The sequence below is a fragment of the Oxyura jamaicensis genome, chromosome 1 (assembly GCF_011077185.1).
Source record: "Oxyura jamaicensis isolate SHBP4307 breed ruddy duck chromosome 1, BPBGC_Ojam_1.0, whole genome shotgun sequence".
In the NCBI taxonomy this organism is placed as follows: domain Eukaryota; kingdom Metazoa; phylum Chordata; class Aves; order Anseriformes; family Anatidae; genus Oxyura; species Oxyura jamaicensis.
This window is the reverse complement of record NC_048893.1, coordinates 45,996,880-46,066,963: the sequence shown is the minus strand read 5'-3', so window position 1 is coordinate 46,066,963 and position 70,084 is coordinate 45,996,880. Positions and strand designations below refer to the sequence as shown.

Sequence of the window (70,084 nt, the reverse complement as noted above, 5' to 3'; positions counted from 1 at the left end):
GGTTCCTGCTGAAGTCTTGTTCAGGTAGTCCATGTATCTTGTGCCAGCTATTTACAGAGGCTGGCTGTCAGGTTCATGTAAGAAAAGTGTCATAGCAGCATGGCCAGATGAGTGCAGGGATCAGGAGGATAACCAGGACAAAGATACAGGGAAGAAAAGTATTTTTCTCCTCTTTGGAGTTTGACATTTTAATCAACACCTTTTCCCTAGCAAAGCATATTTCAGTCTTTTAATTATGCTAACTGAACAGAATTTCTATTTCTCACCTGACTTGAAGTGCATCTGTAGCATCCCAGCCTGAACACTCAGCATTTTCATTAGGTATTCAGGGGATGGTACTAGGAGTAAGTGTGGTACAGATGGCCAGCACACATGCTCATAGCATCAAAGTCTCTCTCTGTACTCCAAACAGGGAATTTGAAGATTTAAATGCCATGTAGACCTGTGCTAGTCTTCAAAAACAAGTTGGGCTTCCCCCTTTGCATAGATAATAAGCACGAAGAGCTACGGACATGGTTAAACTGAGCACTGTTCCAGACATTCAGAACTGCTGAGCACTGAGAGAACTGCATCACCTGCAGCCTCTGAGACCACTCCTAGCTAAGAGAGATATTTTTTGACAACTTTCCATCCAAGTAATGACCAGGCCTGAACATGCTTAATTAGTGAGATCTGATGAGTGCGAAGCCTGGGGTAGTATTAGTCTTGTTTCTAAATTTGGACACACACTTTGAACTAGTAATACAGAGTTAAAAGCAGCATATAAATGGGATTAGACTTGGCTCGCAAAACCTTGGCTTCTTCTATGTCTGAGGGAATAAGAGACACCAAGAAAACACACAGTGTAGCAGATGCTTCATGCAAAAAAATGGCTAGCAACTCAGAAAACACACCTTTCAACATCTATCTCTGAGCATGTAAGGACACGGCATGCCTGGGGTCCTGTGATGGGTGTCAGCACGTGAATGCGGGAGGTGCATGGGAGGGCACTGGCACCCAGTTGCAGCACAAAGGCAGCCTGCCTGCGACCCCACTGAGCACCAGTGCGACCATCCCCTTCAGAAGTCAGTGCCTGTGTTATGGCATTCACAGGTGCAGTGGCTGCAAGTCTTCCCAAAGCTCCAGCCTCCCTGCCGGTGAGCCGCAAGGCTGTCCTACTCCAGTGCCACGGGAAGGTCTGGCATCTCGTGCAATGGAGCAGCCTGAGAAGGTGCAGCTAGAGAGTGACTTTGTAAGGAGAGCATCTTCATAGGTGTAAATTCAGGCTAGCACCTGGAATTCAGGTTCTGATCTGATCTCTTGGCACTGAATTATGATTTCTCGTCTTCTGAATATAATCATGGATGCCCCCTAGTTTTGCAGATTGGGGTGACATAGATGATCCTAGAAAGTTCCTGTCTAGTGTCCAGCATCAATCTCCCTGAGAAGGGATGTTCCAAGCTAGCCAGAATCCTTTCGTTTCCATTTCTACTACTTATGAGAGAGCTAAATCCACTTTACGTGCTGTGTTGTCTTCTTTTCTTCTCATTTATCTGATGTTTCAGGACTGGAGTAGAGTGTTTGGAAGAAATCTCCCAGCTGATGAACAAAAGACAATATTTAGTGTAGTTACTTTCATGTAATCCACTCAAGCCATCCAGAGAGTTGGTGCCAAAGAAGATCACTGAGGCTAAGAGGCTTGTATATACACTATTCCCATCTATCTGGTGAGTTATTTGTCTTGTACTTAGAGCAGTCTGTAAACTATTCCTATATAATGAGAAAGAATTTTACACACGTAAAAAATTCTCCATACTTTACAGATGTGATTTGAAAAGTAGTTTTAGAGGAACATATTGAAATGGCTTGCTGTGAAGGCTTTCCAAAAATTATTAAAATACCTTTTATATAGAGCCTCCATATCATAAAGTGAGAAGACTGTCCTCCTGAAATATTTTTTTTTTCCTGGTCTTATATACTTCCATGTGAGCACACATGCAGAAAGTGGAGCTGTTCACACACTAGGAAAAGTAATATCAGCTCCTCCCTTTGTCCTGGTGAATATCAGATGAGTTGCTGGTTGTTGAGTTCACAAAGGTGAACTTAGATTAGTCTCCTCTAAGGGATTCTTCTCTTCTGTGGGTTCCAGCTGACTTGTTTCCCTCCAGACTGCTGCATTTTACCAGATACTTTTGTCTTCAAGAATTGGACCCTTCCTTACTTGCAAATCTGTGGTCTTAATCACAGCGTGGAGAGTATTGATGCAGATATTTGAGGTTTTAAGATGCATGTATCACGGGGGTTGCAACCAACACAGTTCTATTGCGGCTCAGAGATGCAATGCTGAAATCTTTGCTTGTTTGGGCTATGTCTCTGTGTTGCTCTTGGATCAGCCAAGTTTTGTAGTTCCTTTTTCATAGTCTTTTTGAATCCATTTCAAATTCAGTGCTGAAAATGAAACAAAGCATCTTTTTTTTCTAGTTACGGCTGTACCACTGGAAGATGTGGCAACATCAGCTAGAGTCCATCCATGTGCAAATGCAGCAACCACTTCAAACAACAACCTTTAGCAGCAGTGCAACAACTTTCAAAACCGAAGGCAATTCAAAAATGTGCAGTCATCTTCAGGAAGATCAATATTTTCCACTCTAGAAGAAGTCTCCACACCCAAGGAGATTGTTATTTAGAAAATACTTAAAGAAAAATAAATACAACAGATTGTGTGTATTCAGTTATGCATTATTATTATTTACTAAATGAGTAGGTTTTAATACTTGAAGTTAAACTCCCTTGATATTAGTTTGCCAAGCTAGAAATAAAAGCTTGTTCTCTGCTCTGTACTGAGTAATTAAAGGCAATCCATGAATATGAACGTGGTCCAAAAACCTGGACACTGGTGAATCTCCTGAAGGAAGGTCTCTGGGGGAAAGTTTCTCAGCTGTACGTGACTGCCTCCCTTCCAAGACTGTTTTACTGTGTACAAAACCCCAGCTGCACTCCTGACTGCATTGCTGATCTTAATTCCTCCTTCACAAAGTCAGAATTTCTCCTTCCAGCAACTAGCCCTTCTTGGTGGGAAGGACAAGGCACTCTGGTGGTTTATCCCAGCAGCAGACTGACTTTCTCTGCCTTTGACAAAACACACATTCATGTTTACAGCCATTTCTTTGCTCTCCAATTTGAGTCTTCCATGAAAGACTACATCTGGGAGCTTTTTCATGTCTTTCCCAAGCTGGACAAAATTGGGGAACATGTGCCTTATTTCCTTAGCTGTATCTGACCACTGCCTTAGACTGTGTCAGCCAGTCTTTCCATTTGGATTAATTTTGTTTTTTGTTTGTTTGTTTTTATTTTCTCCCTCTCTCTTTGCACTGTTTTCCATTAACAGCTAGGTTTCAGGTCACTGGCACAGTACCAGCTGTCCCTTGTTAACAAGCAATCTCACCTTGATGTTTGTCTGCTGGGCCTCTTTTTACAGGAGGTCAGTTCCCCTGGCTTTCGGGACAGATTGCCTGTGTTGTGAGGAGCAAAACATTTGGTTCTCTTTTCAACAGTTAGAGTTCCTAAAACTGAATGAGTTTATATTAATTCTGCCTGATCATTTTAATCTCCACATTCGTCTTTGAGCATTTTTTCTGCCTGCAACACACCCACATTTAACATTTCCTACGAATGTCATTGACATGCTCCTCCCTTTCCATTTCATTAATAAAGTTGTTAAAAACCTTGCATGGGCCTTCAACGTGATTTACTATGTGTTGCTGCTTCCATGACTAAGGGGGACTGTTAGTGGGTCTGGAATGTCTCCAGTGTGCCTGGAATATCTCTGTATCTCCATAGTTTAAGGTCCTGCCCACAAGATAGACTGCTTACAAGACTGAAACAATATACTAGCACAGTTTTAGTCAGCTGCAAGCTCCCTTCTCATTTTCCTCCCTACTTTCAGAAATTGTTTCTTTGCAATTCTACATCCCCTCAAAATTTTAGCAATGTCCACAAGTCTTCCCGGGCCACAATATTCACGTACTTTGAGAGGTGTGGCTCAGAAAGTCTTTATTTTTATTTCCAAAGGAGCTGAGCAAAGGAAACAGCTCACACTGAATAATTCTTCATATCTATTCACTTATTTCTGGCCTGAATAATTTTGTTTGTTTGCTTGTTTTTTACATTTTTTTTCCTGTCAAACTGGGTCTTGATGGCATTTTCTTTACAGTGACTCCATTCCTGACAGATGGTATTTCTCACTAGTAGTGCCAAAAATTGCTTCCCTTAGTGAAGCTGTTTCTCGTTTCTGCACTGAAATTTGTAGAAAACTCATTAAATGTTCATTGTCTACCAGTATAAGCCAGACAAAGACCTTATAAATCAACTGTTTTTCTCTTTCTGATCCTAATGATTATACTTGAAAATGACAGGAAATGCACTCCAGGCTTTCAGTTTACATAGAAAATTGCCTCTCATATCACAAGATACACGTAGCAAAGGCAAAATATACAATTTTTTAAAGATTTCCCATGTCTTGCTCCCATCCCAAGATTATCTCTTGCCTGTGGTGACAAATCTACTCCATGTTGCCCCTGTTGAATGTTGTGGATGAAGACTTCACCTTTGTACGCATGACTTTCCAAGCAGGCAGTATGGTAGCAACACCCAACGACAGCCAGAAAAATGGCTCTTCATGAAGAGCACTCCACATCCCCTGCTGCTGCTGCAGCTTGGGGAAGTTCTGGTTGGTGGTTTTTGTAGGCCAGGTGTGCCCCAAGAGCAAGGTGAGGAGCAGAGTCTATGCCAGGACCTCAGAAATGCCCCAACATCCAGTGACATGGGGGAATGGACAGGATCTCATCTGTAGTTCTTGACTGGGCCAAATATCACAGTATAGTTCAACTCATCTGATTTTAAAAGACAAGATACAGAGATTAGTGAGATGCCTATCCCAACGGCAAAATTTAGTGTAGTCTTCCCAGTACTTTTCCTAATTTATTTTCCCAAACTGATACGCTGATCATGATGTCCTGGTCAAGCAAAAAGAGAAAGCAAGAAAGCAGTACGAAAACTAGACCCAGAACCTCAGAAATGGATTGCTACCTTAAGGGTGGACAATGCGAGCGTGTGTACCTCTGCTGATGGTAGCCTGCATCCTCCTCAGCAGCTGTGGTTTCACTATAGTATCATACGACCCCCTGCTGGCCTCATTTTTCTCCTGAGCACTTCTTATGCTGCCAATTTTTCTGTTTTTCTCCTCAGGATTCTTCACAGAGCCACCCTCCTTTGTGAGGAAAAACGTCACTCTTGCAGCAGCGGAGGGCCCCGCGCTGACCAGTGCTGCCCAGTATTGTTTCGCTCCCGTTGCAGCGGTGGTGGCGATCCCCGGCAGGAACCGACTGTATCTCAGGCTAATGAGTTTTCAGAAATTCGGCTCCGTCCCTCGCCTCCTGGGCAGGTTATTATTATGAGGGCTGTCAGTGGCGGGTGAGGATGGGGCAAGCCGTCCGTTCTGCAGTCAGCGGGGAGCTGCGAATCTGTTCACAGGGGATCAGCGGGGTGCTGTGGGAACTGGCCTGCCCTGCAAGCGTCCACCAAGGACGACCATTCAAGTGGGTTCATGGCGAGCTCAGCGAGCTTGCCTCTAATGTATGCCCTAATGAGCCAGCGGAGGGTGTTCTGCCTGCCTGAATGTCTTTAGTGTGGCAAAGCGGAGTGGACATTCCCATACAATAGTGGGCTTAAATTCAGCTTCTCACCGACGCCTAATTCATGGGCGGAACAGCCTTTGTGATACCTATAGAACAGAAGTACAGTAGGTCATTTCACCAACTAATTGGAGTTGACAATTGCATATCTGTCCATATCTCAGAGCCATTTACACGCCTCTGGGAATGGAGGAGGCATTTCATCTTTCCACATGTGGTCAGCCACTGAGGAGGGAAAAAAAACAGCTATCATTTTGTGCTTTATACAGTCACAGAGCTTTACAACAAAAACCAGTATCGCCTGGCAATGCCTCTTTCACTTCCAAAATGGCAGGTAAAAAAAAAAAAAAACACACAAAAACTTCATTTTCCCCACCCATCGTTTGGTATCTCCGCAGGGGACAGCCTGGCACACTCTTCATGTTTGTCAGGTGTCCCACACAGGGGCAGACTGAAATCCTCAGTCTTGCACATCTTCTAGGTGCTATCATCGCTGTAACAATATAATGCAATGATGGTCATAATCGTGATCAAAAATGTTCCTGCTGCACAAATGACAACACGGAAATCTCACAGCTTGCTGAAGGCCACTCACTAGACCACCAGCAGGGCAGAGACCAGTCCCCGACCCCACACCTACAATGGCAGGGTGCGTCAAACTGCCACATGTTGTGGTCTTTTGGGGCATAGCATGGATGGTCTTCAGTAGACCATTATGTCCTCAAAAACACCAGCAACAGAACTAAGTCCTGTCTCCACGTATGGCATTCTTTCAGAAGATTCAACAGAAGATTTGAGCCAACTTGGGGGATTTTTATTTTTCAATATATATTTTTTAAAAATGTAAAAGATTATTTTTATCCACTTGTCTTGCTGAAACCTCCAGGCTTTTTCAGTGCAGCCCTCAACTCAGTTAACAGTGTATTATTAAATCATATAATTAAATTAATGGCTTCTTCTCTTCCCTGAGAGTTTATTCCATATACGATCAGAAATGGTAAATTGTCTCTTTAATGCTTTATGCTGGGACTGAAGGAGAATGGAAACGCCACTGGGATGGAGACAAATGAACTTTATGCATTGACCCTATCAACCCAGAAGCAATTTAGTTGTTCTTGATTTGACATGGAGGTTTTCTAAGATGCTGTAGAGATGGGAGCTTTATAAAGCCACACAACAAACAGAATAAAGATGAGGTAAACCGCTACAACTTTTATTAAAATATGTTCATTAAGGATATTACTTTGCTTCGGATGAAAATATTTGCAATGTTTTTACTCTTAAAAAGCAATGACCTGCTGGAAGTGTGGGAAATATGTTTTAAAAAATCCGGTAAATGGAACACACGTCAGTAAAGACAGCTCAATTTCGTTACGGTGGTGTGATCACAAAAACATTTTCTACCATGCAACTTTTAATTAGTCTCGCAAAAAATTATTCTGCTTCACTTATACAGAGTACAGTAAATGGCTACATAAATGCATAAGGAATAAAATAAATACGCTTTGTTCAAATGTGGTGACCTTTGGAGACAAAGATGATAAGAGAATGAAGTTTCTTTCTGTTCCCCCTTGTATTTATCATGCAGCAAGTCAATGTTCCCTCATGAAATACAGTAATTATGATAAAAAATAAGCTGAAGTGAACTTCTTCACTTCACACTTCAACAATCTTCCAGCCATACAGACGCATTCATGCATGTATGGCTGTCATTTCCAATCCAGACAATTTTTGATAAGCTTTAGCTATTCTGAGGTGCTGCCAGTTTGAGTGACAACCTTGATACCTGCAACTAAATGGTTAATCTGTTCACCATTGTGAACGTAATCAGTGGTCTCAGACACAGCAGAATCCCACATTTTTCTGCTGTCTGAAATAAAATGGTTGTTAGTAAATAATAATAGACTATACATGCACATTATATGTAGTACATAACCATATATTGGTGTGGATGTGCTGCTTTGTGGTATCGTAGATATTTATAATATACATGTGAATATTAAATCAGAGAAAACATGGAAAGTGAAACATATTTTAAAATCATATAAAATAGATCTAACCTTTCCATAAATACAAAAATAATTACTTGATAATTTTGATTACAGCAACATTTCAGATGTACAATGTAAGTCTGAGTCATCTGTGCTCTATGGATTTTTAGTGTAAGTCAACATCCAGTTCCCATGGAACTCAGGGGCATTCTGCCCTTGAAAGCACAGTGATTACTCCCATCCTGCTGCTATTTAAATGCACTTGAGATGATGTGTACTTCCAAATGTGAATAAAGCAAAAGCAGTGAAGGCAAAGGTTATGTAGGCAAAGGTTGTTCAATTTCCCTCATTTGCTAAAGACATTACAGCTCTGATCAATGTGCTTAGCCTGCACCTTTTAGCTCATTATCCAAGGTTGAAGTCAACCTGGCAACATTACAAATGGTGCATTTTTCATCTGTACGAGCTATTGTATACCCACATACTCGCTCAGCATCAGAAACACTAGTCTGCAGTATTTTTCATCTATACTTAATTTACTAATGTTGACTACTAAAGGAAAAAAAATCCACTTTCATGCAAATGAACATCATATTTTCAGAATAAAATAACTGAAATTCTGACAAATTTAGGACTGCAAGTAATAGACCCATAAAGAAAACCTAATGTATGAATAGTGTATCAGAGAAATGGAGATTACTTACACATAACCTCTAGAGATACCTCAAAAAATTCAGGTTCTTTAGTCTGTTAAGTTTTATAGAGGTACTCCCAAACACCACAGAGAGTGCAGCTATATTATAAAGGTCATTGTCAGTATGACCTGTGGAAAAACCCCTCCACAGACCTGCATCCAGCTAATTACTCAGTAGTAGATGGGCACCACAGCAGTCAGGTTTCCAGCCACTCTTCTCTTCTGGGTGGGCAATGTGTCCGCTGGAGTCTTTTGGTGGAGGTGGAGTGATCCAGTGCCACCACCATGCTTCTCTGCAGGCAGCTGGGGCGGCACGGGACTGGCCATCTGCTCGGCTCCAGCACAAATCATCTTATAAGATACTTAGCACAAAGTCATACTTCCATTAACATTCTTGGGGTCCCAACTGAACAGTGCTGCAAATTAAGTTGAAGCAAGATTATTCACTTGTGGATTTTATATCTATTGTTAAATACATTCAAACTGTATCATTTAATCCTCTGAATCTCCTTTTCCAGAGATAAAAAAAATGATAAGAGAGTCTTCTTGGAGCATTTCAAGCGAGAACCTACAAAACCACAGGTGAACCAAAGTGTTTTATGTCCAATTCACAGATGCACGTAAATCCATAAAGTGTCACAGGTATGAACTAGCCCCTTTACCCTTCTAATTACAGACCTTTAACAATCTGTCAAAACAAGTAGTCGCTTGCCTTATGCATCATATAAAAGGAACACAGTATCAGTCCATTGCAACCTACAACTGATCAAACAACCTTAAAGATAATTTTAGAAACACAACATTTGTCAGAAACATTCAAACCTAAGCAGGGATATTCTAAACCTTTGCTTACTGTATAGCAAAAAAAAAAAAAAAAAGGTACAATAGTTTCATATCTAAGCTAGTGTTTATTATATATAATCCATATTAAATGCATCTGTTTATTAAGTGAGGTTGGTAATGTTATTATTAAGGTTTCGCTGTTTTCCATTCTAAGTTCCTCTTTTTTATCCGCTTATAACTTTGGCAGACTTTAGCCGTCTGTATAAACATTTACAAGAGGTAGTTCTCTAGAAAAGCTTTCCTGGAAAGAGGGAAATATCTGTGCTGAGCTGATATTTTTCAAGAAAATTTCAGCCAAGAAGGTCGTTTCCAAGAATGGCACTTGGGGAAGAAAAATAATAATAAAAAGGTTACTTTTCATTTAAAAAAATATAGCACGTTTCTTCTGGAAAGATTACAGTGAGCTTTGGATCTAAGTCTTGGATGTCACAATAAATGTTCTTTGTTAAGGGTGTACCTTTGGCTGTGCTTGCAAAAATCTGCTGAAATACAGCCACACGCTAACCCCTGAACGTACTCTAACTCTCCAAATAATCAGTCTGCACGTGCTGGTGGGAGCAAGCTGGCTCAGATAGCGCAATCTGTTTGTTGGCAAAGAAGGAGGCTTATTCCAATTGTTTTTGTTACCCAAACTGGCTTAAGTATCTCTATCCTGCTCTGCAGTAAACAGTGCAGTCAGAGCCTAATCTCCTCTTCACTCCTCTGCCTGGTGCCAACCCTCACAAGTGCATCTGCCACCGTGCTCCTGCACAGCAGCGTGGGTCACCTACCGACCCACCACCTCCGAGCCCTGCTTACCCCCTTGGCCCTTCCCGTTAGCCAAGGTGTCAGCTGCCGTAGGGGGAATCACCAGCAAGGCAGTGAAAATGGAAGATGAAAATGGAAGATGAAATGGAAGAAGGAAGATGAAAATGGGCAGGAAATGGCTCATTCTCAGAGGCAGAAACAAAAAGCCACATGAGGATGCCTACCCAAAATGTAACTCTGGGGAAGAGAGGCTCCAAATGGAGGTGAATGTCTCTGAGACCTTGTGATGCTGCTGAGGCCATTGGTGCCGCAGGGCAGGTAGGTGACAGCAGCTGCTATAAAGACCATAAAGGACAGAAAAGGTCCTGGAGGGAGCAGAATGGCAGAAGGGCCAGGTCACACAGAGTGTGCCAGGAGCACCAGGAGGTGTCAGTGCCTCATCGGCAGCGCTGCAGCTGCTGGTCACTGCGCTCTGGGCTCTTCGTGCCCTAGCAGGGAAGCCCATGGCACACCAGAGGCCTCAGAAACACCTGCTGGGCAGAGAGAGGCCAGCCTCCATCCTCTGTGCTTATCAGAATAAATAAATAAATAAATAAATAAGCATTAGTTGTATAAATGAACCACTAGAGTACTTAGCGAAATGAAGGTAGAAAATAGCATATGAAATAACAATCTGAAACATTACAGAAAGTACCTGTAGAAAAGGCGAACCAGCACATAGTTTCATGGCTAGAAATGTATCGTGCAGAGCTGGTTTCAGTGCAAATCGTTGCTATTAAAGCAATGAGGGCTAACTTTGCAGGCCAAAACTTCAAGTTACTGAACCCTCAAAGCATCTTAGCATTAAAAAAAAAAAAAAAAAAAAAAAAAAGGCATTTCTGTGGTAGCACCCCGCACACAGCACATAGCCAGGTGCTGCCCCAAGCAGCATGCAAGTCAGGGCACTAGTAATTTGGGGAGGGTTGGCATAAACCCAGTGTAAACAGCTACGGCCATACTCTGTCTCCCGGCTCTGCATCAGATGGCGCGTGCTGAAGCGCGGGACTTTGAGTTACTTACACACTGAGGACGCCGCAGTCCTTTGTGCCACCTGCCTCAAGTGCTCGGCCCTCATCCACCAGCCATCCCCACAGCCAACTCCTCGTCCCCTCAGCCCTTCCTATCTTGGGCAGGCGAAGCTTGTGGGGTTTGTGGGTCTGGGAGAAGCTTGCCCACTATGTAAGCTTGGACTCCTGCCTACTGCAGAGCAGCAACGAGACTCCCAGAGGCTCGGCTAGCCAGCTGCTGGAAACAGGCTGTATGGAAGCTCTTCCAGCTCCCAGCTCCGTGGGGCCATTAACACAAACATGCCTGGCGTTACAGCAGGCCCTCGCCTTGCCCTAGCCCCAGAAGAACCCTCAGCAAAGCACTGCTGGTTTGGCAGAGGAGCGGACAGCACCGATCTCAGATGCACGGCAGGGCTTGCTGCCTCCCAGCTGAGACATGGGCCCTGGGCTCAGGTTCAAGCCAAACACAAAACGCAGACATAGCCTCTGGAACGTTTTAAGAGAACGTGAGGTTGGGGATTTTATTTTATTTTTTTGTCTGCAGCCCCTTCCTGGAAAGGAGGCTTTCTGGCCCAGCTGCCCCAGGACCAGCACTGGTTCCACTGGGAAAGGCCCAGGCAGCAAACAGTGAGGCAGGCTCTGCTGAGGCTCCCACCCCAAATCCCTCTTTCCTTCAACTATCACAAGAATAGACATATCTGGCCAAATAAATAATTAATTCAGAGCCTTGCAATGCTATGGATAGAGTTCAGAACGCCTGTCCCTGCAGCTGCCAGGCAGCCTTGATGACTCAAGGGTTTATTTGGGAACTGTGCCCCTATTTATCCACCTCATCGCTATGGAATATCGCTTGGGCTCTGAGAGAGTTTTCTAAGAATTTCAGGGATCCTGGATTTATCTCCTTCTTTTAAGCCAGTTTCTCCCTCTAACTTTCTCCTCTGCAGCTAGTTTCCTCCTGCTGTCTCTAAAATGCTGAGGGAACCTCTTGTACAACATCTAGTGTCCCTTCACCAGTGGCCCCTGGTGACCCATGCACCCAACTGCCCATCCTGCTGCCTAACCACGGCTTCCTCTCCTCCCCCTCCCCAAGATTCACTGTTAAAAATGGGTTTCCTCTGTTTGTCAGGGGCACTATTTGTCTGAGAGGGCTTCAGCATGAGTAAAGGATCATTGAGGTTTAGAAACTACTGTTAGGAACTTCAGCCAGGGATGGAGGTAAAAAGACAACAGAAGAAGCAGACAAGCTCCTCTGTTAAAATAGTTTGCCACCAAACATGGAGTCTCCAACATTACAAAGGTTTCTGAGCTCTGCTCAGACTTCTCAAAACACCAGCTCTTGAACCACTTCACTGATCTGAAGCCAGCTATTAGTTTCTATTAAGAAGTTTTTGTGAAAGCAGTTTCCAAATTCCTTCTGCACAATGCTTGGTTCCCCCTCCTTTTTTGACACGCAGAAGAATTCCAGTTTATTATTTATACAGATCACTTTGTTTTCCTCGGTACATAACTTCAATTCCAATTCATTAATGTCAAAACATAAAAGAAACAACAGCACATAAAGCAACAAAAGTTTGCCAAAACCAGAAGATAACAGCTGATAATTAAGGAAGTCCCATTATTTCTTGGCAAAGGAGTCCGTGTTTTCAGAGACACATTCTTAAAGGGCCTCCCTTTAGTGTAGTGGCATAATTCACATGGCCACTATTTGCACGAACAAATAAAGGTTTTCAATATGCATAAAAGGAGCCTTTAATGTTCTCATAATCCTGTACAATACCCATCACATAGCATCCGAACGCTCCCCCTGCTCCTCAGCGCAGTTTAGCCTGGTGGAAAGTCCATTGCAGAGCCGTTCCAGAAACCCCCCTTGTGGGGAGCAACAAATTTTTACGACTCCGCCAAGACCTGGGCTCTTGTTAGCACACACCTACCACCCCCCAGCCTCCTTTCATACCAACCTCAGTATGCAGGAAAAAGGCCGAGTGATGCCTTAGATTCTGTATGCCCAACTCACTGCTTAGCTTGGTTTTCAGTGGTGGGGATCTCAGAGCAGTTGCAGGCCCCTGTTCTTCTGGATGCCACCACCCACTGGAGCCCTGTCCACATCCATGGTGAAGGTCTGCAATGGGTGCTTATTGCCTCATTCATGGAGATTTGGTCACAGACAGTGCCATTGAAAAATACAAGTTTTCAGGAAAAATATGTTTTACTGTTAGAGATCTCTGTGAAAGTCAACTGCTTGAAGAGAAACTATTGTGGCAAAGCCCCAGAAGGTGATGATTATACCTCACGTGAGGGTTTTGGACAGCCTATACATACTATCATAGCAGTTCCCCAAGTCACCAAGAGATGATTCAGATCTTCATGTGTATGAAAAAAGCGGTTTTCTTAGTTAAAAAGTATTTTTTAGACAAAATTTTAGTTTGCTAATTTTTAATCTGACACTTTCTACAGAAAATTTATGGGGAAGAGCTGATTTCCCATTTCAGTATGAACAGCAAACCTGTTATCTCAGGGTTCCTTCGGTGTGATGTCAAAGTTGGCACTGTTACTGCTCCAGTGAAGATGACCTGTGTGATATCAAAAGCGACTTGCTCAATGTGGGAGAACAGTGCAGCACAGCAAAACCTTATTTACACTGTCATTGCCTTAGAAAAGATGTGGGATGGTCACGCCATGCGCAGTCCAGAATTTGGAATGTGAGGCAGCTCTGGAAGTTTCCTTAAGAAATGTGTTTACGACAGGCAGCATGGGGTTATTACAGAGAGTTCCTGTCTCGGTAAACTCAGCTCAATCAGGAAATATATCTGGACAGCTCAGCCTTCTCTTAGCAATGTGAGAGCACAGGAGCCGGTCACCTCTGCCCAGTATTTGGACAACATGGTGTTTTAATGATGTCAGTGAAGATTTGCACTTACACATGTAACACTGTCTAATGTGTCCCTCCACCAGACATGCTGCTGCGTCTGACGACCCGCTGCTTAACGCATTTCCTTTCGAACAAAGTGTAGGCAGTCGTGCTAAATGCCCACTCCTGATCTGTCCAAGGAACCCTATCCATCCACCCAAGATCTAAGGTTTGTATTAATCTACAACAAATACTCTTTCCTGTTCATTTCCTGGTGAGCAACATCCTAAATACCCTGACCCAAAGACAGAAAAGAATGCAAACTATTACTTCCCCTATTACATGGGGAAACACAACGAGGACAAAAGGTGAAATTCACTCCTGTGTTGAAGGTCAAGAGAAGACCTACGTAAGCAAACCATCTCTCACTCAGAATGATTCAGTCAACAAAGTAAACAGCAAATTCCTCATGGAGAGGGAGAAAAAGCCATCTTGTCTCCTGATTAACCAAGTTACCCAGTCACCTCTACCAGATGTAGTCATGCGTTCTGTGCTTTTGGTACTTCTTTCTACCCTACCACCACGCAACACCCAGGCAACAGCTGAAGAGATTACCGACACCTGAATTCATGCACTGATTATGAAACTAGAAGTCAAGCACTCCCACTCTCTACTTTGACTTTAATACTGATATCTGTGACCCTGGGAAATTCTTCTATTTGTTGGCGATTTAATAACAACAGGGCTGGAATATTTACTCATCTATCAGAGGAACTGTGTACGAAAAACTGGAAGTAATCGGTCCAGTATTTCTTGGGACACAAACAGTTTTTCCAACACGTGTAGGAGACGTGATCAAAATTGCTTCAATACCTAAAAATAAGAAGTGTTGTTTACAGATAAAATACTAAAACTGCTACACTGCCATTCACAAATATACATGTTTAACAATTGTCAGGAAAGTGCAAAAATGACTCCCACAGCATTATTTTGAGACTCACACTAAACTCATTGTACTCTGCCACCTCGTACATTTTATCACTTGAAATCCACTATTTTTTACTCCAAAGGGCATGAAAAAAAATGCTCCATATGCCATTTCCCACAGTGTTTATCCTTTTCCCATATAGGCTCAACTCAAGCTTCCTTGCAGAAAACTTACAAGTAATTACTACTTCTGCTGGTCCACTATGAGTCTCGGTGTCAGAAAGACTATTAGCTTAATTTTGATGTTGTGTCTGTTGCCCAGCCAATACATGAGGAAAAACATTTTAAATGACTGGAGAAACAAGCATCTGAGTGCACTTTTGACACTTGCTGGCTGAAAAAAAATCATGATTCCCACTCTAGTCCTAATAATGCATAAAGGTATCCTAGGTATCCCAACCACTGTGCGTAGATCTGGAGGCAGTCTGGGTCTGCAGAGAATGGGCTCTTTGAATCAACCGCACTAAACACTCAGATTTATGCAGGTGATGGTTTGCTTTCAACACTTGGGCACTAGTCTGTCGTTTGGAAGGTAATGTGCACAAAAAATTGAAGAGGTCCGTTACAGAAAGGTTGTTTACTGAATGTACGTGCTTTTCATGTTCAGCAATGAATATACTAAGGATAGAATATATTTAATGTATTTATGATCCTGCATTTCTGCATGCAGAAGCATAAATATGCATTGTGGCTTATGAGGATAAGACAGGCATCAGTACAGACACGACAAACTAGCAAACAGCACAAATATTGGCTCCTTTATTTGCATGCGCAAGGTTAGCAGTCACAAACGCCACAGCAACAGGGCCGAGGTTCCAGGAGCGTGAAGGGCCTGACGTTCTCCACAGCCAAGAAAAGTTCCGGCAACTTCTCCACCCGAGCAAAGCGCTCGAAGGGCCAGCGCCCACCCGCCTCCCAGTCCCTCGCGCCTTCTGCCCGTGAGGGGGCAGCACGAAGGCGCGCAGGTGTGCACACCAGCTCCCGTGCACGAACGGGTGCCACCTGGTGGCGCCGCGGCCGCACGGAGGCGGAGCGGGCAGCGCCGCTGAGGGAGGCGACACCCGGCGGCCGGAGCGCGAGGCCTCCGCCAGCCTCGCAGGGCCCGGGGGCGGCCCGGGGGCAGCGCCGAGGACAGGGCGCGGGGACAAGCGCCCGGCCCCGCCGCCTGCGCGAAATGGCGGCGCCCGCAGCGCCCACGGCGCTGACTGCGACAGCGGAGCGGCACGCGGCACCCGCTATTGGCTGGAGAGGGGCGGGGGGCGGCCGGCTCGACCAATGGGATGGAGCGCGCGGCCCAGCCGAGCCAATGGGAGGCCGCGCTTTTTCCTACGGTCGGCGCCGCGGGGCGGGGTGAAGGGTTAGAGGTCGGCGCGGCGCCCGGCGGAAGTGGAAGCGGCCGCGGCGCCGCCTCCCATTCTCCCGCCGTTCCCGCGTGCGCCCCGCGCTGCTCGGGCCTCGCCGCGCGCCCGTTGCCATGGTGAGGGCGGCGGGAGGGGGGGGGGGGGGGGGGGCGCCCCCGGGGGGGGGGGCCCCCGTCCCGGGGCCGGGGGGGGGGGGGGCCGCGGGCGGGCGGGCGGTGCTGACCGGCGGTGTCCCCTCAGAGCCTGCCCCTCAACCCCAAGCCGTTCCTGAACGGGCTGACGGGGAAGCCGGTGATGGTGAAGCTCAAGTGGGGGATGGAGTACAAGGGGTACCTCGTCTCCGTGGACGGCTACATGAACATGCAGGTGAGGGACGGTTTGGGGGGCCGGGGGCGGTTTGGGGGGCCGGGGCGACCTCCCCCGGTCACCGAGGGCTGCGGGGTATATCTGCTCGGGCACGTCCCCTTCGCGGTAATTTTGCTGCTGCTTTTCTTCCCAAGCTTGCCAACACAGAGGAGTATATCGATGGGGCGCTGTCGGGACACCTGGGCGAAGTTTTGATAAGGTAATTGGGGTGCATGTGGCGGAGGCAGGGTCTTGCCAAACCTTTTCTTACTGCGTGTAAAGATGGTAGTACTAGGTGCTGCGTTTCTCGTCAGTACTACAGTGCAGAGCGTTACCGAAATGCACAAAGACTGCAATTTTTAAGCTGAGATCCCAACTGAGGGAGGAAGACCAAAGTATTTGTAAAGAAGTATTAATAATCCCTTCTTCAGGGAATTAAATACCACTCAAGATTACTGCAGATCTCTTAATCTCTTGTCAGTGGTAGAGTACCTATATTAGGGTACCTATTTTACTGTTACCGCTGAAAGCATCTAGCGTGCTTGGAAATTACAGGTATTGCCCATAACCGTTGACCCAAATGCGAACATTTCTTGTACATAGTTATTTACTACTTCTATAAACTTCTTTCCTATTTATAGTGAACTTACTGGAAAAGCTGCACAAGGTCAGCAGCAGCAGTTCGTTAGGCAGGATTTGGCTGTTGCGAGGTCACAGTCTAGTAGGAAAACATTTAAATCAGCGTATACGTGGGGAAAGCTAAAATGCTTTCAGCTAAGGTAACTCTTGGTTCTGTTTACAGGTGCAATAATGTTTTGTACATCAGAGGTGTGGAAGAAGAGGAAGAAGATGGAGAAATGAGAGAATAGGTGTTTTGTATATCTGGAAATAAACTTTTTTCTTTTTTTTTTTTATTATTTTCCACAACTTTGTAATACGGTGTTTATGTGTTGTTGTTGTATTCTAACATAGGGGAAGTTAACCCTTTAAAAAGTCTCTAATCTGTTGATGTCCAAAAAACCCAATGCTGGTGGAATAGGCAATGATTTCAACATAAAATGGAAAATTGTAGAATGAAATGTGAGTATTAAAAAAAAGACAAAACAATGCATATAAACAAAAAGAAAACAAAAAAACACAACCAAAAGTTTTTATTACTAGTGTCAACAAATGCCACTTCTGTCAAGGAAATACTTTAATTTAAATGTTTCCCAGAATGGATTAGATATGCAAAACTGTCTGCTCTGTAGATGTACAAAACTGTCTAATCTATTAGAAAATGGTTTGTTCCTGTGTCATCTCAGTTTAGTGTCAGTGCCAGCACTGCTGTCAGGCTGTGGTGCAGACTAGCCTATAATGGAAGTTAAAGTAACTTCCACAGACTGACTTTTCTAAACAGCTCCATGAGGAAGATGTAGATACAATGCTGTGTAGCCTTGTTTAAGCAGAAAGTAAGTTTCACCTCTACGTGAAAAAACTAGGTAATCTTCAGTATTTGCAGGGCCCTCATTCTTAGTTGTTTTCTCTGCTTAATGGCTGAAGGCTGTGAGCAAACCACCAGTTGTCTTCCCATCTGGAACAGGGGAAAACACAGATGTGCGTATGCTTTACAGTGTGTATGTAGTTACTATCTAAATGCACTTAATCTTTATATTGGTTTCTAAACTATTTGGAAATAGTTGAAATACAGGTGGGATATTGATATTATACCACAGTGTCCCACAGTAGTATTGTGCTTCCTTGAGCCATGAGTCTTGAAGTGTGGTTGTAGCACCGTTATTAAGGCAGGGCAAATTTGTATAAACTCTATAGCTAATAACCACACAAACCAAAGACTCAGCAGCTTTAAAGCTCCGTGAATTTAAATGGCATTAATAGAGTTAAAATGACACACTCCAAAATGGGAATGTCTATTCTCAGTCTGTCATATCTCCAAAAAATTGTTTTGAAAGCCCCTCTGTTACCAGACATCCAGGATACTAAAGTGGAACGCAATAACTGGTTTTCAAGTGTTAAACACGGGTTAACTGAACCTTTTCCTTACCTGTCAGCCTTTCCTAGTGAAAGTTGGCCACTGCATTGCCAGTGCTGCCAGCCAGTCATGCCGTCTGATGGAGCTCAGAATCTACCTAGAGATGGCTGGGGGGGTATTCTGCAAACCAGAACCCAAACAGCTAGAGGTAGCATTCATGGATTTAACTTGAGTTATTTTGGCCTGCTCCCATCAGCAATCACTTCCAATCCCGTTATCAAATCCATATGGATTCTCCCCATTTTACAGATGGGGAAAATAGAGCAAAATGAGATGCCCAGCTGTGGAAGTAGATCTTACTGGCACAGAACATAGAAGCAGACCCTGGTATCATCAGTGTGACTTGCTGAATTGTGCGCAAGCACCTGCACCTTATTTTCTACTGAGAAGTAGAAATGATGCTGTCTCCCTTCTCAGCGTTCTGGAGTACGTGAAAAAGCTCCATGTAACATGGTAACTGGTGGGCACAGAGTGCACATCTCCCTGTACTTAGGTGACGAGCGGTGTGAAAGGGTGGCAGATACTTTGGGCTGGATTTGGCTATAATACTCATTGTGTATATTGGGGGAAGGAAAAAAAAAAAAAAAGGCTTTTGGGATAGCTTTTTCTTTAGCCCTGTTTCTTGTGATAGAAGTCATCCCAGTGGACATGCTCCTCTAATATATACAGCTGCAGGTTGCCAGGAGGAGTGAACAGTCACATTGGATGTACTTGTGAAGGGTTTCATTATTCAAATCAGCTCCTTTTTGGCAGCCTGAAGGCTTACGTCACAGTTCTTCTGAAGAAGTATCTTACAATCCCATTGGGAAAGGGAAATGAGCCATTTAAGCTAAAAGAAGCACTAGTACATGAATAAATCAGTACTTTTAAATTAGTGATGGGCTCAGGAAACCTCCAGCCAAATAGAGCAAATGTGTTCTAGAACATTTTAAGTAGCAGTAAGGAGGGGCAAACCCATGTCTGGTTTATGGTATAGCACACCCAGTTTAACATGCACGTAATGCAGAGTAGTACTGTTTGTATGTTGTCATTGATAATTACAGCAGTATCAGTATCAGGGGAGAAGCTTGGGACTGTCATCTTAGCATCCAGCTGCTTCCTTGCCTGGAGTGGCCTGGCACTGACTGACAGCTGCTCCTCTGTGTGTGGAGGAAGTGGGGCTGGAGGTGAGTTGAGTGAAATGAGCACTGAATCAGCAGTGGTGCCATCATGACAATAGTTTTACAGCTTGTCAGAATAACATTGGGAAGCCCTAGTGTATGCTGAACAAATTCTGCGTATGTGAATCAACGTGAGTAGTTCCTCAGCTGAATTGGAAAAACGTCTTGAGTTGTGCTGTACAGCCAGCAGGCTAAGTCACCATCCTGAGGGTAAAGAAAACCTTTTTGCCTTGCAGAGAGCTAGAGCCTTCCTGTGATTCACAGCAAGCGTTCTTCCTCTGATTGCCCTCCTAAAGGGAGGGAGTTCTTCAACATAGCACAGTGAAGCTTGTTGATGCTTGAGAAATATCACTGAAAAAACTTCATACAAGGAAGGTCCTGTAGCAGGTTAAAATGAGTAGAAAAGTTTTTTTGTTGTTTTGTTTTGGTTTTGTTTTTCAAATAATCTCTGGCAGCCAAATGAAAGGGAGAGCATTTTGCGCATGCTGTTCTGACTGCGGCAGACACTCCCTAACTTAAAAATGGGCTGTTGATATTCCAGAACAGACATCCTATACCCATCAGCTGGAAAGTGGCCACATCTTTTCTGTCTGCTTTTGCAAGGGCTGCTGAGAAATGAATCAAAATACTGAGACGTTTACGCATGACGACCATGAAGAAGAGAGGAAATCTCTTAATAACCTGATATTCCATTTACTTCTTCATGTATCTTTACATTTTTTTTCTACCTATATTCTTTCTACTACCTTACTTTGCTTAATTTTTAGTGAAATTAGTTATTTTCTAACAAACTTGCAAACTCAAGAAACTTAAAATGCCCAAAGATAACAAAAAGTAACAACAAAAGTACTATGAGCATAGGATATTATCCTTCAAGCTGATTTAAGAACACTCACATTTTCAGTAGGCCAAGACCCAAGTCTTTCCATATGTTACTGTGAAAGGTTATATTCTTTTGATTGCTTTTATCAATATCTATGCAATTTTGCAGGAAAAAAAAAAAAAAAAAAAAAAAAAAACTATTTAAGATACTATATTTTTAAAATCTTTTCAAAAAGCACTTTTGCTGGAACATTAAGGCAGTGGTTTAAAGGCACTACGTTTAACAGTCTCAGTTCCCCTGGTAGATTCCTCTGGCACTCTGTCTTCCTGTTTTTACCTCCAGTGAATTCTGACATTAATGTCTTTATAATACAGCCCAACTTTTAGAATCTCTTCTTTTGTATGAAATTAAAGAATTTCCCAAGGATGCAACCTAGAAGTCGCTTTGTCTCTCTGGGTAGTACTTTAAAAAATATATCAGACCCTGTGTGTCATAAATCACTGGCTTTGCAGTAGATTGACCTTGTTCTTCATTTTCTTGCCTATTAAAGAGAAGAATCCTCAACAGAAAACAACAGAAAACATACACTATATACAAGGTGTGTATACAAAACACTGAGTTTTCTGCAAGTAGGACACAAGGCTGAGAATCAAAATACTTGTGAAGCAAGGTGATTTTACAGTACTTAAAAACTGCCATAAGACAGTGCAACAGGGAAGCTGTTCAGTCCTCATTCTAGACCTCTGTATTGGCCTGCCATCCCACCACACAAGCGGTGAGCTACGTGCCGGGGTGTGCTTCGGCTGGAGCAGCAGCATCCCTTCTCTGCTGCTTCTATGGGCAGGGCTGAACTGGCAAGTGCCAGGCCCCACCACAGCGTGCTGCACTGCATTCCTCGCAGCCCAGCTCACACACCGCTGCTGCTGAAGCATCATCCCATGTGTCTTGCCCTTGCTATCACTCTCTTGAGAGGCTTCTCTTTAATTTCTGTTTTCATACAGACCGAGATACTGCCAGGGAAAGCCAAAATAAGCAGCAGGATCTCCTGGAAGGAGCACAGCACCACCTACCACCTCTCATGTTCACCTTTTGTATGCCTGCTGAGAGAGAATGCTCAGAAGGAAGACGCAGATTATGCCGTGGTGCAGGATTTGAGCCAACAAATCCATCTGTTTCGCCTATACAGGAGTATGTATATGCACATAAGTGTGTTTTAAGCATTATACATCAACCCCCTTTCTAAAAGATAATAGTGTCTGGAGACTACCACCATCACAAAGGTGTTTGAGGGACCACCGACTCAGAAATACACTCCGTTTGCCAGCTGGGAATTACTGGAGCCCTACACTCGCTATGAACACCTGAGGACAGAAGAAAATTGGAAATCCACATTGAGAGCGTTTGTTCCCCAGCTCTCCCATCCCGAATTCTGTAGGGGGCAGCAGAATCCAACAAACCTTTGATCGTGGACTGGGATAAATTACTATCTACCCCTGTAAATGAGCGTCTGCCTGAATGCGAGGCGACGAGAGGTGCTGGGCTCCCTCGGGGGCTGCGGCTGGCAGGCTGGCGAGGCCACGGGTGCCAGCCAACGCACCCAGCTCTGAAGCTACCCGTTCCCCTGCGGGGCTCTGGGCCCCGCGGTGATGGGGACAGCAGCCCGGTGACCCTGCCAGCAGCACCCTGAGAAAACACAAAACTCTTCCAGCCCAAATTTCTGTCGGGGGCCGGGCGGGCACCAAGTGACGGCGGGGATGCTTTCACTCGCAGCCCCCGCTAGCCCGGCCGGGAGGGCGCTGTGAGGGGGCCGTCCTGCTCATCCCCAGGGCGGCCCCGGCCCCTCGGGGAGCAGGGCACCGGGTCCCGGCCCTGCCCGCCGAGGGGCCGCCCCGGGGAGCCCCCCTCGGGGCAGGAGGCGCCATTTCGCGCACCGCCCCGGGGGACTTTGAGCCGAGCGGCGGCCGCCCCCCGACCGCCATTTGCCGCTGCCATGGCGGGCGAGCACCGGCTGCTGCTGGAGAACGCCCGGCAGCTGGTGCTGGTGTGCGGCCGGGGCGAGAAGTACCTGCTGCAGGCGGGCATGGCGAGCCTGGCCGTGCTCCAGAACGCCAGCCTGGTGGTGGGACAGTGAGTGGCCGGGCCGGGGGGCTGCAGGGCGCCTCGGTTCCCTCGCCCCCGGTGGGCTGTGCGGGGCGGGGGGTCTGGTTGGGGTGAGGCTTGGGCTCCGGTGTGTGCAACGGGATGGAAAAGAAATGATTCCTTGAAGTGTTCTCTTGTAATTCCGATCATTTCCATCTGTATCCTGCCAACTAACTTTTTAATGCTGTATGCACATCTTTAGCCTCTTTATGATAACTTCTAGCATGCTGCTGATCATGACTCACCCTGTTCTGTCTCCGCTTTATTCCTAGGTGAATTGACGTGAACTAGCACCAATCGCATAAACACTTTGTGCAATTAACAGAATCACAGTTAACATGCACATGACTCCATCTCTTCTTGCCTGTTCCTAAGCGCCCTGGCTGTGACCATGCCTGCCTCTTGGCCACCCTGCTGCTTAGTGCCCTCAGCACGCTGCCCGTGATGACTCCTGGCTGCTATCCCCATGGCCTGAAAAGAGCTGGAGAAAGGCGAGGCTTAAAGAACAGAGCCCAGCGGCTCCACTTGTGTGGCGAGGTGGAGCCCCATGCATGTGGGGCATGCCCCATGCCAAGCACAGTCTGGGATACCCTGTACGATCCTCCAGATCCACCCTGAGAAAATGCCCGTTGAACTGAAGATCAGCCCTGAGCAGATTCATCCCCATGCCTCCCAGGGAGGCGAGGGATAGCAGTGTCACTGGCTTCCTTGAGGAGAAGAATGCCCTGCAGATACTTGCTGGAGGAATGTGTTACATTTGCTGATCCGTAAGAGAATAATAATGTCTAGCAGAAGTTAGAGTACCAAGGTATCATCCTAAAGGAGTCTAAGGAGAGGACAAGACAAGTGTTACGGCAGAGAACTAGAAATATATAGCATAACCCATCATTTTCTGTGCCTCTGTAAGATTAGCAAGCCACCTCCTCTGGGCATTTTTAGTCTTACTAACAATTCTCAACATTGCTGCTCTGCTGCTAGAGAGTTGTTGCTTCAGGGGCTCTTTCAGTGACCACTTTTGGAGCTTGACTTTTAAAGAGATTCAAGATTCCTTTGTTCATTGTCTATTTACAGAGATGGTTATATAAAAGCTGTGGGCCAGGCAGATGTTATTCGCAATCAGTTTTCAGGAGCAACATTTGAAAGAAAAATTGACTGCACTGGGAAATGCATATTGCCGGGTAGGTTTATTTTGTCATATTGATGTAATAGAAGCTGCAAGTGCTTGGAGACAAAATACACGTTAAGCGTTCCTTGGTCCGTTTTCCTCTGCGTTCAGTACTGGTTTGATAATACCTTGTGGTGGGGGATAGAGTATGGCACCTTCCTCATCAGGACTGTTGGAAGGGTAGGGTTGCAGCACTCAGGATAATTCTTTTGGCTTTGTGGTGGAGCTGTGTGTCTTATTGTTGCACCTTATATCTGTTCATCTGTATCGCAGATCTCAGCTGTAATGTAGCTGGTTCTCTGAGTGACCTTTAAATCTCACATCTCTTTCTGTACCCTTTCCATCAGCTGTTAAGCTGTGGAGCTTCATCTCTCTTGGTGCTGTTTTTAGATAGTTGGAGGCCAAAGGGCAGTACAGGAGTTTGTCACATACTCTGAAACTTTGCCTGGTTCCAAGCGAGTATAATGCATTTTAAACTTTGCTGGTGGTATTACCACATGAGCTGTTAGACCTTCTTTTTTTTTGAAATGGACTTTGGCATTCAGTAGTGTTGGTTTCACAGCTCTTCGAAAAAGCTCCCACTGGAGCAAGTGGGCAATTGCTAGAGTAAGTGCTGGAGTGCTAAGCCTAGCATAAACACTTTGCTTTCTTCAAAGAACACAAATAAACTCTAGTAAACAAAGTTTGTAATTTTTCACTTGTAACAAATAAAACATTATCAAAGCAACATGAGAAACTGAGCAAGTTTCCTAGAGACATTTTGGATTTTTCTTTCTCTGTAAACAACAGAGGCTTTGTAGGGGAGCTTCTGTTGTCCATTTAATTTGCTTGCATGTTCATGCTTTTCTCTTACGCAGTGAAATAACTCAAGTGTACATTTACTTTGTTTTCTTTAGGCCTGGTAGATGCACATACGCATCCAGTGTGGGCTGGTGATAGGGTTCATGAGTTTGCAATGAAGGTAACAGCATGAAATTAAGAGCTGGATTTTTCTTTCTTTCTCATTTATTTTTTTTAATGCATAACTCTTTATACTTTCTACTGACATATGTCTTTCATATGTAGAAAATAATATATTTTCTGTCATTAAATATAAGTGAGGGAGGAGGGCTGATTTTTGAGCACTGATGGGCTGCAAGGGGAGTGGAACTGCAGCTTTTGCAGCCAGTCTTGGTGTACTTCTGCATTAACTGAAGCAATCCAGGAGTGTCACGTCACCTTCTGTTCCCATCTTAATCTTGAAGTCTTTTTTCTTTCTTTCTTGTTTTTCCACATAAATGAATCTGTAAGCTGGAGATGGGTTTTCCCCTTGGTCCCAGTGGACGTTATTTTTATGCAGCTTTTTACATCACTTCTTTGCTTAGGTGAAGGGGAGAGGAGTAGAGGGAGGGAGGGAGGAAGGATTAATGGAGATAATTTTTCTCTTTTTCTCTCTCACTGTGAAGAGACTTCAAGGCACTTTCCATAATCATGTGGAGAGAAAATACACACTTAATGGCTAATTGTATGTGTGTGGTGGTGGTGGTGTTTTCTTTTTTCTCCCAAGCTGGCAGGCGCTTCCTATATGGAAATCCACCAGGCTGGAGGAGGTATACATTTTACTGTGGAACACACTCAGAAAGCCACAGAAGAAGAGCTGTTCAATACTTTCAAACACCGACTTGAACGCATGCGCAGAGCAGGATCTACTTTGGTTGAGTGCAAGAGTGGATACGGCTTAAATTTAGAAACAGAACTTAAAATGCTTAGAGTGATTGAACGTGCTAAGCAATCCATGGATATTGGCATTTCATCAACATACTGTGGAGCTCATTCCGTACCAAAGTAATATGACTTAATTTTTCTTGCTCTTTTTCAGTGTTACTACTTCGCATTGAAATTTGGTTGTTGTTTTCAAAAAATTTTATTCAGTCTATCTCTCCTAAAATATAATGAAGTATATTTGAAACAATATATCTGTTTCCCAGTCTGGGTCTTCATAAATCCTCTTCTATTTTCTTCATATGCTCATGTCCAGAATATTTTGCTTGCATTTTCTTTGACCCATCAAACTTAGATGCTGCCTCAGGTTTTATTGCTGGCCAGGAAGAATTTGCTGTTTTCCCTGATCTAAGGCCTGACAGTTCAGAGCAGTGGTCCTCTGCCTTTGACTGGCTCATGAACATCTGGGGCAAGTTACACGCTGAAGGTGGCATCATGCTTTGTTGAGCTCAAGTTTTCAATTCTTAATTTCCTGCAGCTTCAGTTACAGTGGAAGATGTCAATGGGAACACATTGCCCACAGGTTTGGGGCTAGAAATTGCTCTTCTGAAGGATTTGGATACAAATAGGTGATGAGCTTGTGGATTTTAGGATTTGTTAAACAGACATCTTCCAAGTCACATAAGCTCATGCCAGTTTTCTTTCATCATTATGCAGTTATGCATAAATCATGTAAACAAAAGGTTAAGATCGATTTGACCGTTTTTACTTAAATCTTTCTGATTTATGTAGGTCTTAAAAAGTTATGCTTTCTTTTTCTGTAGGTACTTAATGTTTTTTCCTGTCCATCTGCCCTTGTAGAAATGTTTCCAGCATTAGAACTTCTGGACTATTAGTATTTCTGTTTGTTTAAGAATCGGACCTGAAAAGCAGGCTCAAAGCAGGGGGGCAAAGAAGTAACTGATTTACCATTCTTCTAGTCATCAGTTTGAATGGAATTCATGATTTTGGGGATATCTGATGCTAATTTATTTATTTTATTTTTTTATATTATTATTATTTTATTTTATTTTTATTGGCAAGGCTTCACTGGGCCCATTTTCATCTTTAGGAAGGAATTCTCAAAGTGATTTCCTGAGCAGAAGCCTCTTGCATTAGAACAATGTCAGCTTTCAGTTCTTGGGCATTATGTCCCCCAAAACGTGAGATCAAGATTGTTTTGTTTTGGCTCTTGTCCTAATTTTTAAGTCCAAATTCTTCCAAAGACTGCTGAGCCTAAAGTAGAAAAGGGAGAAGGTTTGATGTGGTAAGAGCCTGAGCAAACCCAAGAACTGTTTCCGTGAAAGGTGAACAAAAGAAGGGCAGTGTGCCAGGTTTTACTCTGCTTTATAACTGCACGACCTCATTTGTAAATCAGAGCAGACTGTGGCTTCTTGAATTTACTGCCACTGTAAAACCCTGAACTCACCCTCATATGGCACTTGTGCAGTTCTGGTCTGTGCATGCTTTACAGCGCCTGAAATGAGGATTGAGCTGTCACAGACATTTAGCTGTAGTATGCCACTTATCTTCAGATCTTAAAATTGCAAAATACTAACTCTATTACATATTTGGGGATTGTTCATTCTTTCAGAGCCATTTACGTATCTCTCCTGGGTTATCTTTTGTGTAATAGGAGGTTCATAAATGGTCCTGACATTGGCAGATCTAATCTCGGGAGGCCTCTCTGATTTAGAGATGGTTATCTAGCTATTGCTCTGAATGATACCATCAAAGGAGGAGAGGTAAATTTAAAATCATGGTTTGTGCTGCACGTATCCTTTGTGCTTTGATACTTGCATAAAAATACTGCATGAATATCATTTAAGACATTAAAATAATCATTTACGTATTTTGCATAGTTGTGTTTTAGGATACAATTCAAGTGGGTCAGAATACATGAATAGGAAAGCAGAAGTATTGGTTTTTAAATGTCTTGGTTAGCATCCAAAGAAACCAACCTTGTAAATAGTAATATAGCCTAATATTTTTGAATGGAAAGTAACCCATGGTTTGAGTGTACATAAATTACAGGATCTTTTATTTTTTAATGTGAAGGTTGAGTGATTTGTATTTGCATCATTTTGTAAATGATCTGGTAATTGCATGTATGATTTGATTATTTGCCAGGCTTCAAAGTTGTTGTTCTTATGGCTCTGTAACATTTTCTTTTCATTAGAGGGAAAACTGCTACTGAAGCCGCAGATGACATTATCAATAACCATCTCCCTAAACTGAAAGAACTCAAACTAAGTGGTGAAATACATGTTAACAATATAGATGTGTTCTGTGAAAAGGGAGTCTTTGATCTGGATTCTACTAGGAGAATTCTTCAAGCTGGAAAAGATACAGGTTTACAGATTAACTTCCATGGTGATGAGCTCCATCCGATGAAATCTGCTGAGGTACTTCTCTCTTAATGTTCATTTAAGCCACTTTTGGTTTTGCTTTGCTTTTGTTAGACCTCAGTCTTTGAAAGAATTGCAGTTTTCACATCCAAGATTTTCTTTACAAAGACTTTATGAAGTAGATCATTCTTAGACAATACGAAATTGCAGCCATTGTGCAGTTTTGGACGTGTAAGGAAACTCTGACCTGTGTGACTGACATGCACTGCCTAATCAAACATCGACTTTGCTTATCTTCCACATGTGATATGGATGGGGGAGGTAGCTATCCCTGAACCCAAGGATGACAAAAGTATAGTTTATATGGAACTGGGAAAATACTTTTTCCTCAAAGGTACTGTTAGCAGTAACAAGATGTGCAGTAAAGCACCCCCAGAGGGTTGGTTTAGCCAAGAGTAGGCTCAAAACTATTTTGTTAGAGGAAGTCTGTCCTTTTCAGTGTTTTACCGTCATTTAAATATTTCTTCTTTCCCATGGGTTCTGATCAGATTATTATCTGCTATATTTTCAAGAAAATCTTAATTGATCATAAAAGCCTTCTTGGTGCTTCACCACAGAAAGCAGCAGTCACACTACTTTTTCTGCAACCGGTGTCAGTTCTGTCAGCCCTTTTCTGCTGCTTACTTTCTGAACAGGAGTTCATAATGGTTTTATCCATACGTGGCCAATAGTGTGCATGTTCATCTGTCAAAAACACCACTGAAGGTTCCCTTCCACTCCGATTAATACCTTTCTCTGATTAACCTTCTGTGCAGTAAAGTAGAAAATATTTTGTCTCTATTTCACTTGGTCTTTCCAGGCATTCCTATAATTTTTCTTTTAGTAAATTTGACATTAATAATTAATTGTATGCTCCAGTCATTTGATAACTACACTGTTTTACCGAATTAACTGTTAATTGTTAAATTACCTTAATTGATTAATTTTCTTGATAATTCTCTCAGCTTGGAGCTGAACTAGGAGCCCAGGCTATCAGCCACCTAGAAGAAGTTAGTGATGAAGGCATTGCAGCGATAGCAAGAGCTAAGTGTGCAGCTGTCCTTTTGCCAACTACTGCCTACATGCTAAGGTAAGGCCACTAGATTGGAGGAAAAACTTTTGTAGCAACAAAAACATATTTGTGGTTTAGGGTCTTCTTATGCAAATTATAAGCTTGTATCTGTCTCCTAATGAGCAGGCAGGATCAGTCAAGACAAATCACAAAGAGCTGAATGAGCACTCTCATGTCTTATTTCTGGTGGACATTCCCAAAAACAAGGCAGTACCCTGCTACTGAGAAGTCTCACGGTAGATTGTGAGAGGTCTAGTCAACACTAGAATTTAGCCCTCATGATAGGCTTTCATTTCAATCAGGCATTCATTTAAGTAGAGGACTGGACTGGTTTTCATCAACACATTTAGACTTTGAAAACTGAATTGGCTTATTTTCAGGCAATTTATATCTGCAATGTTTGTATTTGCTCTCTTGCAGAAGTTTTTGCTGGGAAATGAATCCTTTGGTTGTCTTAAGAGGTGAAAGACTCTGGGTAACGTGGTAAAAATTTGATCTGATTTTACCCAGGCAAAGCTGAGCAGAATTGGCTTAAATGCACAATTTTTCATGTGCAGAGATTTCAGATAAGCATAAATGGATCATTTTCTTCCCTCTAGATAATGAGGACCACAATCCAATAATGCCTTCTATTCTGTAAAGAGAAAAATCCTCAAACTGACTTTTTTTTTTTTTTTTTTTTTTCCCAGTGGCCTGCTTTCTGAGGAGTTGGAAGGGCTTGTGCAGTTGTTATCTGTGTCATTCTTTGTCATCATGTTCACTTCTGTGTCTGTGCTTGTGCTCATGTTTGTGGTTAGCTGTCCATATCCTTCACCACTGCTTCTGAACCCACTGGCTGATTGCAACTAAATGCACTGCCAGAATGCAGATTTTGGAGATAAATTCTGGTCCTGCAGGGAGGTAAAGGAGAGACAGCAGAACCATACCTACCTGTGGAAAAGGCAGGAGCTGTAACTCACGTTCCAGAGAATCCATGCAGCGAAAGGTTTATAACCTCAGGATAAGTCTGAGTCTGAGATAATGATGAGCTGTGAGTGATGGTAATGAGGCCTCGTTTGTTCTGGTGTCCAGTGCACTATTTATTGAACAGAGATCTCCCGCTCTAATATACTCTAAAAAGAAGAAGCCATGTTTGAGGTACAACAGATGACTAGTTAAGAGTATTAGAGGGCCAAAAGCTGCACGACACTAATGTGAGAAGAAGTTGCTGTGAGTTGATGTGCTACATCCTTTGAGATGCTGGCCTCCCTCAGCTCCACTACTAATTGTGGGACTTCAGACCTCACAAGATCCTGCCCCTGCAGTAGTCCCAGGTTTTAAGAAAAGCTGTAGCAGCCAGGGCTTCATATGATGACCAGAACTGGGCCAGAGAATGCAGCTGAAGGGATGCCTAATGGTAAACATGCTCTCATTTTGGCCTTCGCTAACAGTTGTTTGCAGGATTCCTTAGTAGGAATCTGGCAGTAGAGCACAGAGGACATGTGAGGACAGGGAACTGCTTTTCAGACAAATCTTTTTAAACACTGTTAACTCTCAGAGGGTCCTGATGTGTACAGAACATGGTATTTTCTCATAAATCTGCTAGGAGACTTCTATAGCAAGAGAATTGTCTTATACCAAATAAAAGATCTTCTGAGATCTTCTTTATTGTTCTTTTCTGTTAACTGCAGTGCTTTTAAAACTACTTTTTGAGCAGCTTATGCTCTGTGTTTTCATTTTTATTGTTACACTGGTTTATTTCTGTAAATTATGGTTGGTGCTGTTGGTGTTACAGCAGCTCTGGCTAAAACTCCTCAGTGAGTGTCTTTACCAAGGCTGCTGACTGTCCCTGCAAACACGTATCCAGATTTACCAAGTGGCTGAACAGTTTTGAAATGGCTATTCCAGATCCTGAAGTTGATTGTAAATGCAACTGTTCATAAGATCAGAGCTCAGTTGGTGGTTACTACAGAGGTACTTCCTAACTGCCAAGTAATGTAAACCAGGGACATCATGCTCATAACGTTAGAGGATTTTATAGGTGGTTGAAGGTCAGATCTATGAAGCTGGATTCCTGTATAACCCTGAAGTTACAGCACCCCGGTGGGTTATTTATATAGAATTCAGTGGGAGTACGAGGCTTTTATGGAGCAGCTAGCTTTAGCTAGTGAAGCTAGCTATTGTTTGCATTAAGATTGCTAAGTGAGAGAAATCCTGTAATATATACAAATGGAATTCACAGTGTCAAGTTATTATTTTGAATTGCCAACAGATCTGGGAGGAGACTACTGCATTGGTTATGCCACTGCGTGTGTTTGCAAGTCTGTCTTTGAAGCTATAAAGACTAGAAAATTCCTTTTTTGAGAAATGAAGATTTTCACCTTGTAAATCCTTAAGTGGCTGAGGCTTGGATAAATACCAACATTTCAGTGGCCTGCATGCTTGATAGTGGTTGTCACATGTTATTACTGTAAAAACAGTGGCTCACAGTTTCCATTTATGCTGTCCGTAGGGTGATAGGTAGCCAAGAGGAGGATCTGGCCTTTCATTTCCAAAGGAACTGGTGTAACTGAATGCATGAATGTAGCCAAACTGAGTGATGACTTTTGCTCTTGTAATTCATCATGTAATAACTAAGTGAATTGTACTGACAAGCGTCTTTTTCCCCCTAGACTGAAGCAACCTCAAGCTAGAAAAATGTTAAATGAAGGAGTTATAGTTGCTCTTGGCAGTGATTTTAATCCTAATGCATACTGTTTTTCAATGGTAAGCTATCCCTGATACTTCAAACAGCACAAAATTACAAAATCTCCTGCTAGTACGACTTGTGTATAGATCTTACATGCATAAAACATTCTTCGTATCCACAGAGAACTGTATGCACAGCTTAGACAATTGCTGCTGCTTATTTATGTGGGTTGGTACTTTTTGCCAGAAATTCTTGAAACTTAAAGGGGGTTGATTTTTCAAATGCACTGAGAGGCTTCAAAAAAAAAAAAAAAAAAAAAAACTTGCAAAGTTCCTGATTGCACATTTCTCATTTTGGAATTGGCAAGATTTACAACACGTGGGACAACTCCTTTTGTTGCATAAGGTGGGAGGAGAGTGCTTTGGGATTTGAGGCATAAACAACTTTATTTGTGTTATTGGTAACTCCCCTTTTCTGCTTAATTCTCCTGCTAGCCTATGGTGATGCATCTGGCCTGTGTAAACATGAAGATGTCAATGAATGAAGCACTAGCAGCTGCCACCATTAATGCAGCTTATGCTCTGGGAAAATCAGACACTCATGGCTCCATCGAGATCGGCAAGCAGGGGGACCTTGTTATTATAAATTCATCAAGGTATGTTCTTCTGTTATCGTTTGTAATGTGATTTAACAAAGGGGATTTAATTTTTCACTGTGTGGATAGTGGAGAGATTAATGAATTCTTTGTGCTTTAGAAGTTATTTTCACCTGTAAAAAGGGACACTACTGGCATTTTAGAACAACTCCTTAATCACTCCAGCGGAAGATAAAGCATAAGAGTTTTAGGGCTAATATTACAAATAACCCATGCTTACTGATAAATTATCTAAAAATAATATGTGTTTATTTTGTGGAAGGAATTCTCTAATGATTTGTACATTATTTCATTGTATTCCTGCAATAAGAGATCAACATGTAAGCATGGAATTTTGAATCGACATCAACAGGGAATAGTGCTTTTCCATGCTTTAAGCAAATATTTTGTAATTGCCAGGTATACTAGGTATGTGACTCGCTTTTATGCAAATATAGATATTCTTAAACATCTTGTTGTCTTGTTGTCTTTTTAGGTGGGAGCATTTGATTTACCAGTTCGGGGGACATCAAACATTGATTGACTATGTTATAGTTAAAGGAAAAGTTGTCTATAAAAATGAGAGGTGTGGGATAACGAGCAGTTACTGAAGGAAGACAGTAATTTAGGAAGCTGCTATAATCAAATTGGCATGGAATATTTCAAAGTGACAGACAAATCAAATTTGTATTTACTGGTAAATTAATTGCCTGTTCACCTTACCAGCCCTTTTATTCAAATAAACTTTACCATGCATTACCCATCTGGTACATCAGCTGTCTGGTGCATCTTCGTATCAGTTGTCCTCTCTCCTTCTCCAGTGCATAAAAATAATTTTAATCAAACCTGATAGAAATAAGACAGTTTCCTGTATATTTTTAATCTATAAAATCATTATATTTGAGGAAAAAAAAAAACACAGAAAACCAACAATCTATGAATGAAGAAAGGAAGTTGTGGGGAGCTGGTTGTTAGCCTCTTCTCACAGGTAACTAGCAACTGGACTAGAGGGAATGGCCTCACGTTGCACCAGGGGAGGTTCAGGTTGGAAATGAGGAGACATTTCTTCTCAGAAAGAGCAGTCAGGCACTGGGACGGGTTGCCCACGGATGAGGTGGAGTCACCGTCCCTGGGGGTATTTCAGGCAAGGTTGGACGTGGTGCTTAGGGATGTGGTTTAGTGGGTGACATTGGTGGTAGGGGAATGGTTGGACCAGATGCTCTTGGCGGTCTTTTCCAACCTTAATGATTCTGTGATTCTAAGAAAGAAGTTTGGATCCAGGTAAGATTAACTGGGAAGAAACCTGTAACAGAGGGCCAGGGTCTTAGGTAGGCCCATTTGTAATGGTGCTTGTTAGTGCACTAGATTCCTGATGAGGGACAGCAATCTCATTCTGGTTTGAAAGCCACCATAATCATGTAGGAGCTTTATATCCTTCTGATCTTCCTGAGCCTTGGGGTCATCTGTTAACATCTAAAACATGTAAGCCACCCCACAGAGTATCTTTCTTCATGTTTGATTTCATCCTGGCTAGCCAACCAGATCATTTAAAAAAAAAATTAACAGTGTTCCTGCCACTAGGTACATTTTCCTGCAAGCAGATGTTGTACCAGATGTAGGTGTGGACCTTTGCTTTTATAGAACTTGGAATAACATCTGAAGTATGCTACTGCACTGTCCATTCTGCCTGAGACAGCATTCATAAATAACATTAATGTTGGGGAAAGCTGTCAGAGTGCCGTCACAGACATTTCGGAAAAGCAGTGCACAGTCAGAGGAGTGCCCCTGAGCTTAGCGTAGGTACAGTCCACAGCTGAGGCTGCAGTGCTACAGCATGTCCTGCCCATGCCTTGGTCCCTGGCAGCCCGCGGTGTGCAGTGCAGCGGGGCAGAGCTCCTCGCAGGGTGCCCAGCAAGTCTGGGTGCCCGAGGTGCTGTGCACTGGGGCAGGATGGAGGGGAAGGGTTGAAGGCTGCACGTGCCACAGGCAGCTGTGAAGAGGTGAGTGGGAAGCAACACCTGTGGCCCTGTTACATCACTCCTCATGGCAAAGAGAAATAGAAGTTAAAAATTGTGCTTGCATTCATGCTGTTTTGGTTCTGTTTCCCACATGGGAGCTTATGGCAGTGGGGCAGGGCAAATTGAGTGGCAGTGGTGGCAGCCCTAATGTGAGCCCAAGGCTGTAATTGCCATGTGCAATGACAGAGCCCAGTGCATATCCTCTGCCAGGCAGCGAGGCAGTACGTCTTCTCCAAAGTGCCTACAACATCTGCGGACGAAGCTGGCATAAGGAAAACCTCAAATATTCTCTTGCTGGACAGAAATAGTCATTTGTGGCCTCAAACTACTGACCTGAGGGAAATGTGTTCTCATGCACAAACTCTGACGGGAATTTCAAACCACGTGCTTGCCTGATCAGCTTGGCCAAATCCAGTAGCCATTTTGGAGCATGCCCCAGGGCTATAATTAGCGGGAGGTTTGCAGTTAGAGGATGTGGTTATACTTCAGCAGCATAACTGTCTTAAGTGGTTCCTGATGGCCGCCTTCGTGGCCCTGCCATTGCGCGGCTTGCTGTGCTGCTGCCACTGCGTCCATGCAGCTGCCAGGGAAAGCACAGCACAATGAAATGCAGAACGCTTCTTTTTGCTTTTTGTTAACTTGGCTCACTGTGTTGGCTGCTGCAGCACGTGGGAGCGGGATGTAGGTAGAAGTGGAGCAGGTAGGAACCGCGCCTGCTGGTTTTGCTGTTGGAGAAGCTATTATGTAGCCATACCCTAAGGCTGGGGGCAAATGGATGAACAACTGGGCACGTACCTCCTAGGGTCATTCTCACAGCTGATTTTAATTAATAGCCAATTTTATACAAAGTGGAACAACTTCAGCAGGAGGTTGAGATAGGTTTGCTGCAGAGGGCCCAGAGCTGAAGGGGTGGAGACAGACTTGGCACAGGAGGGAAGAGACAGAGGCCAGAGACAGAGGGGGCTGAACTGGGATCTCACACACATGGGTGGGTACCCTCCCACCTCTGCGTAGTGCTGGGATGAGGGCCCAGCACCACGGTCATGTTTATATCTTGGCACGACAAGTCAAATGTCACCTGGCTCTGCACAGGGCAGGACACCCTGCAAGTCATGTTTTCTCGTGGCCAGGTTCACTGTCTCCCTGCCAGCTTTCCAGTGGGTGTGAATCCTGTCCTTGGGGCACACTTAGCATTGCAGGTCCCACCCAGTGACACACATGGGTGGCCCCACACTAGCAATTCAGCTGCCCTGTGCAGCACAGCTGATGGCCTGGGAGGGTTTTTAGTCCACATGTGGCTGTGGTTATCAGGCCAAGGCTGCTGGTTTTTAACTGGTCTTTACATGTTGTCACTGTACTGTGATGTGAAGCTAAGTCCTGAGTCCTCCCTTGCAAAATACATAGCCGGTGCCAGAGGTCGGTGTTGTAACACAGAGCACATTACAACACAAGTTTCTCCATGGGGACAAGGCCCTCCAGCGCTGGTTCACTTCCCCACCACCTCTTCCTCCCCAGAAAGAGCCTGTACCCCTTTCCAGGCCCCTTTGCCACCTGTCCTGCTTATTTCTAGGCTAAGGCTCCGTTTCACTTTTTCATCGTGACAGGAAAACACAGTGCTGCAGCCGTATGTGGAGCCCTTCCACTTTTATTGCGGATGTGAGGCCATAGGTCTTGGAAAGCTGCATTAAATGTAGTCCATCATCAGAACACGACGTATTTGTTCTGGAGCAATGACATCCGTAGCATGTTCTTTTGCACACAGCTTTTTTTGATTTGTAAAGCACCTGTTCTAAAAATGCTCTTCTTACACAAGAATCTGTATACCTCACATAAGATCTGCTGGAGGAGCAAGGAGGAGAAGAATTAAGTGTCAAAGGTAATTTTGCTTGTGGCAGAATGAAGGGTGCTGCAGCAGTTACCCAAAGGAAAAAGAGGTGAGAATAATAAATCTCAGCTGTTCAGTATCCTTGGCATACATAAAGAGAAGATAAGTAAGGAGCTGACAAAACAAATGCAAGAGGCACTGAATAAAACATCCACTGGTTTCAGCAGGAGTCTGAATATTTTGTGTTCAAAAGCTCAGGAAGTTCAGTCAAATCCACACTATTATGACAGAGCTGTCTTTCACATGTGAAGAAACTAGTGAGCCATTTTTCTTCCATTGCTATGTGCTTCTGAGTGAGACAAATGGTTCTTTTGGGTCATCTGAAGAAACCACTCCGATTTTTGGTGAAACAGCCATACACAGGGAAGGTCCTGGAAAGGATCTGCTCTGTACCCGAGGAGAGCAACTATTAAAGTTCATTCTGATGTGAGTGGTCATGGCCCATATGTGTTTTCTTTGCCAGTGATCCCAGGGAGAAGGCCGTTGGTGAACCAGGTCTTGACTCAGGGATGTGTTCTCTCCTGTACTTTTCAATGTAAGGTTTAGCTACTTCCCATACCTGTGAAATCAGAAAGTGAAACAGGAGAGTTAGAAAGAAAATTGAAGAATTATTCTCCATGCTCAGTTAGACATCAAGACTCAAGTTCAGGAAACCCTGTGGGAAAGTTACTGGGATGTAGCTGAGAATTAGAGACCTGCATAAGAAAGCTGTAGGTGATCAGCAGAAACAGCATTGCAGACAGAGTGAGGTTTAGGGAAGAGCAGGTGGATGGAGTTGAGAGGTTACAGGAAAAGATACAGCTCTGGGGGGATGAGATGAAAGGATTAAAGATGAAAATATTGCATCTTGTCTTGTTAGCAGGCGAATGCTTGGTGTGCAATAGTTGGTAGTGGATCACTGTCACTAGTTATCAAATCCCTGGGTCAAGAAGGGGCCAGGGAAACAAAATGACAGCTGATATGGCCAAAGAAAAATGGAAGGGTTATTGTCTGGTATTTAAGGCAGACAAGGAGAGGAAAATATCCTACAGTCTCCTGTGTCTCTTCTTTCAAGGCTGTAAGACAGATGGCTGCAAGGCAAACAGCCTTACAGAGGAGGGACTGAGATCTTCAGTTTGCTTACTCTCACTGATTTGTTATTTACATTTTACAAACAAGTGAGAGGTATTTGTGCAGCCCCATAGCTGTACAAACACTTGGCCCGGGTTAGCACTGCTAGGGCTGCTGCTGTTCCCTCATGCACCTCCCCTTACCACTTCCAGCAGCACGCCGGGCCCGAGGGCCTCATGGCTGGGAGCGTGCTACCCGGGGAATGAGGATCACTGTCCGGAGAGGGATCCCGTTGGAGATGGGATCCCCTGGAGATGGGTGGGGGTGTGGGGCCCTGCCTTCAGGCAGCTCCCCACCAGTTTTAGTAACGGAAACTATTTATTACACAGGACCAGGCAAATGGGCACTGTTACTGACTCCTGCCAGTGACCACAGCAAGGGGCATCCCCAGAGCGGAGCTGCAGCATGCCCCTAAAGGACAGACCACACTGCCCCCACCAGAAGCCAACACTCGCCTTCTGCTCCACCAGCAGCCTGTGAGCTGCTTCGATGTCTGGGGCCATGAAGCGGTCCTTCATCCAAGGCCTGCAACGAGACCCAGTGAGAACATTGGCCAAACATTAACCACCAGCGGCAGCAGGTCTCCAAAGCGTCGCATTTATCTGATCTTACCTCACCACTGAGCGCACAAGGTCGTAGACCTTCTCCAATGGCGTTGTTGTCCTCAGAGGGCGTAGGAATTCAATGCCCTGGCAAGCAGCGAGCAGCTCGATAGCCAGAACTAGGGAATCACAACAGCAGGAGAGATGTTCAGCAGGTTCAGCTCAGGGTGAGGCTTCCTTGATGAAACTACCCTAGGCATTCAGTCTAGCTGGTATGATACTACTTCAGGTAATATAAAAGGAACAGTGGATCCACACACCCCTGAGATGCAGCCCAGAAGCAGTACATTTTATGGGTCATCCAGCAACTAATCGGCATTAGTTCCTCAGTCACAAGAGCCAGCTCACCAAAGGAACTGGCTAAATCAGCTGGATCTAGAATATGTTGTTTCTCAACACAATGTTGAAACGTGTTTCTCAGACTCACTAGTCTGCACGTGAAGAATGCAGTTCCATAAAATTAAGTCTTTAGAGCACTCACATGTATAAACTTAAGCGGGCAAATGAGTTTAGTGTTTGTGTCCTGTGTATTACTCTGTTCTTCTTCTAACAGCTGACATCTGTATCTAAGTACATCATCTACCAAACAAATAAATAAAAGGAAAGGAAAAAAGCAACAGAGCAATCTGTACTTCAAAGCAAGAGACAACAGTTTTGCTGAGCATCCTGTAGTAAGTAGTTTTGTTTCACAAGAAACACTTAGCCCTGGATTTACCTCATCTCTTTTCCAACTGCTATAAGTATATTCTTAATAAAATATTTTTAAGTAGTTTTTTCAGATGCAATAAAACTTTTTTCTAATCATCTAAGCATCTAAAAAGAATGGCATTAATATCTTAATCCAGTTAGATACATAAGGTTGTATGGAAGTTAGCATTTTAATGTTACCTTGTTCCACGTGCTCAATGACTCTTAATGCTTTTCTTGCAGACCATCCTCCCATGGACACATGGTCCTCCGTAGCGGCACTGGTGGACAGAGAATCCACCGAGGAGGGATGGCACAAGGCTTTGTTCTCCGAAACTGCGAAAACCCAATGCAGTGCATGTAGGGCAGAACAGGCAATGATACCAAAAACAACAGCCAGCCTGGGTCAAAGAGGTCATCCACCACCACAGGCTGCAGTGGAGGACACAACTTCTGCCCCTCTTTGGAGAACACATCAATGTTTTAGCTGAGTAGTTTGCAATAAACACCTTGAAAACTACCATCACATCTAAAAACAGTCACCAATACTGTTTTTTAGATGCACATATTAACCAAAGACAAAGTCTGCCCACTCCCCACCACGAGCCCCTGGTGTTAGCACTGTGATGGGCTGGGAGACAGGGCTGTCCTCACTGTCAGAGGCTGGGGAATGCTCTGGGGTCTCTCGGGTGGCAGACACAAGCTGTGAGTGTGAGGCCTGTGAGCAGAGCAGATGCCCCTGGCACCTGGACACCAGCAGCAGCTGAGGTCCTCAGCCCTCACAAACTCTGTCTGGCCAAAAGGAAAAGTTGCCAGCCTTCAAACTCAGGGACAAGCCCTTCAGCTCATATTCCAGCCCCACTTCCCAAAACAGCCTCTGGACAGGGCCATGTTATTAAATCAATTTAGCTCATTGACTGTTTTTCTGCAGGGTATTTATGTACTTATTTATCCAACATCCTCTGTTCCTGACTGTTTGCATCTCTTACTTACATTTTACCCTCTGCTTGCAGCATGTTTATCTTCATGTGGGCTCATGCGTCCCTGAACTGTAATATCCCAGAGGCCAGCATGCTTGTTGTTGGTTTAGTCATGAGTACTAGAGGAAAAATATACTAGTGCTTTTTTGTGGTGTGCTCCTCTGATACGCAGCCCTGGGAGTTTGCTGCTGGTCTAAGTACCTGGCCATCAGATGGAGACACCAAGTGCTAAGGGTATCAGCCCAGCTTTCACACAAGTGGTGTCCCTATGAGAACTGAGGAATAAAGGTGCCTCCACTTAGAGAACATTACCTATTCAAACAGAAGATCTAGGTTTGGCGAAGTTGCTCAGACATGGTTTGTTGCCTGCAGTTTGCTGTGAATTGTACAGCCTTATCTGAGCTGATTTGCAGGCTGCTGGGTGCAGAGCTCTCACTGATTTCAGCTGGAGCCTGTGTGTTGGTAACTGTACACAGAGGACTCTGCCAAACCCATCAAGATGCAAGCATTCCTGAAGTCAGCCTATGGGTTTGCATGCTCAGAGCACTGAATTTACTCATGGGTCAGTGCAGAACCAAGAACCCTGAGCTGAAATAATTGCAGCTGCACTGAATGCTCAGACATCGCACCCAGCCAGCTCAAAGCATGTGGAGAAGAGAAGGAAAACAGGAGTGAGATCCCTTGACAACAACTATCACATTACAACTGCCTCAGTGTAAATTAGTCTTTCTATCTTGCCCTACTGATACTGCTTAAGCACTCACCCAGGGCAGCTGCTGTGCAGTGTGCAATCATGAAGCCAGAGTTCAGGCCTCCTTCGGTGACTAAAAACGCGGGCAGTTCACTGAGTGAGGGGTTGCAGAGCCTCTCAATTCTTCTTTCACTAATTGCAGCGAGTTCATGCACACCAATTGCCAAGTAGTCCAAAGCCTATAAGAGATGTCCTCATTAAATTTGGTGACAGGAAAAAAAATCAGAAACTATAATGTCTTTTTTCTCTATATGCTTAATCACCTTTGCAGGATATTCACCATGAAAATTTCCTCCAGAAATGGTCTCTGCTCTTTCAGCAAACACCATCTTTAAGGAGAGGTTAAGGCACAAACATGAATCAAATACAGCTTATGTGAAAGGTATCTGTGAGTAATCAGAATTTCTTATCTGAAGGTATGTTTGCACTAGTAAGCTTTTATTTGCAAATACACTGTATCACAACTACATACTTTTCAGAAAATGAAGGCCCAATCTGAGTTCTCCAAACTTGTAGACACAGTTTTGACATGTATTTTTTTTAAATGGACTGCATGAAAAGAGGTATTTGATTAAGGGGTAGGATTATTAGGGGTGCAAAGAAACACACGTGTTTGGATCCTAGCACAATTTCTCAGTGACTTGGTAGATTCTCTCCAAGACACGTACAACTTTAGACAGGTAGACAAGCAGTAATGCGTGTCAGCTATCAATGGGATGTTGCACGTAGCATCTTTATACTGATGAGGAGAATCCAGCCTCGCTCGGTGCCAGCGCAAGAAGTGTGCCCATGGTTTACCAGGCTGAACCACGAGGAAGCTTACCAGTCACTTTTGCTTGCCTTCCCTGACGGAATGCAAACCTTGCCCTGGAACACAGGTCTCACTCGTGCTGCACCACCAGATGTTTCATACGACAAGTCACCATTCATCTAAGTCCATTTGGCTACCAAGTCTCGCCTATCTATGGAAGCAGAAGAATGTACATTATCTAGGAAACAGAAGCATGTAGGATATTATCTAGGAAACCTTTAACATGCACTAGACTGAATGCATGAGTGGTTCCCTTGCGCCAGCACACACTTGCATGCGCTGATGCAGACATGGGGAAAGGAAGAGAGGCTGCCATTGCAACCAGTGGTAGTTACTGACTGAAACCAACTACGACTTTTTTGCCTCATATACAAATAGTTAGGGAAAAAAAAAAAAAATGTTATAAATAAATTCATGAAAAGATACAGGGTTGTCTGTGGCACTGTTGATTTCAGTCATCATGATGTCCTTCACAAAAGCGATTGTATCGTTTACAACTCCATGGACCTAGAACAAAAGATATTAGCTCCTGAGCTTAGCATCTACACTTAGTTCATCCTCGGGGTGTGGACCCACTTTTAGGTGCTTTCCTTCTCATTGTCCCAGTCTCTACATCCACAAGTGAAGCCAGTCTTGGTTTTGCTCTTAAAATCAGGAGGATTGCTATTGTGGGACAGTGCCCATCCTAGGTACCCAAAAGACTAGATTTTCTATTATTATGGCAGTATTTCTAAATAAGTCATTGTTCAGTTTTTTGCATTGGTTTACCCTAACTGGAAGAAAAGATACTTCATCAGTGGCAGATGAGTTATTAGGAGGAAGTAACTTTAAAATTCCCCCACAAAAAATGAGAGCTCTTATTAATCAGTTAACTTTCATTAATTCCACTGATTTAATAGTTTTGCTCATGTTAAAGCTCATGGCACTGAGTTCATCCAGTACGTTTGAGAGGTACCTGAACAGTTTATCTCTCTGGCTGCTTCTGGAAACACCTTTCCCCAGTTCATGGTCCTAACTTCAGTACAGAAGAAACACCTTCTGAAGCCTGCAGGTGGGGAAACCAGCACCTTTCCCCTGCTTCCAGTATTTGACCTTTTTCAGATCCAAACACAGCATTGCCAGATACTGCCTGAGGGATGTGTGCATGGGATCAGCAAATTAAACATCCCTATTAATACTAACTTTGAAGTGAGGGAGAAGCAAAATAAAATCTCTTTCTCTAATGGAGTCAGACAGTGCATAGATGACAGTACTTTTGAGGCGGGCACTTCACCATCATTTTTCTCTTGTTATGAAAGGAAATTAATTCAGTTTTTACCTGAGGACAGCAACGCATTGTGTACGCGTCCTGAACTCGGTCACAAAATCGATGGCTCTCTAGGAGGAACAATGGGATGAAGAGCAGATATTCCTCACACAAAAGCATAGGTGCTGCGGATGGGAGACCCAGCCTGTCCCATGCAACCTGGCAGGGTGGTGAAGGTTGAGGTAACTCACCTGCTATTTCTGATGGATGATGGTCAGAATCTAGGAGGGACCTGAATCGAAATGCCACTTCAGCCTGCCCTTTGTGTGGGCGCACAGCATGGATGTCTAGTAAGGCAAATTAGACTGATAGGTTTTGCTTCTCTCCAATGGCTGCAAGCAGACAGTCAGGAAAAGTCCAGTACCCACCGGTATCAAAGGCCTTAGTTGTACCCTTCAGGACTTCAAGTGTAAGGGCAGCGACTATGTCTGCTTGTCTAGCAATAGCACTGGCTCTTTCAACTGCTTCACATCCCAGCGAGGTGATCATTTGTGTCCCGTTGATGAGAGCCAGACCCTTAAAGAGAGAGCAGATGTTGAGCAAGTTCATTGCAGCTATTCCACATGCTGTGATAATTCCCCATCTCAGTGATAATTCTCTTTCTTGTATAAGTCATATAAAGACCTTTGCTAAGCTCCCTGGGTTGTCCTGAGGAAAGTCATAAAAAGCACAGCTTGACTGGGTATCTTTGATACATAAATTGTCAGTGTTCATGACCCTACTAAGTTATTATAAAAACCTTTGGAACTCCAGTGGCTCCAAGAAATAGGTTTAGTTAGTTCATGTTATTTCAAAATTTAAAAGTCTTTTCCAAGTGCTTTGGAAGTAGAGTGTTTATTATAACTATTATTATTATTATTATTTCTTAAGTCATTAAATAAAAGACATTAAGAACATTGGTTGTGCAAAAGAAAATCACAATGAGGAAATGGAGAGTTAAAACAGAATTAAAAGTTATATCTGCTTTCAAAGATTTGTTGAGTTCAGTTAAAACTAGCTACAGCTTCTAAACAAACATGAGGCCGATCTCAGAATCACAGAATGGCCAAGGTTGGAAGGGACCTCTGAAGATCTCCTAATCCAACCCTGTGCCAAGCAGGCTCACTTAGAGCAATGGGAGCTTGCCATTTGCCTTTAGGAGACACTGGGCAAAAGGACTGAATTCTGTCAGTGGTATTGAAATGGGGGTAAAGATGGAACTTATTTTTCTGCTGTCCTGAAACCCTGAAGTCACAGCTTCTCTTATAGCTGCAGTTGCCACGTAGATGGGAGTTGCAATGGGAACACTGCCATAAGCCCTGCTGGAGAACAGGGTCTTTGGTATCCCTCCCCACAGCTGACTTCAAATACCCTTCTGGAGCATAATTTAAAATTACTGTTAATTCATTTCAGGCTTAAATACCAAGTATAAAGCAACTAGTGATTGACTAAGCTTGTTTTACATCAGCTGGCACCATTACACTTTATTACCTCTTTTGGTTTCAAGGTAATTGGTCTCAGACCATGGGCTTCCAGGACCTGTGAAAGAGTTTAATTAAAAGATAATTAATAATTTTTTTCCCCCAGTAATTCAACTACCAAAACTATAAAATCATAACTGTTTCCATACATGAAAATTAAAAAAAAAAAAAATCCCCAAATGAAGGGAGGAGTTTTATATTATGAACATTTCAGATATTTTTTTTTCTGCTGGGAAAAGTAAAGGACAGCATTCTGGAGCTTCTGAACTAGCACCTCATTTCCCAGTTCCATAAAGGAAGGCAGCAGGAGCACTAACGTGAGATACTGTCACAGCCCATGAACAGCTATCATGTATTATCTCATGGGAAAGAGCAATATGAGAGAAGGCTGGAAACACCTTGGGAAGACAGTTCTGCCTACCCTCTACCACACAGCAGCTTTGGTCTGGTATAAACTATTCCCTTACAAATGATTCCCTAACTCTTCCTATAGAAAATGTCTAGGGGAAAAGAGTCCTACTCAGTTTATTCTACGTATGTCTGTTCCATAAAATCGCTACTGTGGGAAATGGAGGAATGGTGTAACCTTGGTTTTGATAAGAGTCCTCTTAGCCCTTCCAGCTGAAGGGGTAAAAAATTTCAGAGGTGTGCAATTGTAACTTCTGGTCCCAAACCAAAACAGATCCTCTTGCCTCTGGAAATGATACAAGGAACTATCTGGGCAATGGCAGAAGCAGGGAGGTCAAGAGAGAGAAGGGGGGAAGGCTGGATGATTTCATGTTGAAAATACGTCCTGGGGAGTGTGTCTTCAATTCCATTTCTGCTACAGAGCTCCTCCAGGAGCCACTGACCTGAAGAACAAAGCTCTTCATTTGTCTACTGCTCTATTTCCCTTCCCATCAATTGTTGCCTGCATTTCGAGGGAGATGGGAAAAAGCTGAGATGGTGATGCTCCAAATATTACATAGGTTCATAATGTAATGAGCCAAGGTCCCTCCAACATCTGGAAACAGAAGGTCTGGCACATGCTGGCCTCCTTCCTTCCTAAATCCTCCCCCTGTACTTTTCAGTACTTCTACAGCCTACCATGATGGTACAATTATTAATCCTTTAATAAATCCGGTGGATTATTCATAATATTATGAATAAGTGTTCATGGATAAGAGTGATAGGATTGACAGAACAAACTACTTTGAAAGACTTTGGAGAGGCCAGACTTGGAGATGTTCAATGCTAGATCAATCTGCTGATGTATTAGTGACAGGGTAACAATTAATTAATTAAAAAATAATTCTATTATAAAGCATCTTGCTGTAAAGGAGGGTGCTATAAAGATTCTCTGCGACCCTTGTTAATCTATCAAAAATTAAACATCCAAATCTGTGTATCCACTTAAAGCTATTATAAAAAGCAGTATAAACGTTACTGATAAATTCCTGCCTTCCATAAATCTCCAGTTAATCTCAGCATTTTTGAATTGATCTTGAGTTTGTTGGAACAGTGTTGATGTTATGGAGCTGATGATGTAGTAATGGCTCTTTTGTAGCTGGCATCACATCCTGTTCATCTCTAACTGATGTCGCTGCAGTACCTTGCATCATGATACTATGGCATGATATTTCTTTAGGACTTAATAACATGTTGGGCATTCATTTCTTCTCCTGTGACATGTGGGTCACTTGTTCTATTCTCATGGATCTGCCTTCCTCTAGGTACAGGATGAGCTATTAAACACAGCCTCGTCCCAATTCAAACAGTACACTAAATCTAAAGACTTTTAAATCTTACATATTTAGCATCAGCCCAGCCACTCTTTGGGGACCACATCTTTCCTTCTCCAATTAATCCCAGAGCGAGATGAGAGAGGGGAGCCAAGTCTCCGCTGGCCCCAACTGTCCCTTTCTCAGGGATGTAAGGCAGGCAGGATGCTAGAAAGAAAACAAAAAACAAATACAACTTCTGTTAGAGCTTTCTCTTGATATGCTCTTTGGAAAGAGAAGCCAGCACATGCAGGTGGTCACAGTAACATCCTGTAATGGTTATCCGTGATCAATGGCACCAACAGGACTACTCATCTTGCAGACGGGTTTGTCCATGCTCCAAGACTGGCTGCAATTTATAAAGAGATTGATTCCCTTTTGAATTCAGTTCTGTAAGGAGGGGAACCACAGCTATAAAGTCTATAAGTACATGTCCAGGCAGCTAAAATGCTGCTCTTAGCTCCTCATCACAGGCTGACCACCAGCCAAAGCTATATGTTCATTTCCCACTTTACGAAACACTGAGTAACTCCTAGAAACCATCTCCAAAGCCTTTTCCCTTGTTCCATCCCTCTGGGCACTGAATGCATGGAAATGAAGAAACAGAGCCCAGGGAACCTCTGTTTATCCTCAAAACAAGTCCTGATCGGGGGCAGAGATGCTCTTTGGTCACTGCTGCCACCCTAGCATGCCTCGCCAGAGGGACCATCAACGAAGAGCCACCAACAAAGAGCAGAGCCACTCCTTTGGTCTCCCTGCTGCGGCATCCATCAGGGACACTCTGCCTCAACTGCTGTGACAGCTGTGGTGGCAACGCGACCTGCTGACCACGCTCTTCTGCGGGCCTGCCTGGTAGGCCTGCTTGTGAAAACTTCTGCCCGTCTCAGGGGCTCTGCTCACAGAAACAGGTGTATCTGCTCGGCAAACACCAATATGAGCAGTTTTCTGCATGATGATGGCCCCACCCAAAAATCTTGGTGTCCCAAAATGTACTGGCATGCACGTCAGCATGCACCCAACCAGACAAAAGATCAGACTTGAGCCTTTGCAAGAGAGCTTGCCTGGAGTCAGCACCATGTTCTTCGCAGATCAACTACTGATGGCAGCAGCAAGGCATCACCATTTAGGCTGGCTAATGTCAGTGTTTAAAAGACAAGTAAATGTCTTTTAAAAGACATTTACACTTAAACACTTTAAAAGACATTTTAAATGTCACCCTGCTCTACAGGGGAAGGCCTATGGCTCACCAGGGGTTTATGGACCCAAGCCAGTTGGTTTGACACCGGGGAATAGAACAGGTCAGTGGTTAAGAAAACTGGTATTTAACATTTCCAGCAGGCCACCCTTCCCATGAGCAGTCAGCATGGAAACAGCTCTCACTCACTGCTGGCCTCGGCCTGTTTGTGAGCAGGGAACCCTTCCTTTTATTGTGTGCTCACAGCCTTCACAGCAGAAAACATAAGACATACGATCAGGTTTGCACTTCAGGCTGGGGTGAACCACGATCCAGACCACCCAGGTTTGTCTCCTGTTTCTACCAGAAGCCTCCTGCTTAGCCTTAAGCTCATCACCTGAGCCCTCAGAGGCTCCTTTCCCAAACTCCTGCCTGCTGCATCTCAGCCTCTCCTGCTGCTTCTGCTCACACCCGAGTTCTTCACCAAAGGAATGGTCTCTAACCGTGAGCCTGTGTAGGAACAAGTCCTGAACTCTCACAACTGCAAAGCCAAATAAACAACATCCATAGCTTGAGTCACTGAGCTACATCCTTTAAAGAAACAGTTAAAAACAAAAACAAAAACAAACAAACCACGCCACCAACAATAACAAAAGAGAGGGAAACTTTCTTTCAGCATCTTTTTTTTTACCGTTAAATGCTTCGATAACTTGCTGGAGGGTTTCTAGGGAAATTCCACTGTACCCTTTTGCTAGGACATTGATCCTCAGCGCCAACAGCATGCGAGACCTCTCGGGGGTCAAAGGTTTCCCCACACCTGAAACAGCAATGGGCTCAGTTACCTGCCTGCTACCAACAGCACAGGAAAGGGAAAGCACCGAGCGATTTCTCGTTACCTGCAGAATGTGAACGAACCAAGTTCACTTGAAGCTCCCTATGAAAACAAAAAAAAGTTACGTAAAAAATAAGTAAGTTTTTGAAATTCAAGTTTTATTTTGCACAAAGCAGAAATACTAAAGCAGCCCCCTCTCATCTCATCATAAGTGTGCAGCGTAGAGCTGTTCCATCTTCTTTCTTTCCTCAAAAGAAAGGAAGAAGAGAGCTGCACACATAACTTACATAAGTTTACTGTTTGGAATGACAGTTCTGGCAAACTTCCCAAACCCTGTGGTGATTCCATAAACAACTGCAAGAAACACACATTTCTGGTTAAGGAGAGAGCCTGAGGTAGGTTTCAAAGTGTATGACAAAAACAATTAATAGTGATAACAATATTTACCTGTCTGTTCCTTTACAATCCTTTCAATTACTTCTCGTGATTTTTTGACTTTAGCTTCAGCTTCAGGTGTGAGCTAGAAAATGAGTATTTTGAATATTGGCTATCTGTTACATCATTTAATTCTAATTGTAGAAAGATAAACATGATTTTTTTTGCCACGTTTGTTCAGAATCTTTACCTTTATCTTGTAGAGCCCCTTTCCCAAACTGACCAAGTCCTCCGTTGTTAAGCTGTTGCCATCTAAAGAAATATACTACACCAAAGAACCACCTTTTAGTTTCAGATACATACACACAGAGAATTGTTTTATGATCACAGTATTAAAACAACAACAACAACAGCCAAAGCTCAGCAATGACAGGAAGGTCACGCGTGCTCTCATTCATAAGATAGGAACACCGTAACAAAAGTGCAATAAGCAAATCACAATTTAGATTCCCAGGCCCAGAAGAGCTAACAGCCACTGATCTCATGAATTTGGCAGTGGCTAACCCTCCACAAGCTCTGAAGAATATGAGGATCATTACTGAGTTGTAAAATCATTGGTGGTTCCTACCTGTTCTGGTTCTCGGTATTTGCTATATCTGAAAGTTATGTAAAGGAAAAGAAATGGCAAACACGACGTCACAAGTAGTAGTGCCCATTCGATTAAAACTAGCCATGTCTTTTAAAAATGAAGGAACACTGAAAGAACATGGAAATCTAGAAAATTATAAATCTGGAACTATATAAAGTTTATGGAATGCTCAAAAAAGGATACAAATGAACTCCTTCTGGCTGAGATGGTATGAAATCTGGAGACATTATGTCTCCTTCTATAACTAGAAGAAATATCCAAAGTAAACATGAATAGGATTAAACTGTATTCTGAGTATAGATTAATTTGTTAGTCATTACAGTTTACAACAGTAAGTAAGTATTCTAATTTGCAGTCATCAACACCAAACAAATTTATATACCTCTAGGAAAATAATTAGTGTTTATGTAGTTTATTTAAGGTAATCTAACGACAGAAACAGGAGAACCCAATCCTTGGACATATGTTCCATCTCCTGAACAGTCACAGAGAATATAAGACATCACATAGAGATGATATATAAAGCATTCTGTAGTTTCTAAACCCTAAATAGTTCTGTTAGAAGTTACATGATGCAATTTTAGATCAACTAAAACACAGCTTGCTAACTTAGGTGCCAATGCGGTCATTTTGTCATGCATTGCCTAAGGTTTTGCTTACCAACTTCAACAAATTCATTGTCCTCTAAGGCATCCTCCACTGCGTCATCAAGATCCAGCAAGCCAAGACCCTTGCACCTTCGGACATAAAATTTTACTTCTTCCACTGATGTAAATCCTCCGTTATCGGGTTTGTTTTTCATGTACCGTCTCACAGCTTCCCTTCCCAGCCATCCGACCGTGTTAGCACCGTTCAGGCACGGCACTGCCAGCCATTCCCCTCGGACATGCACCGTGTATCTTGGCATGCTTTCTCTCCAGAACTGTTCCTTGCCTGAAGGGCTGCAGCGCGAAGCAGCCTTACATTTACCATGCGGCAGCCCAAGAGCAGTATCCAGCAGGATGCCAGTGTCCCAATCAGATAAAGGCAAAAATCCACCCCCTAAGATCCCCACCTTTGTAAATAAGCGAGATCGATGTATTCAGCTGACTTCAGCCAATGAAACCAAACCGAGGGAGCACACCCTTTTCCTGGAAAGGACCAGATATCCCCCCTCTTCCGATCAAAATCTTGCCTGAGAGAATCTCTGGTTATTCGGACAGTGCTGTAGCAGAAGCCTAATTAGATTTTGGGAATGAATGAAGGGAATGGTGTAACTTCATTAACTGAAATAGAGAAAAATTATTTTCAGTGAATTTTTCCATGAGAAGTTATCACCCAGAGGGTTAGCAAGAAGAGAACCGAGTGGCTCACTAAGTCATAACACAAAAAAGTCGTAACAATTTAGGGAGGTTTTCTGCTCCTTTATTTTAAGATCTTTTTGTTCCAAAAAAGCCAGTATTTTAGTGAGTTTATTAAAAGATGACTTACGCAGCATTAATAAATGTGTAAGCTGATTTTTGAGCCTCAGTCACACAAGAGTTAATTTTTCCATCACTTTTAATTAAACTACTTAGACATATGTAGGTTAGAGCTGAATAGAAGAACCCAGTATATGTTGAATAAATAAATCCAACAAGATATGTTCATGCCTTAATTTATATTAGAGCTGCTAACAGGAAAAGATTAATCTCCTGGTAAAGATGTCTTTATCTACTTGAAAGTTTACACTAATCAAAACGCAAAAGAAATATATTGAATGACTTTCCACTCCTACTCTAAATACAATTAAATCCAGACTTTTTGCCATTACTTATATATAGTATTTTTCCTCCTCCAAAATACCTTTTTTTCTCTTTGTTGCTCCTTGATATGGGGTTCTGTGTCAACAGATTTATGTTAATTTACCATTTTCCGGAAAAGCTGTTCTTCGCAGATTTCAAAAAACAACCTATAGATGGCAGCATTCACAACAGTTCCACCTACACAGTCAACTTGGACTGAAATACGCAAGAAACACATCCCTCCTAATGCTTTTAACCTTATTTCTAACTTACTATATCAGTGTAGAGTGGTGGTGGCTGGAACTTATTATTAAATAGAAATATTAAAATAAAAAATCCAAATCTGTGAAGGAAAGACTTGGGTTTCAGTCCCCTGTAAAGCTTTAAGAAGCTTTAAAAATATATAGTGGGATGAAATAATTTACGTCACTAAAAGCATAGGAAAATATCAAAAATGAAATATGGTAAAAATCCCAGATTCGCTAAAGAAAGAGAACAGAAGTATTTCAGACAACTCATAATATTAGTACACAACAAATAGCAATGAAAAAGTAAAACGAATGTATTGTGATGTAAAGAACTAATGTAACAAAGCCATGATAAACACGGCTAGACATATTTTTTTCTCAGCTTTCAGTAGAATGCTGTAATCCATTTAGGTCTTCAAAGTCCTATCAGACCCACAGTAATTCACACCAGTGAAAATATTCTCCTGCTACACAGAAGAGTAAATAAGGTAATTGGATCTATGGGCTGAGGCCAATGGGATGAAGTTCAACAAAACCAAGTTCCGGGTCCTACACTTTGGTCACTACCCCATGCAGCGCTACAGGCTTGGGGCAGAACGGCTGGAAAGCTGTGCAGAGGAAGAGGCTCTGGGGGTGTTGGTCAATGCTCGCCTGGACATGAGCCAGCAGTTTGCCTAGGTGGCTAAGAAGGCCAACGGCATCCTGGCTTGTACCAGGAACAGCGTAGCCAGCAGGAGCAGGGAGGTAGGAGGTAATCGTCCCCCTGTGCTCTTCTGCTCTGGTGAGGCTGCACCTCAAGTACTGTGTTCAGCTTTGGGCCCCTCAGTACAAGGACATCGAGGCCCTGGAACGTGTCCAGAGCAGGGCTACAAAGCTGGTGAAGGGCCTGGAACACAAGTCCAGTGAGGAGCGGCTGAGGGAACTGGGGGTGTTTAGTCTGGAGAAGAGGAGGCTCAGGGGAGACCTCATTGCTCTCTGCAACTGCCTGAAAGGAAGGTGTGAGGAGCTGGGGGTCGGCCTCTTCTCACAGGTAACTAGTGATGGCCTCAAGTTGCACCAGGGGAGGTTTAGGTTGGAGAGGAGACATTTCTTCTCAGAAAGAGCAGTCAGGCATTGGAACAGGTTGCCCAGGGAGGTGGTGGAGTCACCGTCCCTGGGGGTGTTTAAGGAAAGGGTAGATGTGATGCTTAGAGACATGGTTTAGTGGGCAGTATTGATGGTACTGGACAATTGGACCACATGATCATGGAGGTAGGTCTTTTCCAACCTTAATGATTCTGTAATCCTATTATTCTGACACTTTTTGTACAGATCAATACACAGACAAGTAGACTCTGCAATAAGATTTATTTTTGAGTTGTCAGATCCTTGAAGTTCCAATTGCATATTACTACAAAAAAAAGAAAGCTATGCACAAAGATTTATGCCATCCACCAGTTAATTTTCCAAGTTTTTAAATTCCATGAGTCACTACATCTTACACAGCTTCTTTGCATGTTACATCAATTGCTTATAAGAAAACCTTTCTCCCAGTTCCAGAGATTTAATGCTTTTGCAGCAATACTTGGGAGGTACAAAATAGAAAAATTTGATCCAGAAAGTTCATTTTAAGCTAAATTAGCACCAAAGCAGCAGATCATTTTATGGCATAATCAAGCACACATATGAATGGTTTGCAGAATCAGGGTTTTTTCAGCAACTAGAAAATTTCAAAGCAATCAATAAAGTTGTCATGGATCCTGTTTCAAGTCTTTGCCCACAAGCATTGATGTGACTGGGTGCATACAGGCTCTGTGCTCTAGGAATGTCTTGACAGTCAGATCTCGAGACTTCTCAAAATTGTAAAGATCCCTGTAAAAAAAAAAAAAAACAACAACAAAAAGCACAGTGTTACAAAAAAATCTGTGAAAAAAAAAAAAAACAGTATAATGCAGATTTTCTCAAAGTTTTACTTTTCTCTTGACAGCCACACATTAAGGGACATTGTGAAACTAGTATTTCGTCTATTAAAAAAGTCAGCAAGTGGCAAGTGACTCTGAAGATAAGCTTGTTGGCAGTATATAGAAAATTCTGTTTTAACACTATAAAATATAATGAATACATATACAATATCAAGACACATATTCCATTATACTAAAACCGCCAGCATTGTGAGCTCCTACAATTTGGAGATTACTTTTACCTGAACAAGGGCCGAGTAAACTTCATCCTCCCTTGATCTGTTGCCATTTTTAGAGCCAGAGGAATAGCATCTTCCCACTTGGACTGGATACAGAGGCGTAGCCATCTGAAGAAAAAATAATATTTTTCATTTGCAGTTGTCTTATGATACTGCTTCCATAAGTGCCCTAGACAGTGCTGTGTGCTCATGGACTAGAATTTCAGCATACCTAAAATACTAACATAAGTGCAATATAAAATATTTAGTGTCTGAATGGCACGTTATAAAGTGGACTTTTCCAAAAAACACACCAAAAAAAAGTTTCCAAGTTTCTCCAAAATTGCCTTTTTTTCTGTGGCTATGTATTTTTTATATTAGAGCAGCATCCAGTTGCATCACTCAGAGCTGGATTATAAAGTACTTTCCACATTTGACCAAGTTACCAAAAAACTTCAAGAAAAACAAAGAAAACCTCACAGAGTTTTGTTTTAAAAATGTAAGAAAATAATCTTTCAAGAAACAAGAACTATGCTGTATGCTTAAAAACATTTAGTTTTGTTAATGACAAGGAATGAAGAACTCTAATTTAGCAATAAGGCAGAATAACTTATCAGTACTGCATATGTACCTAAGTATGTAACAATAGCAAAGTATAATTCTTCTAAATGTTTGTGAAGATTACTTTTTCCCAAACAAAAAATATATATTATTTTTTTATACGTGACCTGTTTTAACTATGCATACACAAAATAGAAGAAGTTAGGATGGCATAAGAATCGAGCCATTTAGCAAAAGCATTTCCTACTTGTTTAGAGACTTCTCTTGATATCTACTGATTTTGAAGAGACAAAAGCTTTGTAATAGCAGGCATTGAAATGTGACAAAAAAGTTTTCCGAGTTATGTTGGTAAAGAAACACAGAATAAGCAAACAAAAACAAACACACACACCAGCAAGCACATCAACAGAACTCATTAGGCCAACCTGGAAGATCTAGTCCTGACTGACAACTGGAAAGATTTTTCAATTATCTTTGAGTCAAAGAGAGGCTCATTAGTGTATTATCCAATACCACCCCCAAAATAAATTATCAGGTCATCAGGTTCCTTTGCAAGCATGACAGATGTGAATAAAGCACGGCTAATCCACTGCTCCCTTCCCGTTGTTCTACTAGACTATATTTACCCAATTTGTAAGTAACAATACCACTCTGGTAAGCAGGTTTACACATGCACATAAATCGTAATGACTGCATCAGAGCTATAAAACAGTATAGCTCAGACCATTTCCGAGGCAGGACAATTTGCTTTATGAAAGTATTTAAAGTGAGGAAAAAATGTCCATACTAGAACAAACCTGAATCGTATTTCAGAATTAGTTATAGCATTGAAGTCGTATACTTGCTGCATTCGTTTGACATGTGACAGTGGAAGAGGAGCCTAAAAAAAGAAATTGCATAGTCAGAAATAAGACAGAGGCATGCTTCATTCCGCATACTCCAAAAACAAACAGGTTCATTTAACAAGATCGATGTTACAAAGGATTTAAAAGCTTACCACGATAAATATTTGTTCCTGTTCAGAACATTAGGGAAGGGGCAAGGTGTAAGTGCAATATTAGGTTAGCAAATTCCCACATGCAGTACTACCAAAACATACAAATCTTGAACTAATTTAATTGTTTCATTTACAGCATTTATAGCTCATTTGCAGGTCGCAAACACCACATACAGACAAGCTCAAGCACCTTCTGGTTTTGTTTTTATCTCTCAATCCAAAGTAGTTGTTCATCAGCTGAAGAACCAAACATAATTAGGGGGGGGCATCGCTGATGGTTTTAGAGACTACATATGGTTAGAGCAGGTTACTTTCACAAGACTTAAGAGAAAATTTAATTCCAAATAACATTTGGGCTTCTATGCCTGCTTTTATGACACAAGAATCATGTTACCCCAGGCATGCTTTTACCTCCAGCAGCAACTGTCCCAGGAACTCGATCAGTTGATGAGATGACATTCCCTTCAGGTCCGCCGAGCTGAACGAGCCCAAATCACTCTCTTTTGCCTAAAAGAGAATGGTTTATTTAAGTTTCTAATAGGTATTTTAAAGCACAAACAGGTGTAACTTTGTTTCAGCATCTGCATTTACTTTTGCTCCATTGCCCATAAAAACACATTGATTTGTATTTGCACAGTAGATGCTACAAGATTCTAATGGTGGAGGGTGGAAAGGGGAGGAGGTAAGCCATTGTCTGACATTTGGTATTTCTTCACTTTCATTTCTACTTGTTTTCTCTCCACTGCTCTTTCTGTCTCCCCTATTTTTCTATTAAAGTCACATGAAAATCGAATAATTTTCTATAAAATTTTACACTGAGAAAACAAAGTTAAAGATAATACACAAGTAGAGCGAAAAGCCACAGGGCCAACACCAAGAAGGCATGTTGAATCCTTTGTTGGTTGTAGGAGTCTAATGGCTAAAATTATAAGATAATTGTATGGTTGTTAGGTATTTATTAAAATTTATGCATTTTACGTTTTGACGAGAAATACATCCTAGCCCCAGTATAACATAGAGGTACTATTGCTATATAATCAGTAATAGAGATACCTCTCTTGATGTTTCTGACCAAGCCATAATAGTAGGGTTTCAAAAAGAACATTCTCAGTTTGGTTGTTACATACACGTAACACAAAGCTGGCTGTGTGCCTCGGAAAAAAAAGAAGTACTGCACTTCACGTACAGACGTTGTAGCAAATCCACAGACTCCATGATGAAAGGCTAATATACAGAATGCAAAATCCCTGGCAGCAATACCATCACCATAATAAATGCATTCTCTCAGCACATGATAGATTCCAGAAGAGAACAGCTCACTTTGTGTGTAGAAAATTAGCTTTTCAAGATACAGAGACGTTAGCAGAATTCTTGAACCACTCACTTTGATCCATCTTTGGCTCAAGGCAACACAGGCATTTGCTAGTGTCATATCATATCTGTCAGAGATTAAAAACAAAGAATCACACTTCGGAAACACTAAAAGCTCCTGTAATGTTTTTACAAGAATGCTTAGAAATTATTTTCAAATGGCTCCACTTCTGTTCATTGTAGGCTTCAACTCAATATTGAAACATAATTTATAAAGTTCAGTTATCATGAAACGTATTTTTTAGTTACAAGCATCCTGTGCGTAGGTGATACTATGTGTTGATCTCATACACCTCTAAAATGACTGGCATTTCCAAATATATTGACCATAAATTACACCATCTAAATGGAAAGAGTATTATTGTAGCAAACTATCAGGGGAAAAAAAAAAAAATAATCTTTCCTGGAAATTTTCAAAATAAAATAAATTTGCACCAGAATAAAAAAATGAAAATATTAACAGCAATGCTTTCTTCTATATAAACATTTATCGATTTTTACATAGTGCAAGGATATTTTCTAATAAAAGGTTTATGGGAAGACTTCTACCCTGTTTACAAACTGCTTCATGACTTTCATGACTGTTTGAAAAATCACGTGCAATCTGGACAAGGAAAACATACTACTAAAAAAAAAAACACGCTTACGTAGGCTTCACCGGTGGCATTCCTGGAGCATGCATCCAAGAGTTCCAGTCAACTTTATCAAGAATATCTACCTACAAGCAACACAAATTCTGAATGGATTTTAAGTATCATTTTTAAACAAAAGCATACCCTATGAAGACTAGTTTCAATCTTTTTTCCGCCCCCCCCAAATCCCTCCAATTAACTTGGAGAATCTCATACACAGTACTTCAAAACAAAACATAATAGAAATAAAATACCTCTAGAAAAAAAAAGCATCATAATGCAAACCCATCCTTGTAAGATTACAGACTGCATCGTATTAAGATTGAGATAAAGAGGAGAAAGACTGGTCCTTAAAGAAGGTAATTCCTGAGTTATGTCAGTTTTATATAATTGAAAGGTTTTAAATACAATCCAACCTTATCCTTGAAGTATGAGTACAAGAACTTCTTCCACTCATCAGTTCCTACGCTCTTATAAGCGAACTGCTGAATGTAAGCCTTCAAGAAGCCCATGAAGACATCTAACAGTTAAAAAGAACAAACAATTGTTTCAATATTTGAAATTAAAATGGCAAAAATTATATATAAAGTCTGACCAACACTTACCTGGTCCTCCAAGAAGTTGTTCAAGGTGAAAAAGCAAAGCAAAGCCTTTCTCATATGGAACAGATGAATAGGCAGCATCAAGATCTATTTCATTCAGATCAGGGACGAGGTTAGTTATGGGATTTTTATCCCCAAGAGTTTTTATCTGTGACGAAGATAAAAGAAAATACATGAATCTAGAAAGATTAACATTTTTGCAAGACACCACTAATCCTATTTCTACAGGTATCATCAATCCAAGATAGAGACAGCCTTATCTGAAATCACTCCACCTTTCTTTTTCTCAGGTTCTGAATCTGTACATAACACAGTTTACTGATCCTTCTTTTCCCCTCATTTTGTTGCATCAGTGACCACCCCATATCAAATAGAAAGATGTTAGGATCAATCACACCATGTCCCTGTCATCCCAGAGTAGTTAATTACTGTCACATTTGTTGTAGTCCTGAGCACATGGTAAAATACTTATCCCTTTCTTAACAAACTACTGAACAAATTACTCACTCTAAACATGTCGTGTAAAAAAAAAAAACAGTAAGGAAACGATAAAATAGGCAAACTGCATCACCAGAGTAAGAAGGAGCTATGCTATCACAGACAAGAAATCTGAAAACTGAAGTTTAACTATGATATCTAACCATGAAACTAAACAACCCTCCTAGACAGCAACAGATTTAGAATACTCTTAGTTATAACTCAGCAGGCAGAAAAAAAATAAATCCATTATTTGCATTTGGCACTGGCAATTCTGACGGCTTTGCTTGCAGGTAAGCTTGTGGCACCAAGGGACACAGTTTAGTGATGGGGCTTGGCAGGTTGGGTTGATGGTTGGACTGGATGATCTTGAAGGTCTTTTCCAACTTAAATGATTCCACGATTCTACAATTTTGACAAGCTTTCAGCTGCCAATTAGTATGCTAATAGACAGTAATATTACAGTTCAGCCACATCAGTAACAAGCAAGAGAGCCTGGAAAGATGCCCACCCTTACAGAACAGCTTGAAACATTTCAAAATGCTTTATCTATTCTTTAAGTATATTAAGCATTGGGAAGACAACGTATACCTTGTAATCAAAGTTGTGCACCTCTAGTAAGATGGCATTAGGAAAGCTGACTAGATAAGTCTTATTTGTAGGAAACACGAAATCAACTTTATTTTATTTAGGTATGTACCTCAAACAAATTTGTCAAAACTTGTAAGATACTCACTGTATTTTGCAGTTCTCTCCAACCACCGAGGGCTTGAAAGTGCCTGAACTGCTCACCAAACAACCGACCACCAATCCTGCGTTCCAGGTATACAGTATGTCCCTCATTCAGCCTGGAAATTCATTGATAACGTCAGCATTGGTAGGACAGCAAAATTCATTTCATTGGTCTCTTTACAGATTATTTTTAATACATGGTTTGCATTACATTGCATTGAATATCATACGTACCAAAAATGCTCCCATGTTTTGTTTGTTACCAAGTTTCCCGTCCAGCTATGAGAGATTTCATGAGCAATAACCTAAAACGCAGAAAAACAATGGCAGTCTTACTGCTTAGACTCCTCTTGAAAATGAATGAATGATCAAATCCCCGTAGGAAGGAAAAATCCTAACATGATTACTGCACTGCGTTCACAAAGCCAACTGATATTGTATATATTGGGTCTCTAAACTTATCCATATACATATTACTTAAAGGACTAACAATGTCTTTGAATGAACCTTCTCCAGAAAGAATTTTGAATTTGTAGCTTGCACATCATAGAGCCACACTGATCAACAAAAATAATTCCTCTGATTGAACCATGCAGACACTCGTTTATCAAGTTGTATTACAGAACGCCAGACACGTGGCAAGCCATGAACTAGCATTACTTTCCCACATAAGCAAATAGTGCAGGGCTGGGATGTTCTAAAAGAGCAAACAGGAAGCAGGATAATGATGCCAAATGTACCCATGTCTAATATTTCATTTCTTTGGGGAGAAACATGTAAGGAATCATATTCATTTTTTAAGCAGTGTATCAGTCTAGTAAGAGACTTACAGAGATAGAACAGCATCCAGAGTACTCAACTTCCCAGACAAAACAAGAACTTATACACATAGTTCTCATGATTTCCACTTTAAAAGAAAAACTATACCCAATGCGAGTTCTAGTATGCAGATAGATACATAGAGGAAGAAATTCCCTACGAACAATTCAGATGAAATCAATTTGGCTGTGATTTTAAGCATACAGGACAAGAAGACTGCAACTGAGCAGCAGACTTCAGTCAGTCCTCTATGTATACAGACAACCATCTTATTTTCATCTGTTCATTTTATTAGTGAATGTATAAAAAATGGGTACATCTCCAGTTTCTCTAGGGTTTACTTCGAACTAAAACTCACTTTGTAAGACTTCTTGAATCACTGCATTAACTTTTAATTCCCCCAATGAACAAGAGACTAAGTTTTCAGATATCCATTACAAAGCTAAGATGCAAATTCAACCTATGCTCTGCTTAAAGACACAAACTTACTGTGCACTTACATTGGATAAAGATCGATCACCTGCCTGAAAAAAAAAAGTAGTTGTCAGTTCAAGTAAAACTCAGTATACACCACTCACTGCAGTTCTATGCATGATGCCTAAACTCCAAAGGGGGCAGAAAAATTTACAGTTCTCTCGGTGAGGGGGGGGGGGGGGAGATTAGCAGTCTGTAAATTAACATCCATCACTTGAAGGATGAACAAGCTCTAAGAAAAAGCTGAGTTTTGTCAGTATTACACTTACCAATAGTGTTGGAGTCACAAAAGTAAGACAAGGATTCTCCATGCCACCATAAGGAAAAGAAGGTGGTAAGACTAACAAGTCATACTGCCCCCACACATAGGGTCCTGCTAAGTCTTCTGCTGTTTGCAGCATAGCTTCAGTCTGAAACAAGAATTCACGTTAGTCTGACTACAAACACTGAACAAGTTATAAGCTACTGACCCCACACTTCATTCTCTTTGACCTTGGGAAGCCCCACACGTAAAACGAGCACAACGCTGTGCATCAGTACTTATGTTCAACAGGAGTTTTGTGCTGTGCCAGAAGAGCAGCATTTTTTGTGGTGGGAAGCAGAGAAAGGAGGACTATGGATGAACAAATCTGGACAAAACCCAAAGCTACAGCCAGTTTTTTTTTCCATTACCATGTAAAACAATTAGTTGACAAAACATTTCTGTTAATTACCTACCTCAGCAAATTCATAGGCTGATTTATCCACTAACTCCTTTTCAGACCACACCAGTGTCCTTGGACCAATCTGCCTGTTGAAAGTGAAAATGCCACTAAGACACCACGAACGGGAAATCATTCCATGGGAAGCTAACACAGAGAGCATACATTTAATGTGCTCATGAGAAACCCACGATGCTGAAGAAACACATTAGAGCCTTCCTCTCCACTGCTAAAGTGATACTACAAGAAGCTTTAGAAAGCAAACAAGCCATAAATGTCCACTGCTCAGGACAAATAAATGGGCAACACATTTACAGACTGTAAAATGCTGTAAACCCTAATACACAAGCATTATTATGGGCTAGCTTAACACATTCTTGTGCAGACAAGCAATGAGGCTGAAAATTTCATTTTCTGCCTTTTGTACATAATCAGGCTTATCTGTTACCACAGGAAAAAGACACTACTATTCCTTGAGCTAAAAATGCCCTTAGGAGATCGCAATCAACTCCAGAGTCTGCAGAGTATTTCTTTATCTTACAGCAAAAGAATATTCAGTAGAAAAATGATGCAAGAGTGAATCAAGGTGCATATGGTGTGATTCAAAGATTTCACAAAACTGTAATAAATTCAGCAAGGTGCAGTACTGTAGAACAAATGAAATATGCTGAAGATTTTATTTTTTTACAATTATTAATATTTACTTTATACAGATTCACTCACCTGCTTTCTAAAGCTCCAACCACTAAAGCAATCAAGTAGCAAGGTATGGGAACCTAAATGAGAACATGAAAAAAACTTATTGTAAAGTGAGCTATCAATATCATTGATTCAAAGAAAAACAAAGTTATGTAAACAAAGAAGTATGTACATTTCCTCCACAGCTTTCTGTCTTACATTATGATAAAGGTTTTTTTTTTCCCCCAAATTATATTACTTTATCTAAAAGTACTTGTTTCATTGATCTTTCAGGTAAAGGCTACAACCTTTTAAGTACCATTTCTGCCTGAAAAGAAAAATCCTGTAGCTGTAGCATAGCACACCACCACTGGTTTGGTTACTGTTCAAAAGAAAGTTAGTTTTCCATACTATTTCCAGTTACTAAATTTTATGGAAACAGGTAACATACAATAAACACCTTACAAACTAGACCAAGAGTTGCAAAGGTTTTTGGTTCTACAGAGCAGGTACTGTATTGAAGAGCTCACCGGTAAGGTGAACACCCATTAGTTCCCAAGAACCAAAGCAGGAAGAGGTGTTTCAACAGTACTACCTTTCAGCACATTAACCATTTCCAAAACAATCATCATGCTTTTCTGGGAATGCCAGATGACCAGGAAACATCACCAACACCTACCAGATTGAACATATTGTCAGTCACTTGATTTACTGGTGATACCAAAAACATACCTGAAGTGGTTGTAAACTGCAAGAGTTAGGAAAAAATACATTAGGAATCCCTCTACTAGCCTGTAGCACTCACATTCTGTCTGAAACGGTATATCTTCCGACTGCTGTCCTCTGGGTCAGGCATTTCTCCGTCGCGATTGGCACTCATAAGAGCCACCAGCTCTTTAGGAACAGATACCTGAAAGAAGGTTGTGCAACCATGAGGAACTCAGCTGGCATACGGGAGTATATGATATAATACAAGCAAAAGAGTAGCCCTGATTTGTTCTATCTGAAAATTTTCCTCCTCAAGTAGAATATAAGGCACATATTGCCTTAGGGCAATATTTAATCTACTAAAAGGACTATCTCTGACAAATATTCAAAGTTTCACTTATTTTAGACTACTGGTCATCACAGTGCACATTTGTCTTTGTGCTTCTTTAAAAGAATTGGACTATTTATGACAACACTGCAAAGGCACCCCAACTATGTACCAGAAAGTATTACTTCAGTAACATATATGTAAATATATAAAGTAATTTAAAGTATTTTTACTTCACAGCACTTTATTGCTTGACTGATAGACTTTCCTGATTTAAGACTATATTTTTTCCTACTGCAGAACTTTTTTCTTTCAGAAATAGATATGTATGAATGAAAAAAAAAAAAAGATGATGCCTAGAGAAGTGCTACCGGGAAGATAAGCACATTTTTGGCTCTTACAGTAAGCTAGAGGTCAATATTTTCTGTTTTTATTTGAGGCCATAGGCTAGCAGCTACAAAATAAATAAATAAATAAATAAATAAATAAACAAAATAAAATAAAAATCACTCATTGTAGTGGTTGCCTTTATTTAGGCACATGACTTAGATTCATCTACCTCTGCATAGTATGTTAGCTTCACAGCTGGTGTGTCTTGGCAAGGAAGGATGGCTCTGCAATGGGTAGCCTTGAAGAAAAAAAAAACAAAATGTAACATTCTTTCTTACACAAGAGATTACAAATAAACCAGTATTATATTGGAAATCTATACAGCTCCTGCAGTGAATTCATTATCCGCAAACCAATACTTCCTGTCAGTTATAGCTTACACTAGTTTTTATAATGAAAGGTTTTCTAAAAACCAACCAAACACACACACACACACACACCACGGTAGGTAGGACATCATTAATCACACATGCTGATTGCAAAGGACTAGATGTTCTTCAGCAAGAATGCTGAAAAAAAAAAAGCAGTTCTGGACCTATTAAACTGCAAACATAATAAAATCTCAGCAATGTTCTGATTTCAGCGTTTTTGTTTAGGGCCTTTGACACACACAATTAGAAGTTATAAGTTATCGTACTTCCCCCTACTAGCCATCCTCTCCTGTTTAGAAACTGCAGGAACTGATATGTAAACAACAACTGTGATATGTAAACAACAACTTAGAAAAATTAGTCAACTCAACCTGGCACTGGCTGAAGAGAAATGGGTGTTTCTTTCCAGAAGTTTGCTCTGGTGTAAACCATTGGAGAGCTGAAGACTTCGGAGAGCTTTCAAAAGAAATTTCGATAATTGCTTCTTGTCCCCTGTACAATAAAGAATACAGTCAGACGGTTTTGACAGGACTTGTGATCTCTCCTGACATTCCTCTACAAAGCTTGCTGGAAAATGGGTCTGCAGCACTGTCTCAGGAGCACTGATAATACAAACAAGTAACACACTACTACAACTTCTCCCAGTTACGATTATAAAAATTAGCTGTTTTATTTCAATGTTAATGTCACAAGGGCATTTCATTATTGTTTTTACTAACCAGAATTTTCTCCTTTTACAGTTCAAGGAGAATATAAACTTTTTCTTTAAACTATTTAGACAACCTAAGTTCACACAGTTTTCCCTCAACTATCTAATGATGTACACATAAGTATAAAAAACTCAATAAGCAAATAAAAAGAGCATATATTACATGCCATAACAACACAGGATTTGCACATTGTGTAAATCAAAATAATTAAACTGTGCAGTTGATATTAGATTCTGTAAAAGTGATCCTTAAGAAGAAAAAAATACTATAAATAATAATTACTAGAAAACCCTACCAGCAGTAAGGTTAACAAGTAAAGAAAAGTTTAAATTAATTTAAGGCTTAAGAACTGGTGTTAGATCAAATCTAAGAGCTCTGTGCAGGATCAGCATCAGCTTGCTAGCAAGAGAAGACAAAACAATGACAAGTTCATCCTCTTGTTTTTTCGTTTTTTAAACAGAACAAAACCATCACCGATAGCAAAAGCAGGCAGAAGTACTTGCTTCTATTATCTGAAAGCTCCATGTATACATGCATTTCTCTCGATTGAACAATCCAATCATAAATCAGAACAAACTCCAGCAATCAAAGCAGTTGGACACTAGATAAGCTGACTAGGTATACATATCTCGTTTATAACCAGTATTCCAAAGTACATATTTGACAGGAAAAGAAAAAACAATTGGTATTACCATAGGGCACACATGCTTACTGAACAGTCAGACTTTCAGTTGTAACTCTTAACCTTTCCTATCACTGTTTTATTTCGGTTTACATGGGAGACTATAACATAAGCTGATAAATTCTTACAACCAAGACTCAAAACTACTCGTAGATGGCTTTTCTTAGAAGAAAGTATGGTGATGAGAAAAAAATCTGAAAGTCAAAAGAAACAATTCCCTGTGTCTCTGCTGCTGCCTGTTTGTCTGAGGCATTCATTCATTCAACTTCACATCAAACCACCCGCGCTCTCCCAGAAGGGACAGATCTTTTATGACAGCCTTTTTTCTTCCACTTCACTTATGTTTCTGAACTGCACTAATTCAGAGGGTGAAGAAGAAATTTAGAATCAAAGATGAATTTGTAGGGATAGTGAACAGTTTTGAAACTGGAATGATAAGAAACAACTTACAATTTTATTCAAGAAGGGAACCTCCTTATACAATCAGGACTTTCAGCTTCAGCACATGAGATGACACAGAGTTGCAGCATACAACTCCAACTGTCAAAAAATGCATCACACTTCTGCAACAACCTTTTATTTCATGCAATTTGAAAGAGGTAGATAGATGATCATTCTCCACCGTGCTGCCAAAACTCAAGTTCCTCTTTTTAGGGTACTTGGGTTAGGCAATAGAATAAAACTTCTATTACTTGAAAACATATTCCCAGCTAACTGTAGTGGCAACCTGCACTTCTGTGGTAATGGAGGATCAGTCCTTGTATAAAGGAAAGGAGAACAGGGTTTGTAACTCCACATGCTCCACACTGGAGCAATTCCGACCAAGACAGAACTCCAGTAGGTGAAGAACATTAACGATGAGAAGCGCTGGAACAACTGTGAAACAACCCACATCATTTCACCGCTTCCTTTAGCAAGCCACTCTGTACATTACATAGAGACCTGGACACAGGTACAGACTCCCAGTGCTTCGCCAGCCTAATGAAGGCCAAGTATTAATTTTGTCTACAACATCATACATCAAATACATTTGACACCTTAATTTACAAGTCCCTTTGAAAGCTTTACGCTGAGACCTTGCAAGCAGGAAAGCAGCTTATATAGCACAGCTTGGAAAGCATCTCAAAGAACAGGCAAATGTGTAAATGTATACCTTCTTAGCTCAAAAGGAAGCGTGATTTCCAAGGGGGTCCCCTTGAACTTATGTTTTTCTCCAAAAGCAAATTTTGCATCCTGTCCATTCACGGTCACTTTAAACACCTGGAGGTCTTTTGTATCCAAGACCTGTAATGAAGCAAATATTACGTACTGGTTAAACAGCGTCACAATTAACACAGCGCTCCTCAAACCATAAAGACAAGTCTATCTGAAGCAAAAAGAAAGTTTAAATACTTCTAAGTAAAACCAGAATAATTAAATAACCACGCTGAGTACTGGGGATCAGAGTTTTCAGACAGCAGCACGGAACTTGACAAACTGGAGGGAGCGGAGGGTGAAAGATGACTTCTGACTATGGGCGCAGAAAAGGGGAAACAGGAGGTGACCAAGTAAGCTACAAAGGTGAAGGAGCTCCTATGGCTGCCATGGAAGAAGGAGGATACAAGAACACCTGCCAAGACTTCCAATCTGAAATTGGCTGCTGTGAGTCAAGCCTTTCATGCAAGCGATGAACTAAACAAGGCAGCGTTCACACATGCAATGTGAATAAAGCTTTGGTCTTTGTTATTAACAGAGCCGACTCTCCTAAAATACAAGTGCCAATCCCCAAAAAGGTTTTATGGAGTTAGCAGGGGGAAAAAGTCACCCAAGCAAACCAACCCCACCACGAAGGCACAAGAGGAAAGCTTCGCTTCGCACACAGAGCAAGGCTTATATTTCAGATATCTGACACCAGCCGACGGAGTAAAGAGGCAGAAGACGAGGAGCCGTAGGCGCAGCTCCCCAGAGCTTTACTCCCGTCCTGTCAGCAGCAGCTCCTCGCCGTGTCAGGGGCACGACGCCCGGCTCCCCCCTAAACCCCCAGCGCCCAAAACACCCCGGTACAGGCCGTGGCTTCAGCCAGGGGGGCGACAGGGGCCAGGGGAACGGCTGAGGGGAGCCTGAGGGCAGGCGGCGGCCCCGTCCCCATCCCCGTCCCCTCAGGGAGGGGGCTCCTCTCCCGCCGCTGCGGTGGTCGCTCCCCCCCCCCCCCCGCCGTTACCAGGCAACGCAGCGCCTCGCGCTCGGCGCGCACGGTGAAGGCGGCCGCGCCCCGCAGCGCCCGCGCGCCGAAGTCCACGCGGCAGCGCAGGTGGAGGTGGCGCGTGAGGCAGCACTCGGGGGACGCGAACGAGCAGGGGTCCGCCGCCATCGCTCCCGCTCTGCACGCTGATCGCCGGCCGCGCACCGCCTCCGCCGAAGGTGGGGGGGGAGAGCAAGGGGCGGAGCCGCGCGAGGACCGCTGGGAAATGTAGTTCTGCGCGAAGGGGGAATCTGCCAGGGCAGCGCGCAGGGGACTGCGCCTCCCAGGGTGCATTGCGGCAGAGGAGGGGCGCGGCGGTGTAGCCTGCGTGCGGAGAGAGATGTAGCGGCTGCGCGCAAAGCGTTATTCGTACAGTTCCTCGTTAGTATAGTGGTAAGTATCCCCGCCTGTCACGCGGGAGACCGGGGTTCGATTCCCCGACGGGGAGGTACACAGCGTTTTTCTTGCCCTCTCCTCCTTCATTATGAAATCGAAGGTGTTGCAAGAAAAAGGTTGAAATTGTACCGCAAATTTTCTTTTATTTTTTTTTTTTTCCTTAAAAAAAGGAAGGAAAGCAGAAACCTGCAGGACCGGGACGATCCGGGCAGCTGGCGGTGCAGCTGCAGGAATTTACAAGCTCAGCCACGTAACTAAAAGAGCACATGGGGAAAGCGTTTTCACATTCAAACTGCTCAAGCAGCTGAACAGGACGTCCACCCGAGCCTTCCCAAACCATTCACCTTTTGTTTCTCCCACCGAGCTGGAAAAAACACCCAGACCTGAGGCAGGAACAGTGGGCACGCAGGATGAAGGGGCGCTCACAGGCCCCTGTCAGAGGCCATGGGGCTCCTGGAGCCCCCCACAGCCCCCAGCCACCCCGCCTGGCTGCCACCCAGAGAGGGGAGCATGAAAAAGGCTCAGGAAAGAGGGGATGTGTGGTGGAGAATCATCCCCAGAGACACCCGGGAGCTCTGCATTACCCAGCCAGAGCTGAGGCCTGCGCCGACACGGCGCAGACGGGAGAGGAAGGCAGCCTCGGCAGGTCTCTTGCCGCCTGTATTACAGAAGGAACAAAAACTAAAGTCCATTTTGCAATTTCTGAATTTTCTTCCGTGCCCACTTCCCTTTCTCAAAGTCCACGCTTACATCTTTGCAAACAGAAAAAATAATAATAATAAAAATATTTTGCTTAGTAGGCTTCTTATTTCAAAACTGAGGATGGACCATAAAATACGATATAAGAACCATTTAGTAGTTCATATGTGTTGGCATCAAGTCAGGCAATTTCAGCTGTCATAAAGCAATAATGGATTAGAAAAGCAATTCCCTTCCAAACAGAAATATGCTGATGAAGCTCTGCAGGCATAAAAAAGAGTCTTGCAAGCACTTCCATACCTGCTTAGTCGGGGTTCAGGTTTTGAGACTGGGCTGTCACAGGGCACAGGCAAGCTGCACAAGAGACAAGGTTTGGCTGTCGCAGTGCAGCTTCTACAATCCCGGAGAGCCCTTCTCCTTTGTGTGGGCAAAGGTAGAAGGAACAAGGAGCTCAGGGTGCTGAGCGTGGTTTTACAAGGTTGGCCTGTTTCCCCCTGAGAAGCACTTTGTTCCCACCTGAGCCCCCCCCGGTGAGCTCAGCCAGCCTGACACGGTGGTCTCCTTTCCCCCTGCAGCGGCCTAGCAGCGTGGAGCTGCCAGGCCCTGCCAAAATGCCACTGGCGATGCCAGCAGGCCCAGCAAGCACCACCTCGCACCGTGGGGAGGAATTTGGTGCGGTCCAGGCCGGCTTCTCCAGGGCAAAGTCCACAGGAGGTACAAGGAGAGGAAGCCCCGGCAGCAAGCCTCGCATGGTGTTTGCAGGGGGAAAGCTTGGACTAGGTCCAGCACTAAAGAACGCAAGAGGAACTCGCAGAAGCCTTGCCCTGATTTCTTCTTCCAAATCCAGTTGAATTACCCACATGCAGCTCTCCTCCACATCCCTTTTGATGTTCCTGATCATTTCATCACATCTTACTTCACTACCAAGAGTGCAGGGAGAAGAGCCAGTATTGGCCTCACAGCTGCGGGAGACAGCTCAGCCAAACCAAATAGCGACAAGAGTGCTGGAAAGCAAACTGCTGCTCGCAGCCTTGCTGATGGTGCAATGTGATGGCACAGCAGCCCCCAGGGGAGGTCTGGGCTGGAGTCTCATCCTGAACATCAAAACTGCATCTCCTTGCAGCGTCTTGCTGAGGCACACTAAGGCCCTCAGCACTTTGTAACTCTGCGGGTTCTGTCCTCTGTGTGCTGTGTCCGTATCCATGTTTAACATTGTGCGTTTCAAATATGCTTAACTGCCGAGCTTTACAATTACCTGTTGTCAAGAAGATTTTTGGAAAGCAAAAAATTGCTTGAAAATGTTGGAAATTGCTTTATGTCATTAGTAATGAGGAAACACAAGCTTATGAGCTTATGAGAAGTTTTATGCTCTTAGTTACTCAAAGGGCAAGGAAAATAAGAGAAAAGCCCCCTTTTGAACTTGAAAACTATAGCAATAAATCCACATTTTAAACCTAGTTGAAAATAAGTTCCAGCAATTGTTCTAGCAGACACATAAATACAATCAGCTACTGAAATTATGCTAGTTGTGGTCTCATTTAGAAAGAAACTAATTAATAAATAGGGAGACCAGGCAGAGCAGAGTCAAAAATGTCTCTATAACTGTTCAGTAAGGACTAACAGAAGGAATAGACCCAGGAAGACCTCCACCACGCTGGGTGATGTTTCATCATGTTGTAGGGGTGTCAGTTTGGAAAGGTCTGTGTGTTGTTTTCAAACCATCTGAATTTTGCAATGCTCAGGGGTTGGGCTTTGTGTCAGTACCTTTAAAGCAAGAAAGAAATAACTCATGAAATAACAGCTGCTGTTCTTGATAAAATTACTTGTCTTTTCTTTCTTTTATTTCCAAAGATGGTTTGTATACACAAGGGTGGAAGGGGTGAAGAAAATGCCATGAAAGGCAGAATGTAAGTGATGGAATACATGGGATTTTTCCACCCATTTTTACATGTCCAAAAGAGGGTATTTAACCTAAATTGGTTTCCTGATTTTATTCTGTAACGAATGCAGAGCAATAGGCATATTTGAAGGGCGCACCATCTTATCCTGAGAATTAGAACAAGACATGTGCTGGAAAGGGTTCCTCTGAGGCTGTAAAATTCAGTATTTTCAAAGTCTAGTTTAACAACATTGTTCACATTGCTCATTAGCTCTGTAAAACCAGCTTGGAAGACCACAGCAAAAGCAGTGGTCTAGTGGAAATCCTGCAGCAGCAATCCTTGTAATAGCAAATTGTTCCAAGCTTCCTTGCAGGTCAGGAAATCCAACATAAGCATGATGATCTGGCAGTTTAGGAGGATACAAACCTTCTACTCCAGCTGGATTTTGCTGCTAAATTCTGGTGCTAAACCTGACAAGAAGAGAGGGGAACAAGAGAGGGGAACGTGGTTCACCCTCAGAAGGTACTGGCACGATTTTCACCAGTAGCTGTTCTAGACTTCCTATCTTTACACATGGTGAACCAGTTGATCATATACATGGAAAAAGCAACCCGGAAGAATTTCATCTTCACTTGAGAAGTTTCAGCTTGTCACCATTAGTATGCACTGTGATGGTGCCAGCCCTGGATCAGCTCCTGGGAAAAGACCTGCATGAGGACAACAGCTGGTCGG

General features: G+C 42.6%; 4 protein-coding genes and 1 non-coding gene across 6 annotated transcripts; 3 read left to right on the top strand and 2 right to left on the bottom strand.

Annotated features, from left to right (window-relative positions):
- Positions 1-16,148: 16,148 nt before the first annotated feature.
- SNRPF (small nuclear ribonucleoprotein polypeptide F) lies at positions 16,149-17,520 on the top strand. Its single transcript, XM_035339451.1, has 4 exons — positions 16,149-16,305; positions 16,430-16,555; positions 16,690-16,754; positions 17,337-17,520. Exons 1-4 carry the CDS (start codon positions 16,303-16,305, stop codon positions 17,401-17,403), a joined length of 261 nt encoding a protein of 86 aa, XP_035195342.1. The 5' UTR covers positions 16,149-16,302; the 3' UTR covers positions 17,404-17,520.
- A 4,970-nt stretch (positions 17,521-22,490) lies between these two features.
- AMDHD1 (amidohydrolase domain containing 1) lies at positions 22,491-33,124 on the top strand. Of its 2 annotated transcripts, XM_035339431.1 has the most exons (9): positions 22,491-22,676; positions 23,760-23,866; positions 24,750-24,814; positions 25,400-25,677; positions 27,773-27,998; positions 28,946-29,070; positions 31,704-31,797; positions 32,215-32,375; positions 32,851-33,124. In XM_035339431.1, the coding sequence occupies exons 1-9, from the start codon at positions 22,540-22,542 to the stop codon at positions 32,963-32,965; spliced, it is 1,308 nt and encodes a 435-aa protein (XP_035195322.1). In that variant the 5' UTR covers positions 22,491-22,539; the 3' UTR covers positions 32,966-33,124. The 2 variants fall into 2 exon arrangements, with proteins under 2 accessions (XP_035195322.1, XP_035195330.1); XM_035339439.1 differs by lacking the exons at positions 22,491-22,676; positions 24,750-24,814.
- Positions 33,125-36,412: 3,288 nt separating this feature from the next.
- Positions 36,413-49,786, bottom strand: HAL (histidine ammonia-lyase). Its single transcript, XM_035339418.1, has 20 exons — positions 49,415-49,786; positions 48,938-48,998; positions 48,734-48,761; positions 48,356-48,430; positions 48,178-48,250; positions 48,018-48,084; positions 47,795-47,832; positions 47,590-47,715; positions 45,753-45,892; positions 43,975-44,022; positions 42,873-43,020; positions 42,696-42,791; positions 42,517-42,575; positions 41,625-41,705; positions 40,651-40,716; positions 40,401-40,566; positions 38,858-38,992; positions 37,980-38,088; positions 37,823-37,892; positions 36,413-36,816 (listed from the first exon to the last, which is right to left on the bottom strand). The coding sequence occupies exons 1-20, from the start codon at positions 49,659-49,661 to the stop codon at positions 36,667-36,669; spliced, it is 1,983 nt and encodes a 660-aa protein (XP_035195309.1). The 5' UTR covers positions 49,662-49,786; the 3' UTR covers positions 36,413-36,666.
- A 2,307-nt stretch (positions 49,787-52,093) lies between these two features.
- Positions 52,094-66,566, bottom strand: LTA4H (leukotriene A4 hydrolase). Its single transcript, XM_035343180.1, has 19 exons — positions 66,357-66,566; positions 65,310-65,440; positions 63,136-63,256; positions 62,563-62,631; positions 61,773-61,877; positions 61,013-61,065; positions 60,306-60,378; positions 59,858-59,998; positions 59,615-59,638; positions 58,530-58,600; positions 58,300-58,411; positions 57,090-57,234; positions 56,901-57,004; positions 56,500-56,570; positions 55,866-55,920; positions 54,893-54,988; positions 54,282-54,364; positions 52,948-53,052; positions 52,094-52,616 (listed from the first exon to the last, which is right to left on the bottom strand). Exons 1-19 carry the CDS (start codon positions 66,504-66,506, stop codon positions 52,496-52,498), a joined length of 1,830 nt encoding a protein of 609 aa, XP_035199071.1. The 5' UTR covers positions 66,507-66,566; the 3' UTR covers positions 52,094-52,495.
- A 187-nt stretch (positions 66,567-66,753) lies between these two features.
- Positions 66,754-66,825, top strand: TRNAD-GUC. The gene has a single exon. It is a non-coding gene; the product is annotated as a tRNA-Asp (tRNA).
- Positions 66,826-70,084: the final 3,259 nt, after the last annotated feature.

What these genes read in the sequence shown, in the direction of transcription:
- SNRPF (XM_035339451.1), top strand. An exon ending in ACGGCTACATGAACATGCAG is followed by an intron (nt 16,556 to 16,689) that starts GTGAGGGACGGT and finishes TTTCTTCCCAAG; the next exon opens with CTTGCCAACACAGAGGAGTA. An exon ending in CTGGGCGAAGTTTTGATAAG is followed by an intron (nt 16,755 to 17,336) that starts GTAATTGGGGTG and finishes TTCTGTTTACAG; the next exon opens with GTGCAATAATGTTTTGTACA.
- AMDHD1 (XM_035339431.1), top strand. Translation starts at nt 22,540, where the DNA reads ATGGCGGGCGAGCACCGGCTGCTGCTGGAGAACGCCCGGCAGCTGGTG. An exon ending in GCCAGCCTGGTGGTGGGACA is followed by an intron (nt 22,677 to 23,759) that starts GTGAGTGGCCGG and finishes GTCTATTTACAG; the next exon opens with AGATGGTTATATAAAAGCTG. An exon ending in ATGCATACTGTTTTTCAATG is followed by an intron (nt 31,798 to 32,214) that starts GTAAGCTATCCC and finishes TTCTCCTGCTAG; the next exon opens with CCTATGGTGATGCATCTGGC.
- HAL (XM_035339418.1), bottom strand. Translation starts at nt 49,661, where the DNA reads ATGCCAAGATACACGGTGCATGTCCGAGGGGAATGGCTGGCAGTGCCG. An exon ending in AGTTATCGAAGCATTTAACG is followed by an intron (nt 45,893 to 47,589) that starts GTAAAAAAAAAG and finishes TTTTCTTTCTAG; the next exon opens with CATCCTGCCTGCCTTACATC. An exon ending in CAATGCGTTGCTGTCCTCAG is followed by an intron (nt 41,706 to 42,516) that starts GTAAAAACTGAA and finishes CTTTTGTTCTAG; the next exon opens with GTCCATGGAGTTGTAAACGA.
- LTA4H (XM_035343180.1), bottom strand. Translation starts at nt 66,506, where the DNA reads ATGGCGGCGGACCCCTGCTCGTTCGCGTCCCCCGAGTGCTGCCTCACG. An exon ending in TTGTGACTCCAACACTATTG is followed by an intron (nt 59,639 to 59,857) that starts GTAAGTGTAATA and finishes TTTTTTTTTCAG; the next exon opens with GCAGGTGATCGATCTTTATC. An exon ending in TGAGCCAAAGATGGATCAAA is followed by an intron (nt 54,989 to 55,865) that starts GTGAGTGGTTCA and finishes ATTCTCTTTTAG; the next exon opens with GCAAAAGAGAGTGATTTGGG.